Here is a 72,089-nt window from a genome sequence, read left to right on the forward strand (position 1 = left end):
ACCGTACAACTGCTAGGCTGCAAAATAAAAAAATAGCTCTGCTTAAGAGTCAAACCCCAGGACATAGACCATATGAAAGGAAGAATGAAACCTGCAGCATTTGGTTGACCTTCAATGCCCTGAGAAGATGACAAATTCCCCAAGATGAACAAGTGCCCAAAATACAAAGCAAAGGACTGACTTTTAGGGATCAAATGTTAAATAGGCCTGTGAAATTGGAGTTGTTAGGTTGCACATGAAAGAAGGGAAAAAAGAAAAAACCACCCCAACCCTCAACTGCAATTTTACATCCCTCTTGGAAAATTTGCTTTAATAAGAGAGAGGAATGGATACAATCTTCCCCTCACCTGGAGATTTTAATCAATTCAAGCCATTTCAAATCTGGCAAGAAAGCCCTACCACAGTCCCCATCAAACAACATTGCCTTTCATTTTTGCTTCTCATGACTACTTCAGAGCAGTCTAAATAACAGCAAAGAAGGAAATTCAAGTTGCAATTCAAACACTAAGCTCTGGAATCCCACATTGCCTTCAAACACCTGCATGAAACACTAACTTCATGCTCTATGCTCCCTGCTTTCTTCTAGTTTACTGCACAGTGCATTATTTACATAAAACAGAATTTCTTCTGTGGGAAAGGCTTGCATGGTACTTCAAAGCCTGAATAAATCAGGGACTGCAGCTTGAACTAACAAAAAAATCATCCAAAAAATTCCTTTCAATATCTGCATTGTATTACCTTATCATGCTACCTGTCTAGCTGAGTTATTCAGGTATCCACACCAGAAATGACAGACAATGTCTCTCTATGATGATGTGATGTTACTTCAAATGAAAAAAAACAATAAATAAAAATCACAGATTAATTTCCCATACAAATGATGACTCACTACTCCCAAATCCTTCCTTATAGCAGGATGCTCACTTCAGTCTGGAAGTCTTCATGTTGCAGCCTGCAGGAATCAGCTTATTTCCTGTCAAGGGCTGGAAAGCCTTACAGGAACTGGTTTTGGTTGAAGAACTTCTCCAAGGTGCTTACCTGTGGGACTTATCCAGGTAAGGGATGTTAGCTCCCTCTTCTTTGAGGTTCAGTGTCCAACCACTCCTACTGCTGGTAAGAAGAACAGAAGAAACATCTGCCCATAGCAAGGACTGCACTGGTGGGCAAAGTCCAAATTCCATCCTTCAGGGAAAAAGAAACAAAGACTGAGGAATTCATGTCTGTTCAAAATTTCATCCTTGACTACTGAAAGCATTGGAAGCACATGTGTATGTTTAAAAATGGAATTGTCCTCATTTAAGAATAAAAATAATTTCATCCCATCACCATTTTTCTTGGTCCAATCCTGAACTGCAGATCCAAACAGCTGAGAAAGCATGGAATAGTCTGCTGGACAGCATTAAAATGAGCAACTCCTGTATCTTCCTAAGATAAGAACACAAATCACAAAGAAAGGCACTCTGAGAAAAAATTTCTTAGAGGAAGACCTCAATTATTTTCCAGCAAGGCAGGTAATATGCATTTGGCTATTTGTTAGAAAAAAAACCAAAAAACAAACCTGTTTTTATACAAGATTTTACTCATATATTAACTATCACATATTTTGCAAAACAAAAAGAGACCACAGCAAAGTAAAATCCCAATTTTTTCCTATATTTAAGCTGTGATAGTATGTCTGAAATGGGAATCCAGAGCCTCACCAGATTAATATCACCACTTGGACCAGAGAATTTGCCATATCCACTTCTTCTGGTTTCGTTCAGTTGGAGCTTCTGTTTGCACAGTGATGATGGCTCTTGAACATTCTGGGATTTAAAGTAGTCCCTGAAGAGATGGCTGACAAAAATATGATGTTACTTTCAAGATGCTTTTTAATTATTTCTACCCTCATCCAGAACCTTCTGAGGAGACTTGAAGATATTTGAGGAATTTTTCTTAGATTTTGTGGAAACTTGTGGAGGTTTTGTGTGATTTTTGTGTGATTTTGTGGGATATTGAGGCGATTTATGGATCTTGAGGGATTTTTCATGTATTTTGTGGGAATTTGTGGAGATTTGGTGGGATATTTTTCTAGAATTTGGTCGTGTTTTGAGAAGATTTAGGGAATTTTGTGGTGTTTTTTCTTGAATTTTGTGGGAAACTGTGCTGATTTTATGGGGCGTTTCTGGAATTTGGTCGAGTTTTCAGAAGATTTAGGGATTTTTATGGGATGTTCTGGGAATTGGTGGAGATTTTGTGGGACATTCCTGTGAATTGGTAGGGTTTTGAAATGATTTAGGGAGTTTTGTGGGACTTCTCTGGAATTTGGTGGGGTTTTTCTGGAATTGTGTGGGATTCTGAGGAGACTTGAAGAATTTTGAGGAATTTGTTTTAGATTTTGTGGGAATTTGTGAAGATTCTGTGGGATTTTTCTGGAATTTAGTGGGCCTTTTCCAGGACGTTGTGTGGTTTTGAGGAGACTTGAAGAATTTTGAGGAATTTTTCTTAGATTTTGTGGAAACTTGTGGAGGTTTTGTGTGATTTTTGTGTGATTTTGTGGGATATTGAGGCGATTTAGGGATCTTGAGGGATTTTTCATGTATTTTGTGGGAATTTGTGGAGATTTGGTGGGATATTTTTCTATAATTTGGTCGTGTTTTGAGAAGATTTAGGGAATTATGTGGGATTTTTCTTGGAATTTTGTTGGATATTGAGGAGATTTTGTGGGATGTTTGTGGAACTTTGAGGGACTTTTCTGGAATTTGGTGAGATTCTGTAGAGAACTGACAAATTATCAGGGATTTTTCATGTATTCTGTGGGAATTTGTGGAGATTCGGTGGGATTTTTGTGCATTTTGGCCGTGTTTTGAGAAGATTTAGAGAATTTTGTGGGATTTTTCTTGAATTTTGTTGGATATTGAGGAGATTTTGTGGGATGTTTGTGGAACTTTGAGGGACTTTTCTGGAATTTGGTGAGATTCTGTAGAGAACTGACGAATTATCAGGGATTTTTCATGTATTCTGTGCGAATTTGTGGCGATTCGGTGGGATTTTTCTGGAATTTTGGTTGTGTTTTGAGAAAATTTAGGGAATTTTGTGGGATTTTTCTGGGATTTTGTTGGGTATTGAGGACATTTTGTGGGATGTTTCTGGAATTTGGTGGGGCTTTTCAAGAATTTTGTGGTATTTTGAAAAGATTTTGGGAATTTTGTGGTGTTTTTTCTTGAATTTTGTGGGAAACTGTGCTGATTTTATGGGGCGTTTCTGGAATTTGGTCGAGTTTTCAGAAGTGTTAGGGATTTTTGTGAGATTTTTGTGGGATGTTCTGGGAATTGGTAGAGATTTTGTGGGACATTCCTGTGAATTGGTAGGGTTTTGAAATGATTTAGGGAGTTTTGTGGGACTTCTCTGGAATTTTGTGGGGTTTTTCTGGAATTGTGTGGGATTCTGAGGAGACTTGAAGAATTTTGAGGAATTTTTCTTAGATTTTGTGGGAATTTGTGGAGATTCTGTGGGATTTTTCTGGAATTTGGTGGACCTTTTCAAGGATTTGTGTGGTTTTGAGGGGACTCAAAACACGGCCAAAATCCACAAAAATCCCACAGAATCTCCACAAATTCCCACAGAATACATGAAAAATCCCTGATAATTCATCAGTTCTCTACAAAACCTCACCAAATTCCAGAAAAGTCCCTCAAAGTTCCACAAACATCTCACAAAATCTCCTCAATATCCAACAAAATTCCAGGAAAAATCCCACCAAATTCCCTAAATCTTCTCAAAACACGACCAAATTCTAGAAAAATATCCCACCAAATGCGGAACGCTTCTTGCGCTTCCATTCTCAGAGCTCCTGAGTTAAGCACTCTGTGACTCTTGGCGAGAATACCAGCAGAAAGCATTTCCACTGCATCCGGCAGAGAGAAACTGTACCTGCAGAACACATTTGTCAGGAGCTTGCACCTGCAGCTTATGCACACACAGACATGCTGCACGTTCAAATGGCCAAGCTCATTCTGAAGCAACCTGAAAGCTGCTGTCAGAAGGCTGTGCTTCTTATCCGATCGAAGCAGCAGCACGCGCATTGGAGTTTGGCAAGCACTAAAGAGCTGCAGAAGAGCTTTGCTTAGCAAAATGGGCCAAGAAAAAGCATTTGCTTCATGGGTCTTTGTCGTCGCCTGGAAACAGGTAGCAGCATATGGAAGGGGGTTGTACACGTGGTTTCTTGCCTCGCTTCTCTGCACTTGCAGGGGCTCCCCCCGCCCACCCCGGGCTGAGCTCTGCGGCAGTGCTGCCGCCTTGTGGGCACAGAGCGGTACTGCAGCTGTGCTCCGAGCCGGGCGGGGCCTGGCCGAGCGGGGCCGAGCAGGGGCGAGCCGAGCCGAAGCGGGCCAGAAAGAGCCGAGCCGAAGCGGGCCGGAAAGAGTCGAACCGAACCGAGCCGCGTCGGGCCTCCCCCCCGCCCCCCGCCGGAGCCGGCCGGGAGGACCGCGGCAGAGGCGTTAACTCCAATGCCTGCCGCCGCAGGCGCGGCCGCCACCCAGCTACGGAGCCGCTGAGTCTCGCCGCCATCGTCCTCGCCCCGGGAAAGGCGGCGGAAAATCGGGCGGAATGCTCGGAGTCGGTCGGCGTCGGCAGGTTTTTCGTTCAGGCATGTAAGTTAGACAGACGCGCTGAGAGCAGCGGGGGCCTTACTTGTGCCATAACAAAGATGGCCGCTCTGCCGGAAGTGGCTTCAGCCACAGCAAAGATGGCGGCGAGGAAGGGCGGAAGTTACGTCACGCCACGCAGAAGATGGCTGCCAGGTCGTGGCCGGCTTGTCCTTCCAAGGATGGCGGCCAAAAAGGCGGGAAAATGGAAGGACCCCGGGCAGTGGGTGCGTGAATTCGACTGCCTGACAAACACCCTGGCGTCGACGCCACCCCGTCGCAATTTTCCGCGGCTGCTCCAGCCGTGCGGACACGGGCTGTGCGCTCGGCGGCACCGGGGCCGAGCGCGAGCCGGTCGGGCGCCGACAGGCAGCGGTGACGACGCCGCACTCTGCCGGGGGTCCTTGACGCGGCCGCTTTTTCGGGCTTCTGGCACTCGCGACGACCCGTACCATGCTGCCACTCCTCTCACTCGGTTCCCCTATTTATTTAAAAGCTTGGCATTTAAATGAATAATATAGAAATTAAAATATACAAATCTATAATAAAGAAATGCATATAGGGTGATAGATAGGGAGATACATAGATAGGGAGATAGATAGATAGATAGATAGATAGATAGATAGATAGATAGATAGATAGATAGATAGATGTCGTGTGGAAGAAGTACTGCAACGACTTCCTTCTGCTGCTCCCTACTGCTGTTGCTGCTCTCTGCGACAACAATTTTACTTTCCCTTGGACTCCCAGATGCAGAGAAATGCCCTGCACAGCGCAGAAACCTGTCACACCATGGGTGGAATAGGGTGCTGCAAATCCGTGCTTGTGTCAGTGGCAGGGGTGAGCTGCACAAACATGTGCTGTCCTGTCACACGTTCTCCTCGCCAGACGCAGTGCAAAAGCTTTCTGCTTGCATTAAGAGCAAGAAAGGCAGAAGCCAGGACTCCGGAGCTCAGAGAAGGTAACCGCAAGAGGCGAGCCTCCTTCGGCAGAAGCTGCTTTCCGGAGCTCTTGGCAACCGGCCAAGGAACCATGTGTGTCAGAGGGAGAGTGCCGGTCAGAGCGCGGGCGGGGGAAAGCGCGAGCGCTGCGGGCAGGCGAATAAGGAAGGTGTTGAACAGGCATCTGGCACGCGAAACTTTCAGACTGCAAGTGGAACGTAGATGCTGCTCAGCCGCTTGCTGACAAGTCTCTAGTTGTCTTGTAGAAGAAGTACGGCCACGAGTTCCTTCTGCTGCTCCCTACTGCTGTTGCTGCTCTCTGCGACAACAATTTTACTTTCCCTTGGACTCCCAGATGCAGAGAAATGCCCTGCACAGCGCAGAAACCTGTCACACTAAGGGTGGAATAGGGTGCTGCAAATCCGTGCTTGTGTCAGTGGCAGGGGTGAGCTGCACAAACATGTGCTGTCCTGTCACACGTTCTCCTCGCCAGACGCAGTGCAAAAGCTTTCTGCTTGCATTAAGAGCAAGAAAGGCAGAAGCCAGGACTCCGGAGCTCAGAGAAGGTAACCGCAAGAGGCGAGCCTCCTTCGGCAGAAGCTGCTTTCCGGAGCTCTTGGCAACCGGCCAAGGAACCATGTGTGTCAGAGGGAGAGTGCCGGTCAGAGCGCGGGCGGGGGAAAGCGCGAGCGCTGCGGGCAGGCGAATAAGGAAGGTGTTGAACAGGTATCTGGCACGCGAAACTTTCAGACTGCAAGTGGAACGTAGATGCTGCTCAGCCGCTTGCTGACAAGTCTCTAGTTGTCTTGTAGAAGAAGTACGGCCACGAGTTCCTTCTGCTGCTCCCTACTGCTGTTGCTGCTCTCTGCGACAACAATTTTACTTTCCCTTGGACTCCCAGATGCAGAGAAATGCCCTGCACAGCGCAGAAACCTGTCACACCATGGGTGGAATAGGGTGCTGCAAATCCGTGCTTGTGTCAGTGGCAGGGGTGAGCTGCACAAACATGTGCTGTCCTGTCACACGTTCTCCTCGCCAGACGCAGTGCAAAAGATTTCCGCTTGCAATAAGAGCAAGAAAGGCAGATGCCGCGACTCCGGGGTTCGGAGAAGGTAACCGCAAGAGGCGAGTCTCCTTCGGCAGAAGCTGCTTTCCGGAGCTCTTGGCAACCGGCCAACTTCCCATGTGTGTCAGAGGGAGCGTGCCGATCAGCGCGCTGGCGGGGGAAAGAGCGAGCGCTGCGGGCAGGCGAATAAGGAAGGTGTTGAACAGGTATCTGGCACGCGAAACTTTCAGATTGCAAGTGGAACATAGCTGCCGCTCGCACGCTTGCTGATTAGTTGCTAGTTGTCGTGTGGAAGAAGTACTGCAACGACTTCCTTCTGCTGCTCCCTACTGCTGTTGCTGCTCTCTGCGACAACAATTTTACTTTCCCTTGGACTCCCAGATGCAGAGAAATGCCCTGCACAGCGCAGAAACCTGTCACACCATGGGTGGAATAGGGTGCTGCAAATCCGTGCTTGTGTCAGTGGCAGGGGTGAGCTGCACAAACATGTGATGTCCTGTCACACGTTCTCCTCGCCAGACGCAGTGCAAAAGCTTTCCGCTTGCAATAAGAGCAAGAAAGGCAGATGCCGCGACTCCGGGGTTCGGAGAAGGCAACCGCAAGAGGCGAGTCTCCTTCGGCAGAAGCTGCTTTCCGGAGCTCTTGGCAACCGGCCAAGGAACCATGTGCGTCAGAGGGAGAGTGCCGGTCAGAGCGCGGGCGGGGGAAAGCGCGAGCGCTGCGGGCAGGCGAATAAGGAAGGTGTTGAACAGGTATCTGGCACGGGAAACTTTCAGACTGCAAGTGGAACGTAGATGCTGCTCAGCCGCTTGCTGACAAGTCTCTAGTTGTCTTGTAGAAGAAGTACGGCCACGACTTCCTTCTGCTGCTCCCTACTGCTGTTGCTGCTCTCTGCGACAACAATTTTACTTTCCCTTGGACTCCCAGATGCAGAGAAATGCCCTGCACAGCGCAGAAACCTGTCACACCATGGGTGGAATAGGGTGCTGCAAATCCGTGCTTGTGTCAGTGGCAGGGGTGAGCTGCACAAACATGTGCTGTCCTGTCACACGCAGAATCAGAGGTTATCAACCTCAATAGAAATTCCAGCTCATGCTTTCCCCAAAAGCCTCATTTAATTTATCCAGGATTAAAAAATAAAAGAGAAATGAAAAAAACCACATAAAAGCATTTCACATAGTATATAGTGAAATGCTATCGTTTCCACCTGAAATATTCATCATCATTATTATGTTTTTCCATAGTAAATTACAAAGTCTCCTGCACCCATCTTCCCAATATCTCATTCTAAGTGCTTGCTACTTTAATCACTTAGGAAGCAAAAGGAGCCTCAGGTGTCTCTGGATCAACAGAAACTAAACAACACAGCTTGACAAAGTATATTAAATTGTCAATCAACTCAATAAAGAACTCCCACTCCAGAGATAGCTATCACCAGCTGATGAATTTGGCTAGGGCAGGTTTAGTGAAGAAAAACTAGGTCTTTATTACCAAATCAGTTAGGAGTTGTTCTACCGTACTGCCCGTAGGATGGGAGTATAAACACCATATTCTTCACAGCCTCATCCACAAAGAATTCCACCTTCAAATTAAGGCTGCTTTGGAGTCGGACCAAACCAATGAAAACTCACTCATCAAACACAGTGATGGCAGCATGCTCAGTCTTTGCAATACAAAACTGGCAACTAACAGCACATTCCTGATCACATCTCCAAGGCTGAGTGTACAGAACTGCAGTGGTGGCCAGGCCCTCGCTGACTGCCAAACCTCCAGCCATCATCCCTTCCTCTCACAGCGACAGGGCAGAAAATAACAACAGCAGAAACTAGATTTTTAGCTTAAGCTAAAACCACAAAGGTCATTGATGAAACAGACTGGAGTGCTTTAGAAACTAGCACGCAGACTTAGCTGAAAACAAATCTTATTGATCACCAATTACAATGAATACTTAATTCTGTTATTCTGCATTATTATTAGACAGTCAGAGACAGCCAAGCTGACCTCAAGCATGCTGAAGCATCGGGGCCAGGCAGTGCACATCTTCCCAGGAGCTGATTTACCCATCGTTCTCAAATCAATTCACCTGCACACAGCCCCACCGTACAACTGCTAGGCTGCAAAATAAAAAAATAGCTCTGCTTAAGAGTCAAACCCCAGGACATAGACCATATGAAAGGAAGAATGAAACCTGCAGCATTTGGTTGACCTTCAATGCCCTGAGAAGATGACAAATTTCCCAAGATGAACAAGTGCCCAAAATACAAAGCAAAGGACTGACTTTTAGGGATCAAATGTTAAATAGGCCTGCGAAATTGGAGTTGTTAGGTTGCACATGAAAGAAGGGAAAAAAGAAAAAACCACCCCAACCCTCAACTGCAATTTTACATCCCTCTTGGAAAATTTGCTTTAATAAGAGAGAGGAATGGATACAATCTTCCCCTCACCTGGAGATTTTAATCAATTCAAGCCATTTCAAATCTGGCAAGAAAGCCCTACCACAGTCCCCATCAAACAACATTGCCTTTCATTTTTGCTTCTCATGACTACTTCAGAGCAGTCTAAATAACAGCAAAGAAGGAAATTCAAGTTGCAATTCAAACACTAAGCTCTGGAATCCCACATTGCCTTCAAACACCTGCATGAAACACTAACTTCATGCTCTATGCTCCCTGCTTTCTTCTAGTTTACTGCACAGTGCATTATTTACATAAAACAGAATTTCTTCTGTGGGAAAGGCTTGCATGGTACTTCAAAGCCTGAATAAATCAGGGACTGCAGCTTGAACTAACAAAAAAATCATCCAAAAAATTCCTTTCAATATCTGCATTGTATTGCCTTATCATGCTACCTGTCTAGCTGAGTTATTCAGTTATCCACACCAGAAATGACAGACAATGTCTCTCTATGATGATGTGATGTTACTTCAAATGAAAAAAAACAATAAATAAAAATCACAGATTAATTTCCCATACAAATGATGACTCACTACTCCCAAATCCTTCCTTATAGCAGGATGCTCACTTCAGTCTGGAAGTCTTCATGTTGCAGCCTGCAGGAATCAGCTTATTTCCTGTCAAGGGCTGGAAAGCCTTACAGGAACTGGTTTTGGTTGAAGAACTTCTCCAAGGTGCTTACCTGTGGGACTTATCCAGGTAAGGGATGTTAGCTCCCTCTTCTTTGAGGTTCAGTGTCCAACCACTCCTACTGCTGGTAAGAAGAACAGAAGAAACATCTGCCCATAGCAAGGACTGCACTGGTGGGCAAAGTCCAAATTCCATCCTTCAGGGAAAAAGAAACAAAGACTGAGGAATTCATGTCTGTTCAAAATTTCATCCTTGACTACTGAAAGCATTGGAAGCACATGTGTATGTTTAAAAATGGAATTGTCCTCATTTAAGAATAAAAATAATTTCATCCCATCACCATTTTTCTTGGTCCAATCCTGAACTGCAGATCCAAACAGCTGAGAAAGCATGGAATAGTCTGCTGGACAGCATTAAAATGAGCAACTCCTGTATCTTCCTAAGATAAGAACACAAATCACAAAGAAAGGCACTCTGAGAAAAAATTTCTTAGAGGAAGACCTCAATTATTTTCCAGCAAGGCAGGTAATATGCATTTGGCTATTTGTTAGAAAAAAAACCAAAAAACAAACCTGTTTTTATACAAGATTTTACTCATATATTAACTATCACATATTTTGCAAAACAAAAAGAGACCACAGCAAAGTAAAATCCCAATTTTTTCCTATATTTAAGCTGTGATAGTATGTCTGAAATGGGAATCCAGAGCCTCACCAGATTAATATCACCACTTGGACCAGAGAATTTGCCATATCCACTTCTTCTGGTTTCGTTCAGTTGGAGCTTCTGTTTGTACAGTGATGATGGCTCTTGAACATTCTGGGATTTAAAGTAGTCCCTGAAGAGATGGCTAACAAAAATATGATGTTACTTTCAAGATGCTTTTTAATTATTTCTACCCTCATCCAGAACCTTCTGAGGAGACTTGAAGAATTTTGAGGAATTTTTCTTAGATTTTGTGGAAACTTGTGGAGGTTTTGTGGGATTTTTGTGTGATTTTCTGGGATATTGAGGCGATTTAGGGATCTTGAGGGATTTTTCATGTATTTTGTGGGAATTTGTGGAGATTTGGTGGGATATTTTTCTAGAATTTGGTCGTGTTTTGAGAAGATTTAGGGAATTATGTGGGATTTTTCTTGGAATTTTGTTGGATATTGAGGAGATTTTGTGGGTGGTTTGTGGAACTTTGAGGGACTTTTCTGGAATTTGGTGAGATTCTGTAGAGAACTGACAAATTATCAGGGATTTTTCATGTATTCTGTGGGAATTTGTGGAGATTTGGTGGGATTTTTGTGGATTTTGGCCGTGTTTTGAGAAGACTTAGGGAATTTTGTGGGACTTTCCTGGGATTTTGTTGGGTATTGAGGACATTTTGTGGGATGTTTCTGGAATTTGGTGGGGCTTTTCAAGAATTTTGTGGTATTTTGAAAAGATTTTGGGAATTTTGTGGTGTTTTTTCTTGAATTTTGTGGGAAACTGTGCTGATTTTATGGGGCGTTTCTGGAATTTGGTCGAGTTTTCAGAAGATTTAGGGATTTTTGTGGGATTTTTGTGGGATGTTCTGGGAATTGGTGGAGATTTTGTGGGACATTCCTGTGAATTGGTAGGGTTTTGAAATGATTTAGGGAGTTTTGTGGGACTTCTCTGGAATTTTGTGTGTTTTTTATGGAATTGTGTGGTTTTGAGGAGACTTGAAGAATTTTGAGGAATTTGTTTTAGATTTTGTGGGAATTTGTGGAGAATCTGTGGGATTTTACTGGAATTTGGTGGGCCTTTTCAAGGACTTTGTGTGGTTTTGAGGAGACTTGAAGAATTTTGAGGAATTTTTCTTAGATTTTGTGGAAACTTGTGGAGGTTTTGTGTGATTTTTGTGGGATTTTGTGGGATATTGAGGCGATTTAGGGATCTTGAGGGATTTTTCATGTATTTTGTGGGATTTTGTGGAGATTTGGTGGGACATTTTTCTAGAATTTAGTCGTGTTTTGAGAAGATTTAGGGAATTTTGTGTGATTTTTCTGGGTTTTTGTTGTATATTGAGGAGATTTTGTGGGATGTTTGTGGAACTTTGAGGGACTTTTCTGGAATTTGGTGAGATTCTGTAGAGAACTGACGAATTATCAGGGGTATTTTCATGTATTCTGTGGGAATTTGTGGAGATTCGGTGGGATTTTTGTGGATTTTGTCCATGTTTTGAGAAGATTTAGGGAATTTTGTGGGATTTTTCCTGGAATTTTATTGGATACCGGGGAGATTTTGTGGGATGTTTGTGGAACTTTGAGGGACTTTTCTGGAATTTGGTGAGATTCTGTAGAGAACTGACGAATTATCAGGGATTTTTCATGTATTCTGTGGGAATTTGTGGAGATTCTGTGGGATTTTTCTGGAATTTGGTAGAGTTTTGAGAAGATTTAGGGAATTTTGTGGGACTTTTCTGGGATTTTGTTGGGTATTGAGGACATTTTGTGGGATGTTTCTGGAATTTGGTGGGGCTTTTCAAGAATTTTGTGGTATTTTGAAAAGATTTTGGGAATTTTGTGGTGTTTTTTCTTGAATTTTGTGGGAAACTGTGCTGATTTTATGGGGCGTTTCAGGAATTTGGTCGAGTTTTCAGAAGATTTAGGGATTTTTGTGGGATTTTTGTGGGATGTTCTGGGAATTGGTGGAGATTTTGTGGGACATTCCTGTGAATTGGTAGGGTTTTGAAATGATTTAGGGAGTTTTGTGGGACTTCTCTGGAATTTTGTGTGTTTTTTATGGAATTGTGTGGGATTCTGAGGAGACTTGAAGAATTTTGAGGAATTTGTTTTAGATTTTGTGGGAATTTGTGGAGAATCTGTGGGATTTTACTGGAATTTGGTGGGCCTTTTCAAGGACTTTGTGTGGTTTTGAGGAGACTTGAAGACTTTTGAGGAATTTTTCTTAGATTTTGTGGAAACTTGTGGAGGTTTTGTGGGATTTTTGTGGAATTTTGTGGGATATTGAGGCGATTTCGGGATCTTGAGGGATTTTTCATGTATTTTGTGGGAATTTGTGGAGATTTGGTGGGATATTTTTCTAGAATTTGGTCGTGTTTTGAGAAGATTTAGAAAATTTTGTGTGATTTTTCTTGAATTTTGTGGGATATTGAGGAGATTTTGTGGGATGTTTGTGGAACTTTGAGGGACTTTTTAGGAATTTGGTGAGATTCTGTAGAGAACTGACAAATTATCAGGGATTTTTCATGTATTCTGTGGGAATTTGTGGAGATTTGGTGGGATTTTTGTGGATTTTGGCCGTGTTTTGAGAAGATTTAGGGAATTTTGTGGGATTTTTCTGGGATTTTGTTGGGTATTGAGGAAATTTTGTGGGATGTTTTTGGAATTTGGTGGGGCTTTTCAAGAATTTTGTGGTATTTTGAAAAGATTTTGGGAATTTTGTGGTGTTTTTTCTTGAATTTTGTGGGAAACTGTGCTGATTTTATGGGGCGTTTCTGGAATTTGGTCGAGTTTTCAGAAGATTTAGGGATTTTTGTGAGATTTTTGTGGGATGTTCTGGGAATTGGTAGAGATTTTGTGGGACATTCCTGTGAATTGGTAGGGTTTTGAAATGATTTAGGGAGTTTTGTGGGACTTCTCTGGAATTTTGTGTGTTTTTTCTGGAATTGTGTGGGATTCTGAGGAGACTTGAAGAATTTTGAGGAATTTGATTTAGATTTTTGTGGGAATTTGTGGAGATTCTGTGGGATTTTTTTGGAATTTGGTGGGCCTTTTCACGAACTTTGTGTGGTTTTGAGGAGACTTGAAGAATTTTGAGGAATTTTTCTTAGATTTTGTGGAAACTTGTGGAGGTTTTGTGTGATTTTTGTGTGATTTTGTGGGATATTGAGGCGATTTAGGGATCTTGAGGGATTTCTCATTTATTTTGTGGGAATTTGTGGAGATTTGGTGGGATATTTTTCTAGAATTTGGTCGTGTTTTGAGAAGATTTAGGGAATTTTGTGGGATTTTTCCTGGAATTTTGTTGGATATTAGGGAGATTTTGTGGGATGTTTGTGGAACTTTGAGGGACTTTTCTGGAATTTGGTGAGATTCTGTAGAGAACTGACGAATTATCAGGGATTTTTCATGTATTCTGTGGGAATTTGTGGAGATTCGGTGGGATTTTTGTGGATTTTGGCCGTGTTTTGAGAAGATTTAGAAAATTTTGTGGGATTTTTCTTGAATTTTGTTGGATATTGAGGAGATTCTGTGGGATGTTTGTGGAACTTTGAGGGACTTTTCTGGAATTTGGTGAGATTCTGTAGAGAACTGACGAATTATCAGGGATTTTTCATGTATTCTGTGGGAATTTGTGGAGATTCGGTGGGATTTTTCTGGAATTTTGGTTGTGTTTTGAGAAGATTTAGGGAATTTTGTGTGATTTTTCTGGGATTTTGTTGGGTATTGAGGACATTTTGTGGGATGTTTCTGGAATTTGGTGGGGCTTTTCAAGAATTTTGTGGTATTTTGAAAAGATTTTGGGAATTTTGTGGTGTTTTTTCTTGAATTTTGTGGGAAACTGTGCTGATTTTATGGGGCGTTTCTGGAATTTGGTCGAGTTTTCAGAAGTGTTAGGGATTTTTGTGAGATTTTTGTGGGATGTTTGTGGAACTTTGAGGGACTTTTCTGGAATTTGGTGAGATTCTGTAGAGAACTGACGAATTATCAGGGATTTTTCATGTATTCTGTGGGAATTTGTGGAGATTTGGTGGGATATTTTTCTAGAATTTGGTAGAGTTTCGAGAAGATTTAGGGAATTTTGTGTGGTTTTTTCCTGAATTTTGTGGGAAACTGTGCTGATTTTATGGGGCGCTTCTGGAATTTGGTCAAGTTTTCAGAAGATTTAGGGAATTGTGTGAGATTTTTCCTGGAATTTTGTTGGATATTAGGGAGATATTTTGGGATGCTTGTGGAACTTCTGGGGACTTTTCTGGTATTTGGTGAGATTCTGTAGAGAACTGACGAATTATCAGGGGTATTTTCATGTATTCTGTGGGAATTTGTGGAGATTTGGTGGGATATTTTTCTAGAATTTGGTCGTGTTTTGAGAAGATTTAGGGAATTTTGTGGGATTTTTCCTGGAATTTTGTTGGATACTGGGGAGATTTTGTGGGATGTTTGTGGAACTTTGAGGGACTTTTCTGGAATTTGGTGAGATTCTGTTGAGAACTGACGAATTATCAGGGATTTTTCATGTATTCTGTGGGAATTTGTGGAGATTCGGTGGGATTTTTGTGGATTTTGGCGGTGTTTTGAGAAGATTTAGAGAATTTTGTGGGATTTTTCTTGAATTTTGTTGGATATTGAGGAGATTTTGTGGGATGTTTGTGGAACTTTGAGGGACTTTTCTGGAATTTGGTGAGATTCTGTAGAGAACTGACGAATTATCAGGGATTTTTCCCGTATTCTGTGGGAATTTGTGGAGATTCGGTGGGATTTTTCTGGAATTTTGGTTGTGTTTTGAGAAAATTTAGGGAATTTTGTGTGATTTTTCTGGGATTTTGTTGGGTGTTGAGGACATTTTGTGGGATGTTTCTGGAATTTGGTGGGGCTTTTCAAGAATTTTGTGGTATTTTGAAAAGATTTAGGGAATTTTGTGGTGTTTTTTCTTGAATTTTGTGGGAAACTGTGCTGATTTTATGGGGCGTTTCTGGAATTTGATCGAGTTTTCAGAAGATTTAGGGATTTTTGTGAGATTTTTGTGGGATGTTCTGGGAATTGGTAGAGATTTTGTGGGACATTCCTGTGAATTGGTAGGGTTTTGAAATGATTTAGGGAGTTTTGTGAGACTTCTCTGGAATTTGGTGGGGTTTTTCTAGAATTGTGTGGGATTCTGAGGAGACTTGAAGAATTTTGAGGAATTTGATTTAGATTTTTGTGGGAATTTGTGGAGATTCTGTGGGATTTTTTGGAATTTGGTGGGCCTTTTCACGAACTTTGTGTGGTTTTGAGGAGACTTGAAGAATTTTGAGGAATTTTTCTTAGATTTTGTGGAAACTTGTGGAGGTTTTGTGTGATTTTTGTGTGATTTTGTGGGATATTGAGGCGATTTAGGGATCTTGAGGGATTTCTCATGTATTTTGTGGGAATTTGTGGAGATTTGGTGGGATAATTTTCTAGAATTTTGTGGTATTTTGAAAAGGTTTAGGGAATTTTGTGGTGTTTTTTCTTGAATTTTGTGGGAAACTGTGCTGATTTTATGGGGCGTTTCTGGAATTTGGTCGAGTTTTCAGAAGATTTAGGGATTTTTGTGAGATTTTTGTGGGATGTTCTGGGAATTGGTAGAGATTTTGTGGGACATTCCTGTGAATTGGTAAAGTTTTGAAATGATTGAGGGAGTTTTGTGGGACTTCTCTGGAATTTTGTGTGTTTTTTCTGGAATTGTGTGGGATTCTGAGGAGACTTGAAGAATTTTGAGGAATTTTTCTTAGATTTTGTGGAAACTTGTGGAGGTTTTGTGTGATTTTTGTGTGATTTTGTGGGATATTGAGGCGATTTCGGGATCTTGATGGATTTCTCATATATTTTGTGGGAATTTCTGGAGATTTGGTGGGATATTTTTCTAGAATTTGGTCGTGTTTTGAGAAGATTTAGGGAATTTTGTGGTGTTTTTTCTTGAATTTTGTGGGAAACTGTGCTGATTTTATGGGGCGTTTCTGGAATTTGGTCGAGTTTTCAGAAGATTTAGGGATTTTTGTGGGATTTCTGTGGGATGTTCTGGGAATTGGTGGAGATTTTGTGGGACATTCCTGTGAATTGGTAGGGTTTTGAAATGATTTAGGGAGTTTTGTGGGACTTCTCTGGAATTTTGTGGGGTTTTTCTGGAATTGTGGGGTTTTGAGGAGACTTGAAGAATTTTGAGGAATTTTTCTTAGATTTTGTGGAAACTTGTGGAGGTTTTGTGTGATTTTTGTGTGATTTTGTGGGATATTGAGGCGATTTAGGGATCTTGAGGGATTTCTCATGTATTTTGTGGGAATTTGTGGAGATTTGGTGGGATAATTTTCTAGAATTTTGTGGTATTTTGAAAAGGTTTAGGGAATTTTGTGGTGTTTTTTCTTGAATTTTGTGGGAAACTGTGCTGATTTTATGGGGCGTTTCTGGAATTTGGTCAAGTTTTCAAAAGATTTAGGGAATTGTGTGAGATTTTTCCTGGAATTTTGTTGGATATTAGGGAGATTTTGTGGGATGCTTGTGGAACTTTGAGGGACTTTTCTGGAATTTGGTGAGATTCTGTAGAGAACTGACGAATTATCAGGGATTTTTCATGTATTCTCTGGGAATTTGTGGAGATTTGGTGGGATTTTTCTGGAATTTTGGTTATGCTTTGAGGAGATTTAGGGAATTTTTGTTGATTTTTCTGGGATTTTGTTGGGTATTGAGGACATTTTGTGGGATGTTTCTGGAATTTGGTGGGGCTTTTCAAGAATTTTGTGGTATTTTGAAAAGATTTTGGGAATTTTGTGGTGTTTTTTCTTGAATTTTGTGGGAAACTGTGCTGATTTTATGGGGCGTTTCTGGAATTTGGTCGAGTTTTCAGAAGATTTAGGGATTTTTGTGAGATTTTTGTGGGATGTTCTGGGAATTGGTAGAGATTTTGTGGGACATTCCTGTGAATTGGTAGGGTTTTGAAATGATTGAGGGAGTTTTGTGGGACTTCTCTGGAATTTTGTGTGTTTTTTTTCTGGAATTGTGTGGGATTCTGAGGAGACTTGAAGAATTTTGAGGAATTTTTCTTAGATTTTGTGGAAACTTGTGGAGGTTTTGGGTGATTTTTGTGTGATTTTGTGGGATATTGAGGCGATTTAGGGATCTTGAGGGATTTCTCATGTATTTTGTGGGAATTTGTGGAGATTTGGTGGGGTATTTTTCTAGAATTTGGTCGTGTTTTGAGAAGATTTAGGGAATTTTGTGGGATTTTTCCTGGAATTTTGTTGGATATTAGGGAGATTTTGTGGGATGCTTGTGGAACTTCTGGGGACTTTTCTGGAATTTGGTGAGATTCTGTAGAGAACTGACGAATTATCAGGGATTTTTCATGCATTCTGTGGGAATTTGTGGAGATTCGGTGGGATTTTTGAGGATTTTGGCCGTGTTTTGAGAAGATTTAGGGAATTTTGTGTGATTTTTCTGGGATTTTGTTGGATATTGAGGACATTTTGTGGGATGTTTGTGGAACTTTGAGGGACTTTTCTGGAATTTGGTGCGATTCTGTAGAGAACTGACGAATTATCAGGGATTTTTCATGTATTCTGTGGGAATTTGTGGAGATTCGGTGGGATTTTGAGGATTTTGGCCGTGTTTTGAGAAGATTTAGAGAATTTTATGGGATTTTTCCTGGAATTTTGTTGGATACTGGGGAGATTTTGTGGGATGTTTGTGGAACTTTGAGGGACTTTTCTGGAATTTGGTGAGATTTTGTAGAGAACTGACGAATTATCAGGGATTTTTCATGTATTCTGTGGGAATTTGTGGAGATTCGGTGGGATTTTTGAGGATTTTGGCCGTGTTTTTAGAAGATTTAGGGAATTTTGTGGGATTTTTCTTGAATTTTGTTGGATATTGAGGAGATTTTGTGGGATGTTTGTGGAACTTTGAGGGACTTTCCAAGAATTTTGTGGTATTTTGAAAAGATTTTGGGAATTTTGTGGTGTTTTTTCTTGAATTTTGTGGGAAACTGTGCTGATTTTATGGGGCGTTTCTGGAATTTGGTCGAGTTTTCAGAAGTGTTAGGGATTTTTGTGAGATTTTTGTGGGATGTTTGTGGAACTTTGAGGGACTTTTCTGGAATTTGGTGAGATTCTGTAGAGAACTGACGAATTATCAGGGATTTTTCATGTATTCTGTGGGAATTTGTGGAGATTTGGTGGGATATTTTTCTAGAATTTGGTCGTGTTTTGAGAAGATTTAGGGAATTCTGTGGGATTTTTTCTGGAATTTTGTTGGATACTGGGGAGATTTTTTGGTTGTTTTGTGGAACTTTGAGGGACTTTTCTGGAATTTGGTGAGATTCTGTAGAGAACTGAAGAATTATCAGGGATTTTTCATGTATTCTGTGGGAATTTGTGGAGATTCGGTGGGATTTTTCTGGAATTTTGGTTGTGTTTTGAGAAAATTTAGGGAATTTTGTGTGATTTTTCTGGGATTTTGTTGGGTATTGAGGACATTTTGTGGGATTTTTCTGGAATTTGGTGGGGCTTTTCAAGAATTTTGTGGTATTTTGAAAAGATTTAGGGAATTTTGTGGTGTTTTTTCTTGAATTTTGTGGGAAACTGTGCTGATTTTATGGGGCGTTTCTGGAATTTGGTCGAGTTTTCAGAAGTGTTAGGGATTTTTGTGAGATTTTTGTGGGATGTTTGTGGAACTTTGAGAGACTTTTCTGGAATTTGGTGAGATTCTGTAGAGAACTGACGAATTATCAGGGATTTTTCATGTATTCTGTGGGAATTTGTGGAGATTTGGTGGGATTTTTCTGGAATTTGGTAGAGTTTTGAGAAGATTTAGGGAATTTTGTGTGGTTTTTTCCTGAATTTTGTGGGAAACTGTGCTGATTTTATGGGGCGCTTCTGGAATTTGGTCAAGTTTTCAGAAGATTTAGGGAATTGTGTTAGATTTTTCCTGGAATTTTGTTGGATATTAGGGAGATTTTGTGGGATGCTTGTGGAACTTCTGGGGACTTTTCTGGTATTTGGTGAGATTCTGTAGAGAACTGACGAATTATCAGGGGTATTTTCATGTATTCTGTGGGAATTTGTGGAGATTTGGTGGGATATTTTTCTAGAATTTGGTCGTGTTTTGAGAAGATTTAGGGAATTTTGTGGGATTTTTCCTGGAATTTTGTTGGATACTGGGGAGATTTTGTGGGATGTTTGTGGAACTTTGAGGGACTTTTCTGGAATTTGGTGAGATTCTGTTGAGAACTGACGAATTATCAGGGATTTTTCATGTATTCTGTGGGAATTTGTGAAGATTCGGTGGGATTTTTATGGATTTTGGCGGTGTTTTGAGAAGATTTAGAGAATTTTGTGGGATTTTTCTTGAATTTTGTTGGATATTGAGGAGATTTTGTGGGATGTTTGTGGAACTTTGAGGGACTTTTCTGGAATTTGGTGAGATTCTGTAGAGAACTGACGAATTATCAGGGATTTTTCATGTATTCTGTGGGAATTTGTGGAGATTCGGTGGGATTTTTCTGGAATTTTGGTTGTGTTTTGAGAAAATTTAGGGAATTTTGTGTGATTTTTCTGGGATTTTGTTGGGTGTTGAGGACATTTTGTGGGATGTTTCTGGAATTTGGTGGGGCTTTTCAAGAATTTTGTGGTATTTTGAAAAGATTTAGGGAATTTTGTGGTGTTTTTTCTTGAATTTTGTGGGAAACTGTGCTGATTTTATGGGGCGTTTCTGGAATTTGGTCGAGTTTTCAGAAGATTTAGGGATTTTTGTGAGATTTTTGTGGGATGTTCTGGGAATTGGTAGAGATTTTGTGGGACATTCCTGTGAATTGGTAGGGTTTTGAAATGATTTAGGGAGTTTTGTGGGACTTCTCTGGAATTTGGTGGGGTTTTTCTAGAATTGTGTGGGATTCTGAGGAGACTTGAAGAATTTTGAGGAATTTGATTTAGATTTTTGTGGGAATTTGTGGAGATTCTGTGGGATTTTTTTGGAATTTGGTGGGCCTTTTCACGAACTTTGTGTGGTTTTGAGGAGACTTGAAGAATTTTGAGGAATTTTTCTTAGATTTTGTGGAAACTTGTGGAGGTTTTGTGTGATTTTTGTGTGATTTTGTGGGATATTGAGGCGATTTCGGGATCTTGAGGGATTTCTCATGTATTTTGTGGGAATTTGTGGAGATTTGGTGGGATAATTTTCTAGAATTTTGTGGTATTTTGAAAAGGTTTAGGGAATTTTGTGGTGTTTTTTCTTGAATTTTGTGGGAAACTGTGCTGATTTTATGGGGCGTTTCTGGAATTTGGTCAAGTTTTCAGAAGATTTAGGGAATTGTATGAGATTTTTCCTGGAATTTTGTTGGATATTAGGGAGATTTTGTGGGATGCTTGTGGAACTTTGAGGGACTTTTCTGGAATTTGGTGAGATTCTGTAGAGAACTGACGAATTATCAGGGATTTTTCATGTATTCTCTGGGAATTTGTGGAGATTTGGTGGGATTTTTCTGGAATTTTGGTTATGTTTTGAGAAGATTTAGGGAATTTTGGTTGATTTTTCTGGGATTTTGTTGGATATTGAGGACATTTTGTGGGATGTTTCTGGAATTTGGTGGGGCTTTTCAAGAATTTTGTGGTATTTTGAAAAGATTTTGGGAATTTTGTGGTGTTTTTTCTTGAATTTTGTGGGAAACTGTGCAGATTTTATGGGGCGTTTCTGGAATTTGGTCGAGTTTTCAGAAGATTTAGGGATTTTTGTGAGATTTTTGTGGGATGTTCTGGGAATTGGTAGAGATTTTGTGGGACATTCCTGTGAATTGGTAGGGTTTTGAAATGATTGAGGGAGTTTTGTGGGACTTCTCTGGAATTTTGTGTGTTTTTTCTGGAATTGTGTGGGATCTGAGGAGACTTGAAGAATTTTGAGGAATTTTTCTTAGATTTTGTGGAAACTTGTGGAGGTTTTGGGTGATTTTTGTGTGATTTTGTGGGATATTGAGGCGATTTAGGGATCTTGAGGGATTTCTCATGAATTTTGTGGGAATTTGTGGAGATTTGGTGGGATATTTTTCTAGAATTTGGTCGTGTTTTGAGAAGATTTAGGGAATTTTGTGGGATTTTTTCTGGAATTTTGTTGGATACTGGGGAGATTTTGTGGGATGTTTGTGGAACTTTGAGGGACTTTTCTGGAATTTGGTGAGATTCTGTAGAGAACTGACGAATTATCAGGGATTTTTCATGTATTCTGTGGGAATTTGTGGAGATTCGGTGGGATTTTTCTGGAATTTTGGTTGTGTTTTGAGAAAATTTAGGGAATTTTGTGTGATTTTTCTGGGATTTTGTTGGGTATTGAGGAAATTTTGTGGGATGTTTCTGGAATTTGGTGGGGCTTTTCAAGAATTTTGTGGTATTTTGAAAAGATTTAGGGAATTTTGTGGTGTTTTTTCTTGAATTTTGTGGGAAACTGTGCTGATTTTATGGGGCGTTTTTGGAATTTGGTCGAGTTTTCAGAAGTGTTAGGGATTTTTGTGAGATTTTTGTGGGATGTTTGTGGAACTTTGAGGGACTTTTCTGGAATTTGGTGAGATTCTGTAGAGAACTGACGAATTATCAGGGATTTTTCATGTATTCTGTGGGAATTTGTGGAGATTTGGTGGGATATTTTTCTAGTATTTGGTCGTGTTTTGAGAAGATTTAGGGAATTTTGTGGGATTTTTTCTGGAATTTTGTTGGATACTGGGGAGATTTTTTGGTTGTTTTGTGGAACTTTGAGGGACTTTTCTGGAATTTGGTGAGATTCTGTAGAGAACTGACGAATTATCAGGGATTTTTCATGTATTCTGTGGGAATTTGTGGAGATTCGGTGGGATTTTTCTGGAATTTTGGTTGTGTTTTGAGAAAATTTAGGGAATTTTGTGTGATTTTTCTGGGATTTTGTTGGGTATTGAGGACATTTTGTGGGATGTTTCTGGAATTTGGTGGGGCTTTTCAAGAATTTTGTGGTATTTTGAAAAGATTTTGGGAATTTTGTGGTGTTTTTTCTTGAATTTTGTGGGAAACTGTGCTGATTTTATGGGGCGTTTCTGGAATTTGGTCGAGTTTTCAGAAGTGTTAGGGATTTTTGTGAGATTTTTGTGGGATGTTTGTGGAACTTTGAGGGACTTTTCTGGAATTTGGTGAGATTCTGTAGAGAACTGACGAATTATCAGGGATTTTTCATGTATTCTGTGGGAATTTGTGGAGATTTGGTGGGATATTTTTCTAGAATTTGGTAGAGTTTTGAGAAGATTTAGAGAATTTTGTGTGGTTTTTTCCTGAATTTTGTGGGAAACTGTGCTGATTTTATGGGGCGCTTCTGGAATTTGGTCAAGTTTTCAGAAGATTTAGGGAATTGTGTGAGATTTTTCCTGGAATTTTGTTGGATATTAGGGAGATTTTGTGGGATGCTTGTGGAACTTCTGGGGACTTTTCTGGTATTTGGTGAGATTCTGTAGAGAACTGACGAATTATCAGGGGTATTTTCATGTATTCTGTGGGAATTTGTGGAGATTTGGTGGGATATTTTTCTAGAATTTGGTCGTGTTTTGAGAAGATTTAGGGAATTTTGTGGGATTTTTCCTGGAATTTTGTTGGATACTGGGGAGATTTTGTGGGATGTTTGTGGAACTTTGAGGGACTTTTCTGGAATTTGGTGAGATTCTGTTGAGAACTGACGAATTATCAGGGATTTTTCATGTATTCTGTGGGAATTTGTGGAGATTCGGTGGGATTTTTGTGGATTTTGGCGGTGTTTTGAGAAGATTTAGAGAATTTTGTGGGATTTTTCTTGAATTTTGTTGGATATTGAGGAGATTTTGTGGGATGTTTGTGGAACTTTGAGGGACTTTTCTGGAATTTGGTGAGATTCTGTAGAGAACTGACGAATTATCAGGGATTTTTCATGTATTCTGTGGGAATTTGTGGAGATTCGGTGGGATTTTTGAGGATTTTGGCCGTGTTTTGAGAAGATTTAGAGAATTTTGTGGGATTTTTCCTGGAATTTTGTTGGATACTGGGGAGATTTTGTGGGATGTTTGTGGAACTTTGAGGGACTTTTCTGGAATTTGGTGAGATTTTGTAGAGAACTGACGAATTATCAGGGATTTTTCATGTATTCTGTGGGAATTTGTGGAGATTCGGTGGGATTTTTGAGGATTTTGGCCGTGTTTTGAGAAGATTTAGGGAATTTTGTGGGATTTTTCTTGAATTTTGTTGGATATTGAGGAGATTTTGTGGGATGTTTGTGGAACTTTGAGGGACTTTCCAAGAATTTTGTGGTATTTTGAAAAGATTTAGGGAATTTTGTGGTGTTTTTTCTTGAATTTTGTGGGAAACTGTGCTGATTTTATGGGGCGTTTCTGGAATTTGGTCGAGTTTTCAGAAGTGTTAGGGATTTTTGTGAGATTTTTGTGGGATGTTTGTGGAACTTTGAGGGACTTTTCTGGAATTTGGTGAGATTCTGTAGAGAACTGACGAATTATCAGGGATTTTTCATGTATTCTGTGGGAATTTGTGGAGATTTGGTGGGATATTTTTCTAGAATTTGGTCGTGTTTTGAGAAGATTTAGGGAATTTTGTGGGATTTTTTCTGGAATTTTGTTGGATACTGGGGAGATTTTTTGGTTGTTTTGTGGAACTTTGAGGGACTTTTCTGGAATTTGGTGAGATTCTGTAGAGAACTGACGAATTATCAGGGATTTTTCATGTATTCTGTGCGAATTTGTGGCGATTCGGTGGGATTTTTCTGGAATTTTGGTTGTGTTTTGAGAAAATTTAGGGAATTTTGTGTGATTTTTCTGGGATTTTGTTGGGTATTGAGGACATTTTGTGGGATGTTTCTGGAATTTGGTGGGGCTTTTCAAGAATTTTGTGGTATTTTGAAAAGATTTAGGGAATTTTGTGGTGTTTTTTCTTGAATTTTGTGGGAAACTGTGCTGATTTTATGGGGCGTTTCTGGAATTTGGTCGAGTTTTCAGAAGTGTTAGGGATTTTTGTGAGATTTTTGTTGGATGTTTGTGGAACTTTGAGGGACTTTTCTGGAATTTGGTGAGATTCTGTAGAGAACTGACGAATTATCAGGGATTTTTCATGTATTCTGTGGGAATTTGTGGAGATTTGGTGGGATATTTTTCTAGAATTTGGTAGAGTTTTGAGAAGATTTAGAGAATTTTGTGTGGTTTTTTCCTGAATTTTGTGGGAAACTGTGCTGATTTTATGGGGCGCTTCTGGAATTTGGTCAAGTTTTCAGAAGATTTAGGGAATTGTGTGAGATTTTTCCTGGAATTTTGTTGGATATTAGGGAGATTTTGTGGGATGCTTGTGGAACTTCTGGGGACTTTTCTGGTATTTGGTGAGATTCTGTAGAGAACTGACGAATTATCAGGGGTATTTTCATGTATTCTGTGGGAATTTGTGGAGATTTGGTGGGATATTTTTCTAGAATTTGGTCGTGTTTTGAGAAGATTTAGGAAATTTTGTGGGATTTTTCCTGGAATTTTGTTGGATATTAGGGAGATTTTGTGGGATGTTTGTGGAACTTTGAGGGACTTTTTAGGAATTTGGTGAGATTCTGTAGAGAACTGACGAATTATCAGGGATTTTTCATGTATTCTGTGCGAATTTGTGGAGATTCTGTGGGATTTTTCTGGAATTTGTTCGTGTTTTGAGAAGAATTAGGGAATTTTGTGGGACTTTTCTGGGATTTTGTTGGATATTGAGGACATTTTGTGGGATGTTTCGGGAATTTGGTGGGGCATTTCAGGAATTTTGTGGTATTTTGAAAAGATTTTGGGAATTTTATGGTGTTTTTTCTTGAATTTTGTGGGAAACTGTGCTGATTTTATGGGGCGATTCTGGAATTTGGTCGAGTTTTCAAAAGATTTAGGGATTTTTGTGGGATTTCTGTGGGATGTTCTGGGAATTGGTGGAGATTTTGTGGGACATTCCTGTGAATTGGTAGGGTTTTGAAATGATTTAGGGAGTTTTGTGAGACTTCTCTGGAATTTTGTGTGTTTTTTCTGGAATTGTGTGGGATTCTGAGGAGACTTGAAGAATTTTGAGGAATTTTTCTTAGATTTTGTGGAAACTTGTGGAGGTTTTGGGTGATTTTTGTGTGATTTTGTGGGATATTGAGGAGATTTAGGGATCTTGAGGGATTTCTCATGTATTTTGTGGGAATTTGTGGAGATTTGGTGGGATAATTTTCTAGAATTTGGTCGTGTTTTGAGAAGATTTAGGGAATTTTGTGGTGTTTTTTCTTGAATTTTGTGGGAAACTGTGCTGATTTTATGGGGCGTTTCTGGAATTTGGTCTAAAGGAAGAGAAAAAACCCCACACAAACACAACCTTTCAGGCAGAGAAAAGATGTGGTTGCTCTTGAAGAAAGCATTTCATTCTGCCTGGAGAAGAACCTGTTGGGAAAAATATTAGCTTTTAGCAAAATGGCACTGTGCTGTTGCACTTGTTCTAGTACTGGGAGAAAGAACAGGCCCGTCTGTAAGGCTCCTGCAGCTCACCCTGGCTGAGGGTCATTGACCACTGAGCACTGCAGGCATCACTGGCAACAACGATGGTGGAAAATGGGGAGGGAGCAGGATAAATAAATGTTTGCCATTGCCTTAGCCAAAAAAACCCCAGACATCAAAAGCAACCCACCCTCAAAACAAAGCTATGAAAATAGTTTGCCTCTGAATTTAAAGAACTTCAATTAACTCTATGATGTCTGCTTTTGGTTCAGCATTCATCAATCTGAATTTGAATATGCACAGGGTAATGAAAGGTAACTGAGGCTTAAAAATCATGTCTATTGACTTGTGCATAGCCTATACTGAAGCACATTAAAAAGCAGCGTTTTGCTTGAAATCTGCACGGTATTAACTTCATTCAGTCTTACACTCACTAGGTAATTAAATACATGAAGAAATAGATTTTTTTTTTTTTTATTAAGAATGCATTATTAATTAGGAAGGCATGGCTTTAGCAGAGTCTGCTGATACCAACATTACTCAGCTAAGTTCAAAGTATGAACACAAGAACTTGATGACAGAAGCAATGTTCATCAGAGCCTCAACAAGAAAGTTGCAGTTCCAAGTTTTTCAGATGTCCTACACTTGCTAAGGCACCTCCAGAAAGAGGAGTCAACTGAAAATAGCACAGGAAATTTGAAACCCATTTCTATATTTTTCTTTTTTTTCCTGAACTTTCTTGTGGGCAACAGAAAACTCCCAATATGTGGAATGCAATGTAGTTTTTATGCCAGAGTCATGAGTCATCCCCTCAGTTCCAACCTGATCCAATGCTCACTTGAATCTTGGAAAGGCTCAAATCAGCAAGATGAAATTAAAATTGTATTCATGAAAGGAGCTCTTTACTCTCCATTCCCCTCCCTCCCCCAAATACATCAGCACCAAGTGAGAAAGGCTCGATTTGAAAGATAATTATTACACAATTAAACTTGGACATAGCTAGTTTGCTACAAGTTCCAGCAGACAGACAAACAAGAGCAGAATCAGAGGTTATCAACCTCAATAGAAATTCCAGCTCATGCTTTCCCCAAAAGCCTCATTTAATTTATCCAGGATTAAAAAATAAAAGAGAAATGAAAAAAAAATCACATAAAAGCATTTCACATAGTATATAGTGAAATACTATCATTTCCACCTGAAATATTCATCATCATTATTATGTTTTTCCATACTAAATTACAAAGTCTCCTGCACCCATCTTCCCAATATCTCATTCTAAGTGCTTGCTACTTTAATCCCTTAGGAAGCAAAAGGAGCCTCAGGTGTCTCTGGATCAACAGAAACTAAACAACACAGCTTGACAAAGTATATCAAATTGTCAATCAACTCAATAAAGAACTCCCACTCCAGAGATAGCTATCACCAGCTGATGAATTTGGCTAGGGCAGGTTTAGTGAAGAAAAACTAGGTCTTTATTACCAAATCAGTTAGGAGTTGTTCTACCATACTGCCCGTAGGATGGGAGTACAAACACCATATTCTTCACAGCCTCATCCACAAAGAATTCCACCTTCAAATTAAGGCTGCTTTGGAGTTGGACCAAACCAATGAAAACTCACTCATCAAACACAGTGATGGCAGCATGCTCAGTCTTTGCAATACAAAACTGGCAACTAACAGCACATTCCTGATCACATCTCCAAGGCTGAGTGTACAGAACTGCAGTGGTGGCCAGGCCCTCGCTGACTGCCAAACCTCCAGCCATCATCCCTTCCTCTCACAGCGACAGGGCAGAAAATAACAACAGCAGAAACTAGAAAGCTTAAGCTAAAACCACAAAGGTCATTGATGAAACAGACTGGAGTGCTTTAGAAACTAGCACGCAGATTTAGCTGAAAACAAATCTTATTGATCACCAATTACAATGAATACTTAATTCTATCATTCTGCATTATTATTAGACAGTCAGAGACAGCCAAGCTGACCTCAAGCATGCTGAAGCATCGGGGCCAAGCAGTGCACATCTTCCCAGGAGCTGATTTACCCATCGTTCTCAAGTGAATTCACCTGCACACAGCCCCACCGTACAACTGCTAGGCTGCAAAATAAAAAAATAGCTCTGCTTAAGAGTCAAACCCCAGGACATAGACCATATGAAAGGAAGAATGAAACCTGCAGCATTTGGTTGACCTTCAATGCCCTGAGAAGATGACAAATTCCCCAAGATGAACAAGTGCCCAAAATACAAAGCAAAGGACTGACTTTTAGGGATCAAATGTTAAATAGGCCTGCGAAATTGGAGTTGTTAGGTTGCACATGAAAGAAGGGAAAAAAGAAAAAACCACCCCAACCCTCAACTGCAATTTTACATCCCTCTTGGAAAATTTGCTTTAATAAGAGAGAGGAATGGATACAACCTTCCCCTCACCTGGAGATTTTAATCAATTCAAGCCATTTCAAATCTGGCAAGAAAGCCCTACCACAGTCCCCATCAAACAACATTGCCTTTCATTTTTGCTTCTCAGGACTACTTCAGAGCAGTCTAAATAACAGCAAAGAAGGAAATTCAAGTTGCAATTCAAACACTAAGCTCTGGAATCCCACATTGCCTTCAAACACCTGCATGAAACACTAACTTCATGCTCTATGCTCCCTGCTTTCTTCTAGTTTACTGCACAGTGCATTATTTACATAAAACAGAATTTCTTCTGTGGGAAAGGCTTGCATGGTACTTCAAAGCCTGAATAAATCAGGGACTGCAGCTTGAACTAACAAAAAAATCATCCAAAAAATTCCTTTCAATATCTGCATTGTATTGCCTTATCATGCTACCTGTCTAGCTGAGTTATTCAGGTATCCACACCAGAAATGACAGACAATGTCTCTCTATGATGATGTGATGTTACTTCAAATGAAAAAAAACAATAAATAAAAATCACAGATTAATTTCCCATACAAATGATGACTCACTACTCCCAAATCCTTCCTTATAGCAGGATGCTCACTTCAGTCTGGAAGTCTTCATGTTGCAGCCTGCAGGAATCAGCTTATTTCCTGTCAAGGGCTGGAAAGCCTTACAGGAACTGGTTTTGGTTGAAGAACTTCTCCAAGGTGCTTACCTGTGGGACTTATCCAGGTAAGGGATGTTAGCTCCCTCTTCTTTGAGGTTCAGTGTCCAACCACTCCTACTGCTGGTAAGAAGAACAGAAGAAACATCTGCCCATAGCAAGGACTGCACTGGTGGGCAAAGTCCAAATTCCATCCTTCAGGGAAAAAGAAACAAAGACTGAGGAATTCATGTCTGTTCAAAATTTCATCCTTGACTACTGAAAGCATTGGAAGCACATGTGTATGTTTAAAAATGGAATTGTCCTCATTTAAGAATAAAAATAATTTCATCCCATCACCATTTTTCTTGGTCCAATCCTGAACTGCAGATCCAAACAGCTGAGAAAGCATGGAATAGTCTGCTGGACAGCATTAAAATGAGCAACTCCTGTATCTTCCTAAGATAAGAACACAAATCACAAAGAAAGGCACTCTGAGAAAAAATTTCTTAGAGGAAGACCTCAATTATTTTCCAGCAAGGCAGGTAATATGCATTTGGCTATTTGTTAGAAAAAAAACCAAAAAACAAACCTGTTTTTATACAAGATTTTACTCATATATTAACTATCACATATTTTGCAAAACAAAAAGAGACCACAGCAAAGTAAAATCCCAATTTTTTCCTATATTTAAGCTGTGATAGTATGTCTGAAATGGGAATCCAGAGCCTCACCAGATTAATATCACCACTTGGACCAGAGAATTTGCCATATCCACTTCTTCTGGTTTCGTTCAGTTGGAGCTTCTGTTTGTACAGTGATGATGGCTCTTGAACATTCTGGGATTTAAAGTAGTCCCTGAAGAGATGGCTGACAAAAATATGATGTTACTTTCAAGATGCTTTTTAATTATTTCTACCCTCATCCAGAACCTGCAAACATCTGATCTCCTTCACTATGCTCCAAGCTCATTAAAACTGGAACGCTAAATAAGAATATTCAAAATATTTTGTTTTGCATTGCTAAAGGCACCACTGCAGGTACTTGACTCATCCTTCAGACTGTAAATAAATAAATGAAGTCTAGGACAGGTCAAATAAAGACACTATGTTTTCTGTGTTTTGTTGGGGTTGGTTTTAGAAGACTTAGGAGATTTGAAACAGATCTTTTATTAAGGAATTGTTCCTAAGGGACTTGACTTACAGAAATTAATTTATACTTGGCAGTGCATTTGATTGATTGCAGTTCCTTTTTTTCAAATACAAACCAGCATTTTCACTACCAGGTGTGGTGGTTGGAAATGTTGGGACTGTAGAACACTGCAAGGCTAATTTCTCCTCCAGTCTCCATCATTTTTATGTAGCTCAGCATTTTCTCATCCTTACTGAGATCTGCTGCAAATTTAAAATACCCTAACAGGGCTGAGAGAGTATTGCAACAGTGTTTATCTAGTGTATCATTACAGTTCTTGTTACCCTAATTCCACAGTTCTGAGCAACAACTCTCATTTTATGGGCAGGTAATTGAGCTCTATGATACATGAATTGATTTGCAGGGGAAATACATTAAAACCTGGCTGGAAAAGAAAATTATTCAGGATCTTCACTCTGATTGCCTTTTACAGCTACCACTCTAGGACCACTGAAAGAGCTTACTTTAGCTCATGTCAATGAAGCTACAATTCAGTGTTTGTCCAAAAAATGTTCACATTCTAAAATGAAGGTTACTGTGGTTTCCTGAGTTATAAAGGCAGAATTAAAGATTACTGCAGATTCTTAGATCAGGACCACTTCCCAGCTCAAGAACTATTTAGTGGGAAGAGCCAAGGCAAAAGGCAGCATTCAAGCAAGTGTTGCTGATCAAGTGAGTTATGGGTTCTACATGAAAATGTTAGCAAGGGTGATCCAGTCAGATCTCATGTCTGCCTGTGGTTCAGCACTGCAGCTGCTAACACCCAGAGCACCAGATCCAATCACTCCTGAGGAGCAGGTTTGTTCAAGCAGGCACTGTTGTTTCAGGACCAGTGAAAGACAGGACAGAGACAAAATTGATAGTACTCCCTCAGTGCAAACAGAACTTGCCCTGCGACAAATTTGCTCCTCTCTGGCCCTACTTTTAACATCCCTGCTCTCAAATTCCTATTTTTAGCAGCTTCTCATAAAAGGCATTCTTACTCAGAGAAGTGAATGTTAGAAGTGTTCATTTGAATGAAGCAAACAATTAAGCAACATCTTCCCTAAAGTGATTTTGTAAAAGTTATGGTTTAGTTTTCTTCCTAATTGCTTGGAAAAATCGGATTGGCGCAGGAAATGGGAAGGGTTGGCTAAAAGGAGTCAGCTGATGGGAAGCAGCCAGTAACTCCTGCTGCTGCTGACCTGCTGCAACTCCCAGGTTAAGAGGACAAGTGCCTCATTTGTAATCAAGTCTATATAAAACACAAAAGAGGCAGAAGGACAAACCTGGTTCATAAAGGCAGCAGTCTGTGACCAAAAGCAGCAGAGTCAGCAGCCAGTGTTTCACTCCTGATGAGAGCCCACTTGCAAAAGTTCCACTTGAGTACCTGCTGCAGAGCAGAGGCTGTTCTTCATTGATGTGTCAAACCATGACAGCCATACTTCTGTTGCTATTCAAAGAACAGGGATAAACTCCGGGGTTTGTTAGGTTTTAAATAGTTTCCAATTTCAGGCCTAATAGAAGGCAAAATGGAAAATATCACATGTAATAGGACTTAAAAATAGAAATATGGAAGAACACAATGTTATACTCATGTTACCTATTACTTTTTTCAGCTGAGCAAAGTCTTCACAAACACTATAAATACATATCTTTTTCCCCCAATGAAAATAATAATAAAAAAATCTGTCTTGTAACCTGAAAGAAAAGAGATAAAACCAAAGCAAACCTGATTCTTGTAAACAGAAAATGTTGCTTAAAAATTGAGTTTGGGGAGCATAAATATTTAATTGCCTTGAGCATGTCTTAGGAATTCACATTTACTCAAAATAGTGTCAAGAGCAAACAAAACTGCAAAACAATCTCTTTTAGTAGGAAATACCTTGTGAGAATCAAGTGTTTTCTTATCATCTTTCACTGTTTCACTTGATGTCTGAATCTTCTAACTCCAACTCCTAGAACAGCATCAGTGGGGGAGAGAGACAATGAACACTCCTTCTGTTATTTGACTGACTGCAAGGTTTTGACATGTAGAGTATTAATAAAAATAATTTATTCTCACAGGGTTTTGTCAGAATAACAAGCTGGTAGCTTTAAATATGGTTAAGAAAATTTTATGTATGTTAGGAAAAAACAAACAAAAAGAAACATTTGCAGTAGTAGGACAAAACCATCATAAAAAAGGTATATAGCAGATATACATATTTATATTCATATATATATATCTCCAATTTCCCAAAGCATTGCTCTAAGAATTAGACAAAACTGGCTACAAAATTCAGATTTTTTAGGTTATTTATTGACTGTAAAGTGAATCCTGACTGACAATAAATATCACTGGGGAACATTAATTATTAAATATACATTGTCCAATCTTTAACAAATCAACTTTAGTAAGAACAGTTTTAAATCTAAAAATAAAAACAATTTCCAAGACACTTATTTTAAGTAATTGCACTAAGAAATAGTAAGACCTTATATATAGTTAAATGACTAGCAGCCAACTCACATCATCATAGTAAGAATAATATATATGTACTGCAATTTTAAGTGTTATGACTTCAAGAACTTGTAGTAATAACCAAGCATTACTTGCTAAATAACACAAAATTTGTCTGATTAAGTCTGTTTAAAAGAATATGCAATGGGAATAACTAAGAGCTGAAATTAATGGTGTTAGCTTGTAAAGACAGAAATTTACTTCTTACAAGTAGGAAAACATGCAATATATTCCTATACTTAACACATGTTCGTAGTACAGACATTCCTGTCAATAAATTTCAGGTTAAAATTGACAAATGTGACATGTTCTACTATATGGAATTTCTTCAAGTGACTGTTGTTCCATCGGACAACACAAACTAAAAAATGTCCTGCCTCTCAGAAATATTATTCTGTTTCTACTCTTTACTTTATTTTTTTATTTTTTTTTTCACTTTTAGAAAAACACAGATTTTTTTTTTTTTAGTATTAGAAAAATATAGGACAAAAACAAGGCTTAAGTTTTAGATAGGGAAGAGAGAATAAGGAGATGCTTTATAAGCTGAAATATTTTTCTCTTAAAGCTATGGAGATGGACAACCATGTTCTGAAAAAAACTCCTTTAATTCATGACAGAGTATATTGGGAAGCATGGAGTGTTCAAAGTGTGGATTTTGAGTAAAAAGTAGAGTAATTGTGATACAGTGAGGCGCTGGAACAGAGTGGAGTGAAGATTTGAGGCCTTGAGGGCAATGAGAAAACTGTTTTCCTGCGAAGCTCACAGAGACAGATGAAGAGGACTCATGGCCCATACACACCTCAGAGTGATGTGAAATGGGAGGAGTGAACTCATGGCAGATTTCCGGGCAGCTGGCATCAAACAAATAGAAAACTATAACAGAAATATTTTTCTTGTGAGAAACTCCATAGATTAGCAGAAGAAGATTTCTGTTTCTATACAAACACTGATAAAGAGACTCTAGCAAGAATTGGGACTGTTTTAAACACCAAAGTTCCAAAGTCTTTTGTCTCTATCTTGTCATGTGAACAAGGGAATGCTGGGTAGTGCGGGATAAAAGGGTTTTCTGAAAGTTTATTCTGGTGTTCTTATTCTTGTAGTTTTGTGAATAAACTTTCTTTATTCCTTTTAAGTTTTAAGCCTGTTTTGCTCTTGCTCTAATCCATATCTCACAGCAAGAAATAAGTAAGTTTTCTAGTATTTTTTCAGTTACTGCTTTAAAACCACGACAACTGTGTTTTCACCATCACGTCAGATCAGCTCTTGGACTCACAGCTCACCACAGACCTCGAAACAGGAGGCAAAGATCTGCACCACTTGGCCTTTCAGAACTTCTCACCCATCTATGACCTTTCTGGGGCCAGCTTCACAAAATGAGGGGGAAGCCATTCCAAAGAACACGACCAAGGAAATCACACAGCACTCGGGATTTGTTCCAGGCATCAAATTTTTAATGGATGATGTGAAGTAACACCGAAGCAATTCCTGTCCACAGAAAAAAAGATTTCAAATGGTTTTGTCTCAAGGACAATCACTGGAGGTTGAAAGTTTCTGGGGCTGAAAGTTACATGAGGTCCTCAACACTGAGCAATCAATATCCCCACAGTCTAAACTGTGAAATTACTACCTGGGCAAGGAGAACATTTTCAGGATTTGCAACTCATCTCAAAGCCTCAGTAGAACTCAACCAGCAGAATTCCCCTGAGATGGCACTGTGCTCTGGAAGCCCTCAAATACTCACTAAAACAGACTTGACTTTCACTAGGACAGCTGCTCATGAAAATCTGGGGTAAAACCTATGGGAAGTGGCCATGTGCACGCATATTCCTTCTTCCCACAGCAGGCACAATCAAATCCTCCTTTGAATGGCCTCCAAGTTGAGCAGCACTCATTGGCACAGCCTCTTCTCCCACAGACAGGCCAGCGAGCAACACGGCAGCGCCAGCCAGGTGGGCAAGGACAAGAGAGAGCAGATGCCAACAAGGCTTGGAAGCTGGGCCAAGGGAGGTTTACGCTGGCCATTGGGAAGAACTTGTGCCCAGCGTGGGCCATCAGATACTGCAATGGCCTGACAGGGGCTGCTGGAGTCATCATTGTGGCACGGGTGCAAGGCAAGCCAGGCCGCAGCGCTCGGGCCCCGCTCTGCTGGCCATGCTTGCCGCCATGGCTCCCAGCTTGGACTCAACATTCTCTCAGGGCTCTCTGCAGCCAGGGCGTTCTGTGCTTCTGTGACATCACAGCCTCTGGGGACGGCACGCTGGCTGGCAACTGTCCCCAGCTGTTGTTCCCCCCCTGTGCCCAGGCACAGCTGCTCGCAGAGAGACGCCCAGAGCCTCGGTGCTGCTGGCAGAGCACTATGGCTGCTCACGGCTCCTCCGCGCTGCTGCAGCTTTACGTGCTGCTGCTCTTGGCTCATCCCCTCGACCCTGTGAGCAAACCTGAGCGCAGCACGGATGCCTCTCCTCTGCTTCTGGAGGATTGTCATCTGGACGAGTCGGACCCTGAGCGCATCCGGTGGGCGGCCAGGACATTCCTGCTCATCGACCTGCTCATCATAGGAATGGCCATGGGATGGTCGCTCGGAAAAAGAATTCAGAGACGCTGGCGAGAGGTGAGGAGGGGGGTGGGGGGTCAGGCAGGCGGGATGGGGCAGACCTTGAGGGCCTCTTGGGCACCCTTTGGCCAATGCCCTGCGGCAGAAGGGGCCTGAGCTCCTGGCTGGGGAATGCGGCCCAGGGGCTGAGCTCCATGGACAGCACCAAGCAGAGGCGGCAGAGCTCTGCCTGCTGCAGCCTCTTCCCCGGGCCAGCCCAGCCCAACTGGGCCCGAGTCTCTGTCTCCCAGGCCAAAGGCAGCCCCACAGGTGCCGGCCCCGCTCTGCCCCTCTGCCTCTTCCATGGGGATCCCTGTGCTTTGCCTTGCAGCGGAATCTCCAGAGCCCTTCGGGCCGTGCGGGGCCCCGCCGCCATCGAAGACAGGGCTGTCCCACGGAGCTGATGCAGCTGCTGATGGACAACCGCGACCTGATGCGGCTGCTCCTTCGCGACAGCCCTCAACCAACCACCAAGATGGCGGCAAAAGAGGGCAGTGACAGGAGACTCCGCACCTCCCCACAGCTCTGACCTCCAGCGTCGCGCTCCAGCTACAGAACCTTACGGGGAACGGGTGACCAGTGCCCAGCCCAGGCACTGCGACGTTCCCCACCTTACAAGTTAGCCACACCCCTGTTGTTGTTTGATTCCCCACCACGTTTCCCCCAAGAAGTTGACCTTTCCCTTAGTGTTCAGTTCTAAACAGTTGAAGCATTGAAGTTTCTTAGCCTTAAGATTCTTACCCCATAGTCTTCTAGTAACGTTGGATTGTAGATTTTAGAAGTAGTCAAGTGAATAAAGTTCACGTTTTCTACACGTTGCTGTGTCATTTTCTTGAGGTTGCACCTGAGACCTGGGGACTCCTTGAGAGATGGCTTTGCATGGCAGCTCCAGACTGCCTGCAATGGAGAGCCCCAGTGCCCCAGCAGGCTTTGCAAGAGCACGGAGGGCAGCGGGAAAGAAGAAGGTGGCCAATATTCACCTGCCTCCAGCTTCCAAGGAAGCTTGCAGTCAAGCCCTGTCTGCCCTTTAGGGGGGACCCTAAAGGCCCTGGCAGGCATCACCATGGCCCCAGGACGGGGGGCTTGCAGCACTCTGGGGCACCAGGAAAGGAGCAGGATCATCCCTGGAAAGCTGTCTGGAGACAAATCCAGAGACGTCTCCCCTGGCATCCAGGCAAGGGCTGAATACAGGCAGGCAATTAGATCCACAGGCTGCCTGGGCTATGGCACCAATCAGTCCTGCTTCATAGATTTCGGGGGGGGGGTTATACATATATATATATATATATATATATATATATATATACACGCATATATGTATATATGTATCTACATCTGTATTTAGTTCTTTGTATTTATCCTGTTGACCCTCAAATAGGATTAGATTTCATTTTCCTACAAAACAAAACATCCGTTTTTTGATTTTTAGGAATCAACCATCTGTGCTCCCACTTTAAATCACTTCTCTCAAACTCATTCTGCATCTTGCTCCTTTCCAGCACCATCAAATACCTCTGTTAAAATACAGAGCATCAGTGGAAGGACGACAATCTTGTTACTTGCTGAAGAAAGTTAACTTGGATGACATACCTGCTTTTAAAAATCCAAGAGGAACAAAACCTACACATCAGCTTTAGAATTTCAAAAGCTGCTTCCTCAACTCTTCCACACCACTTTACTCTTTGGGGACATTCAGCAGCAATACCAAACAAGCACAGAAAAGAAATGGAAGAAGAAATGCAGATAGTCAGCAGCAGACCACCTACCAAAATACATTTTAAATGCAGCTCCAAGTTCTCCAAGAGCAAGTTTGAAGTGTAAATGGAGACACTCACACAAAATTACTACCAGGTGGTACTTTTGGCATTTCCTTGGGCTTTCCTCTTCATTTTTTTTTTATCTCTCACCTAAGGCAAGAGAAAAAACCCCAAACAAACACAACCTTTCAGGCAGAGAAAAGATGTGGTTGCTCTTGAAGAAAGCATTTCATTCTGCCTGGAGAAGAAGCTGCTGGGAAAAATATTAGCTTTTAGCAAAATGGCACTGTGCTGTTGCACTTGTTCTAGCACTGGGAGAAAGAACAGGCCCGTCTGTAAGGCTCCTGCAGCTCACCCTGGCTGAGGGTCATTGACCACTGAGCACTGCAGGCATCACTGGCAACAACGATGGTGGAAAATGGGGAGGGAGCAGGATAAATAAATGTTTGCCATTGCCTTAGCCAAAAAAACCCCAGACATCAAAAGCAACCCACCCTCAAAACAAAGCTATGAAAATAGTTTGCCTCTGAATTTAAAGAACTTCAATTAACTCTATGATGTCTGCTTTTGGTTCAGCATTCATCAATCTGAATTTGAATATGCACAGGGTAATGAAAGGTAACTGAAGCTTAAAAATCATGTCTATTGACTTGTGCATAGCCTATACTGAAGCACATTAAAAAGCAGCGTTTTGCTTGAAATCTGCACGGTATTAACTTCATTCAGTCTTACACTCACTAGGTAATTAAATACATGAAGAAATAGATTTTTTTTTTTTTTATTAAGAATGCATTATTAATTAGGAAGGCATGGCTTTAGCAGAGTCTGCTGATACCAACATTACTCAGCTAAGTTCAAAGTATGAACACAAGAACTTGATGACAGAAGCAATGTTCATCAGAGCCTCAACAAGAAAGTTGCAGTTCCAAGTTTTTCAGATGTCCTACACTTGCTAAAGCATCTCCAGAAAGAGGAGTCAACTGAAAATAGCACAGGAAATTTGAAACCCATTTCTCTTTTTGTCTTTTTTTCCTGAACTTTCTTGTGGGCAACAGAAAACTCCTAATATGTGGAATGCAATGTAGTTTTTATGCCAGAGTCATGAGTCATCCCCTCAGTTCCAACCAGATCCAATGCTCACTTGAATCTTGGAAAGGCTCAAATCAGCAAGATGAAATTAAAATTGTATTCATGAAAAGAGCTCTTTACTCTCCATTCCCCTCCCTCCCCCAAATACATCAGCACCAAGTGAGAAAGGCTCGATTTGAAAGATAATTATTACACAATTAAACTTGGACATAGCTAGTTTGCTACAAGTTCCAGCAGACAGACAAACAAGAGCAGAATCAGAGGTTATCAACCTCAATAGAAATTCCAGCTCATGCTTTCCCCAAAAGCCTCATTTAATTTATCCAGGATTAAAAAATAAAAGGGAAATGAAAAAAAATCACATAAAAGCATTTCACATAGTATATAGTGAAATACTATCATTTCCACCTGAAATATTCATCATCATTATTATGTTTTTCCATAGTAAATTACAAAGTCTCCTGCACCCATCTTCCCAATATCTCATTCTAAGTGCTTGCTACTTTAATCCCTTAGGAAGCAAAAGGAGCCCCAGGTGTCTCTGGATCAACAGAAACTAAACAACACAGCTTGACAAAGTATATTAAATTGTCAATCAACTCAATAAAGGTTTTCCACTCCAGAGATAGCTATCACCAGCTGATGAATTTGGCTAGGGCAGGTTTAGTGAAGAAAAACTAGGTCTTTATTACCAAATCAGTTAGGAGTTGTTCTACCGTACTGCCCGTAGGATGGGAGTATAAACACCATATTCTTCACAGCCTCATCCACAAAGAATTCCACCTTCAAATTAAGGCTGCTTTGGAGTTGGACCAAACCAATGAAAACTCACTTATCAAACACAGTGATGGCAGCATGCTCAGTCTTTGCAATACAAAACTGGCAACTAACAGCACATTCCTGATCACATCTCCAAGGCTGAGTGTACAGAACTGCAGTGGTGGCCAGGCCCTCGCTGACTGCCAAACCTCCAGCCATCATCCCTTCCTCTCACAGCGACAGGGCAGAAAATAACAACAGCAGAAACTAGAAAGCTTAAGCTAAAATCACAAAGGTCATTGATGAAACAGACTGGAGTGCTTTAGAAATTAGCACGCAGATTTAGCTGAAAACAAATCTTATTGATCACCAATTACAATGAATACTTAATTCTATCATTCTGCATTATTATTAGACAGTCAGAGACAGCCAAGCTGACCTCAAGCATGCTGAAGCATCGGGGCCAAGCAGTGCACATCTTCCCAGGAGCTGATTTACCCATCGTTCTCAAGTGAATTCACCTGCACACAGCCCCACCGTACAACTGCTAGGCTGCAAAATAAAAAAATAGCTCTGCTTAAGAGTCAAACCCCAGGACATAGACCATATGAAAGGAAGAATGAAACCTGCAGCATTTGGTTGACCTTCAATGCCCTGAGAAGATGACAAATTTCCCAAGATGAACAAGTGCCCAAAATACAAAGCAAAGGACTGACTTTTAGGGATCAAATGTTAAATAGGCCTGCGAAATTGGAGTTGTTAGGTTGCACATGAAAGAAGGGAAAAAAGAAAAAACCACCCCAACCCTCAACTGCAATTTTACATCCCTCTTGGAAAATTTGCTTTAATAAGAGAGAGGAATGGATACAATCTTCCCCTCACCTGGAGATTTTAATCAATTCAAGCCATTTCAAATCTGGCAAGAAAGCCCTACCACAGTCCCCATCAAACAACATTGCCTTTCATTTTTGCTTCTCATGACTACTTCAGAGCAGTCTAAATAACAGCAAAGAAGGAAATTCAAGTTGCAATTCAAACACTAAGCTCTGGAATCCCACATTGCCTTCAAACACCTGCATGAAACACTAACTTCATGCTCTATGCTCCCTGCTTTCTTCTAGTTTACTGCACAGTGCATTATTTACATAAAACAGAATTTCTTCTGTGGGAAAGGCTTGCATGGTACTTCAAAGCCTGAATAAATCAGGGACTGCAGCTTGAACTAACAAAAAAATCATCCAAAAAATTCCTTTCAATATCTGCATTGTATTGCCTTATCATGCTACCTGTCTAGCTGAGTTATTCAGGTATCCACACCAGAAATGACAGACAATGTCTCTCTATGATGATGTGATGTTACTTCAAATGAAAAAAAACAATAAATAAAAATCACAGATTAATTTCCCATACAAATGATGACTCACTACTCCCAAATCCTTCCTTATAGCAGGATGCTCACTTCAGTCTGGAAGTCTTCATGTTGCAGCCTGCAGGAATCAGCTTATTTCCTGTCAAGGGCTGGAAAGCCTTACAGGAACTGGTTTTGGTTGAAGAACTTCTCCAAGGTGCTTACCTGTGGGACTTATCCAGGTAAGGGATGTTAGCTCCCTCTTCTTTGAGGTTCAGTGTCCAACCACTCCTACTGCTGGTAAGAAGAACAGAAGAAACATCTGCCCATAGCAAGGACTGCACTGGTGGGCAAAGTCCAAATTCCATCCTTCAGGGAAAAAGAAACAAAGACTGAGGAATTCATGTCTGTTCAAAATTTCATCCTTGACTACTGAAAGCATTGGAAGCACATGTGTATGTTTAAAAATGGAATTGTCCTCATTTAAGAATAAAAATAATTTCATCCCATCACCATTTTTCTTGGTCCAATCCTGAACTGCAGATCCAAACAGCTGAGAAAGCATGGAATAGTCTGCTGGACAGCATTAAAATGAGCAACTCCTGTATCTTCCTAAGATAAGAACACAAATCACAAAGAAAGGCACTCTGAGAAAAAATTTCTTAGAGGAAGACCTCAATTATTTTCCAGCAAGGCAGGTAATATGCATTTGGCTATTTGTTAGAAAAAAAAACAAAAAACAAACCTGTTTTTATACAAGATTTTACTCATATATTAACTATCACATATTTTGCAAAACAAAAAGAGACCACAGCAAAGTAAAATCCCAATTTTTTCCTATATTTAAGCTGTGATAGTATGTCTGAAATGGGAATCCAGAGCCTCACCAGATTAATATCACCACTTGGACCAGAGAATTTGCCATATCCACTTCTTCTGGTTTCGTTCAGTTGGAGCTTCTGTTTGTACAGTGATGATGGCTCTTGAACATTCTGGGATTTAAAGTAGTCCCTGAAGAGATGGCTGACAAAAATATGATGTTACTCTCAAGATGCTTTTTAATTATTTCTACCCTCATCCAGAACCTTCTGAGGAGACTTGAAGAATTTTGAGGAATTTTTCTTAGATTTTGTGGAAACTTGTGGAGGTTTTGTGGGATTTTTGTGGGATTTTCTGGGATATTGAGGCGATTTAGGGATCTTGAGGGATTTTTCATGTATTTTGTGGGAATTTGTGGAGATTTGGTGGGATATTTTTCTAGAATTTTGTGGTATTTTGAAAAGATTTAGGGAATTTTGTGGTGTTTTTTCTTGAATTTTGTGGGAAACTGTGCTGATTTTATGGGTCGTTTCTGGAATTTGGTCGAGTTTTCAGAAGATTTAGGGATTTTTATGGGATGTTCTGGGAATTGGTGGAGATTTTGTGGGACATTCCTGTGAATTGGTAGGGTTTTGAAATGAGTTAGGGAATTTTGTGGGACTTCTCTGGAATTTGGTGGGGTTTTTCTGGAATTGTGTGGGATTCTGAGGAGACTTGAAGAATTTTGAGGAATTTGTTTTAGATTTTGTGGGAATTTGTGAAGATTCTGTGGGATTTTACTGGAATTTGGTGGGCCTTTTCCAGGACGTTGTGTGGTTTTGAGGAGACTTGAAGAATTTTGAGGAATTTTTCTTAGATTTTGTGGAAACTTGTGGAGGTTTTGTGGGATTTTTGTGTGATTTTGTGGGATATTGAGGCGATTTCGGGATCTTGAGGGATTTTTTATGTATTTTGTGGGAATTTGTGGTGATTTGGTGGGATATTTTTCTAGAATTTGGTCGTGTTTTGAGAAGATTTAGGGAATTATGTGGGATTTTTCTTGGAATTTTGTTGGATATTGAGGAGATTTTGTGGGTGGTTTGTGGAACTTTGAGGGACTTTTCTGGAATTTGGTGAGATTCTGAAGAGAACTGACGAATTATCAGGGATTTTTCATGTATTCTGTGGGAATTTGTGGAGATTTGGTGGGATTTTTGTGGATTTTGGCCGTGTTTTGAGAAGATTTAGGGAATTTTGTGTGATTTTTCTGGGATTTTGTTGGGTATTGAGGAAATTTTGTGGGATGTTTTTGGAATTTGGTGGGGCTTTTCAAGAATTTTGTGGTATTTTGAAAAGATTTAGGGAATTTTGTGGTGTTTTTTCTTGAATTTTGTGGGAAACTGTGCTGATTTTATGGGGCGTTTCTGGAATTTGGTCGAGTTTTCAGAAGATTTAGGGATTTTTGTGGGATTTTTGTGGGATGTTCTGGGAATTGGTGGAGATTTTGTGGGACATTCCTGTGAATTGGTAGGGTTTTGAAATGATTTAGGGAGTTTTGTGGGACTTCTCTGGAATTTTGTGTGTTTTTTCTGGAATTGTGTGGGATTCTGAGGAGACTTGAAGAATTTTGAGGAATTTTTCTTAGATTTTGTGGAAACTTGTGGAGGTTTTGTGTGATTTTTGTGTGATTTTGTGGGATATTGAGGCGATTTAGGGATCTTGAGGGATTTCTCATGTATTTTGTGGGAATTTGTGGAGATTTGGTGGGATATTTTTCTAGAATTTGGTTGTGTTTTGAGAAGATTTAGGGAATTTTGTGGTGTTTTTTCTTGAATTTTGTGGGAAACTGTGCTGATTTTATGGGGCGTTTCTGGAATTTGGTCGAGTTTTCAGAAGATTTAGGGATTTTTGTGAGATTTTTGTGGGATGTTCTGGGAATTGGTGGAGATTTTGTGGGACATTCCTGTGAATTGGTAGGGTTTTGAAATGATTTAGGGAGTTTTGTGGGACTTCTCTGGAATTTTGTGTGTTTTTTCTGGAATTGTGTGGGATTCTGAGGAGACTTGAAGAATTTTGAGGAATTTGTTTTAGATTTTGTGGGAATTTGTGGAGATTCTGTGGGATTTTTCTGGAATTTGGTGGGCCTTTTCCAGGACGTTGTGTGGTTTTGAGGAGACTTGAAGACTTTTGAGGAATTTTTCTTAGATTTTGTGGAAACTTGTGGAGGTTTTGTGTGATTTTTGTGTGATTTTGTGGGATATTGAGGCGATTTCGGGATCTTGAGGGATTTCTCATGTATTTTGTGGGAATTTGTGGAGATTTGGTGGGATATTTTTCTATAATTTGGTCGTGTTTTGAGAAGATTTAGGGAATTATGTGGGATTTTTCCTGGAATTTTGTTGGATATTGAGGAGATTTTGTGGGTGGTGTGTGGAACTTTGAGGGACTTTTCTGGAATTTGGTGAGATTCTGTAGAGAACTGACGAATTATCAGGGATTTTTCATGTATTCTGTGGGAATTTGTGGAGATGTGGTGGGATATTTTTCTAGAATTTGGTAGAGTTTTGAGAAGATTTAGGGAATTTTGTGGGATTTTTCCTGGAGTTTTGTTGGATACTGGGGAGATTTTGTGGGATGTTTGTGGAACTTTGAGGGACTTTTTAGGAATTTGGTGAGATTCTGTAGAGAACTGACGAATTATCAGGGATTTTTCATGTATTCTCTGGGAATTTGTGGAGATTTGGTAGGATTTTTCTGGAATTTGGCCGTGTTTTGAGAAGATTTAGAGAATTTTGTGGGATTTTTCTTGAATTTTGTTGGATATTGAGGAGATTTTGTGGGATGTTTGTGGAACTTTGAGGGACTTTTTAGGAATTTGGTGAGATTCTGTAGAGAACTGACGAATTATCAGGGATTTTTCATGTATTCTGTGGGAATTTGTGGAGATTCGGTGGGATTTTTCTGGAATTTTGGTTGTGTTTTGAGAAAATTTAGGGAATTTTGTGAGATTTTTCTGGGATTTTGCTGGGTATTGAGGACATTTTGTGGGATGTTTCTGGAATTTGGTGGGGCTTTTCAAGAATTTTGTGGTATTTTGAAAAGATTTAGGGAATTTTGTGGTGTTTTTTCTTGAATTTTGTGGGAAACTGTGCTGATTTTATGGGGCGTTTCTGGAATTTGGTCGAGTTTTCAGAAGATTTAGGGATTTTTGTGGGATTTCTGTGGGATGTTCTGGGAATTGGTGGAGATTTTGTGGGACATTCCTGTGAATTGGTAGGGTTTTGAAATGATTTAGGGAGTTTTGTGAGACTTCTCTGGAATTTGGTGGGGTTTTTTCTGGAATTGTGTGGGATTCTGAGGAAACTTGAAGGATTTTGAGGAACTTGTTTTAGATTTTGTGGGAATTTGTGAGATTCTGTGGTATTTTACTGGAATTTGGTGGGCCTTATCAAGGACTTTGTGTGGTTTTGAGGAGACTTGAAGAATTTTGAGGAATTTTTCTTAGATTTTGTGGAAACTTGTGGAGGTTTTGTGTGATTTTTGTGTGATTTTGTGGGATATTGAGGCGATTTATGGATCTTGAGGGATTTCTCATGTATTTTGTGGGAATTTGTGGAGATTTGGTGGGATATTTTTCTAGAATTTGGTTGTGTTTTGAGAAGATTTAGGGAATTTTGTGGTGTTTTTTCTTGAATTTTGTGGGAAACTGTGCTGATTTTATGGGGCGTTTCTGGAATTTGGTCAAGTTTTCAGAAGATTTAGGGAATTTTGTGAGATTTTTCCTGGAATTTTGTTGGATACTGGGGAGATTTTGTGGGATGTTTGTGGAACTTTGAGGGACTTTTCTGGAATTTGGTGAGATTCTGTAGAGAACTGACGAATTATCAGGGATTTTTCATGTATTCTGTGGGAATTTGTGGAGATTTGGTGGGATTTTTGTGGATTTTGGCCGTGTTTTGAGTTCCCTCAAAACCACACATAGTCCTTGAAAAGGTCCACCAAGTTCCAGAAAAATCCCACCGAATCTCCGCAAATTCCCACAGAATACATGAAAAATCCCTGATAATTCGTCAGTTCTCTACAGAATCTCACCAAATTCCGGAAAAGTCCCTCAAAGTTCCACAAACATCCCAAAAAATCTCCCAATATCCAACAAAATTCCTGGAAAAATCCCACCAAATTCCCTAAATCTTCTCAAAACACGGCCAAAATCCACAAAAATCCCACCAAATCTCCACAAATTCCCACAGAATACATGAAAAATCCCTGATAATTCGTCAGTTCTCTACAGAATCTCACCAAATTCCAGAAAAGTCCCTCAAAGTTCCACAAACATCCCACAAAATCTCCGCAATATCCAACAAAATTCAAGAAAAATCACACAAAATTCCCTAAATCTTCTCAAAACACGACCAAATTCTAGAAAAATATCCCACCAAATCTCCACAAATTCCCACAAAATACATGAAAAATCCCTCAAGATCCCGAAATCGCCTCAATATCCCACAAAATTCCACAAAAATCACACAAAACCTCCACAAGTTTCCACAAAATCTAAGAAAAATTCCTCAAAATTCTTCAAGTCTCCTCAAAACCACACAAAGTCCTTGAAAAGGCCCACCAAATTCCAGTAAAATCCCACAGAATCTCCACAAATTCCCAAAAAATCTAAAACAAATTCCTCAAAATTCTTCAAGTCTCCTCAGAATCCCACACAATTCCATAAAAAACACACAAAATTCCAGAGAAGTCCCACAAAACTCCCTAAATCATTTCAAAACCCTACCAATTCACAGGAATGTCCCACAAAATCTCCACCAATTCCCAGAATATCCCATAAAAATCCCTAAATCTTCTGAAAACTCGACCAAATTCCAGAAACGCCCCATAAAATCAGCACAGTTTCCCACAAAATTCAAGAAAAAACACCACAAAATTCCCTAAATCTCTTCAAAATACAACAAAATTCTTGAAAAGCCCCACCAAATTAGAGAAATATCCCACAAAATCTCCCCAATATCCAAAAAAATTCAAGGAAAAATCCCACAAAATTCCCTATATCGTCTCAAAACACGGCCAAAATCCACAAAAATCCCACAGAATCTCCACAAATTCCCACAGAATACATGAAAAATCCCTGATAATTCGTCAGTTCTCTACAGAATCTCACCAAATTCCAGAAAAGTCCCTCAAAGTTCCACAAACATCCCACAAAATCTCCTCAATATCCAACAAAATTCAAGAAAAATCCCACAAAATTTCCTGAATCTTCTCAAAACACAACCAAATTCTAGAAAAATATCCCACCAAATCTCCACAAATTCCCACAAAATACATGAAAAATCCCTCAAGATCCCTAAATCGGCTCAATATCCCACAAAATCACACAAAAATCCCACAAAACCTCCACAAGTTTCCACAAAATCTAAGAAAAATTCCTCAAAATTCTTCAAGTCTCCTCAGAATGCCACACAATTCCATAAAAAACACACAAAATTCCAGAGAAGTCCCACAAAACTCCCTAAATCATTTCAAAACCCTACCAATTCACAGGAATGTCCCACAAAATCTCCACCAATTCCCAGAACATCCCACAAAAATCTCACAAAAATCCCTAAATCTTCTGAAAACTCGACCAAATTCCAGAAACACCCCATAAAATCAGCACAGTTTCCCACAAAATTCAAGAAAAAACACCACAAAATTCCCTAAATCTTTTCAAAATACCACAAAATTCTTGAAAAGCCCCACCAAATTCCAGAAACATCCCACAAAATCTCATCAATACCCAACAAAATCCCAGAAAAATCACACAAAATTCCCTAAATCTTCTCAAAACACGGCCAAAATCCACAAAAATCCCATAAAATCAGCACAGTTTCCCACAAAATTCAAGAAAAAACAACACAAAATTCCCTAAATCTTTTCAAAACTCTACCAAATTCCAGAAAAATCCCACCAAATCTCCACAAATTCCCACAGAATACATGAAAAATCCCTGATAATTCGTCAGTTCTCTACAGAATCTCACCAAATTCCAGAAAAGTCCCCCAAAGTTCCACAAAACACCCACAAAATCTCCCCAGTATCCAACAAAATTCCAGGAAAAATCCCACAAAATTCCCTCAATCTTCTCAAAACACGACCAAATTCTAGAAAAATATCCCACCAAATCTCCACAAATTCCCACAAAATCTAAGAAAAATCCCTCAAGATCCCTAAATCGCCTCAATATCCCACAAAATCACACAAAAATCACACAAAACCTCCACAAGTTTCCACAAAATCTAAGAAAAATTCCTCAAAATTCTTCAAGTCTCCTCAGAAACCCACACAATTCCAGAAAAACCCCACAAAATTCCAGAGAAGTCCCACAAAACTCCCTCAATCATTTCAAAACCCTACCAATTCACAGGAATGTCCCACAAAATCTCCACCAATTCCCAGAACATCCCACAGAAATCCCACAAAAATCCCTAAATCTTCTGAAAACTCGACCAAATTCCAGAAATGCCTTATAAAATCAGCACAGTTTCCCACAAAATTCAAGAAAAAACACCACAAAATTCTCTTAATCTTTTCAAAATACCACAAAATTCTTGAAAAGCCCCACCAAATTCCCGAAACATCCCACAAAATGTCCTCAATATCCAACCAAATCCCAGAAAAGTCCCACAAAATTCCCTAAATCTTCTCAAAACTCTACCAAATTCCAGAAAAATCCCACCGAATCTCCACAAATTCCCACAGAATACATGAAAAATCCCTGAAAATTCGTCAGTTCTCTACAGAATCTCACCAAATTCCTAAAAAGTCCCTCAAAGTTCCAAAAACATCCCACAAAATCTCCTCAATATCCAACAAAATTCAAGAAAAATCCCACAATATTCTCTAAATCTTCTCAAAACACCGCCAAAATCCTCAAAAATCCCACCGAATCTCCACAAATTCCCAGAGAATACATGAAAAATCCCTGATAATTCGTCAGTTCTCTACAGAATCTCACCAAATTCCAGAAAAGTCCCTCAAAGTTCCTTAAACATCCCACAATATCTCCCCAGTATCCAACAAAATTCCAGGAAAAATCCCACAAAATTCCCTAAATCTTCTCAAAACACGGCCAAAATCCACAAAAATCCCACAGAATCTCCACAAATTCCCACAGAATACATGAAAAATCCCTGATAATTCGTCAGTTCTCTACAGAATCTCACCAAATTCCAGAAAAGTCCCTCAAAGTTCCACAAGCATCCCACAAAATCTCCCTAATATCCAACAAAATTCCAGGAAAAATCTCACAAAATTCCCTAAATCTTCTGAAAACTTGACCAAATTCCAGAAACGCCCCATAAAATCAGCAGTTTCCCACAAAATTCAAGAAAAAACAACACAAAATTCCCTAAATCTTCTCAAAACTCTACCAAATTCCAGAAAAATCCCACCAAATCTCCACAAATTCCCACAGAATACAAGAAAAATCCCTGATAATTCGTCAGTTCTCTACAGAATCTCACCAAATTCCAGAAAGGTCCCTCAAAGTTCCACAAGCATCCCACAAAAATCTCACAAAAATCCCTAACACTTCTGAAAACTCGACCAAATTCCAGAAACGCTCCATAAAATCAGCAGTTTCCCACAAAATTCAAGAAAAAACACCACAAAATTCCCTAAATCTTTTCAAAATACTACAAAATTCTTGAAAAGCCCCACCAAATTCCAGAAACATCCCACAAAATGTCCTCAATACCCAACAAAATCCCAGAAAAGTCCCACAAAATTCCCTAAATCTTCTCAAAACACGGCCAAATTCCAAAAAAATCCCACAGAATCTCCACAAATTCCCACAGAATACATGAAAAATCCCTGATAATTCGTCAGTTCTCTACAGAATCTCACCAAATTCCAGGAAAGTCCCTCAAAGTTCCACAAACATCCCACAGAATCTCCTCAATATCCAACAAAATTCAAGAAAAATCCCACAAAATTCTCTAAATCTTCTCAAAACACGGCCAAAATCCACAAAAATCCCACCGAATCTCCACAAATTAACACAGAATACATGAAAAATCCCTGATAATTCGTCAGTTCTCTACAGAATCTCACCAAATTCCAGAAAAGTCCCTCAAAGTTCCACAAACATCCCACAAAATCTCCCTAATATCCAACAAAGTTCCAGGAAAAATCCCACAAAATTCCCTAAATCTTCTCAAAACACGACCAAATTCTAGAAAAATATCCCACCAAATCTCCACAAATTCCCACAAAATACATGAGAAATCCCTCAAGATCCCTAAATCGCCTCAATATCCCACAAAATCACACAAAAATCCCACAAAACCTCCACAAGTTTCCACAAAATCTAAGAAAAATTCCTCAAAATTCTTCAAGTCTCCGCAAAACCACACAAAGTTCGTGAAAAGGCCCACCAAATTCCAAAAAAATCCCACAGAATCTCCACAAATTCCCACAAAAATCTAAATCAAATTCCTCAAAATTCTTCAAGTCTCCTCAGAATCCCACACAATTCCAGAAAAAACACACAAAATTCCAGAGAAGTCCCACAAAACTCCCTAAATAATTTCAAAACCCTACCAATTCACAGGAATGTCCCACAAAATCTCTACCAATTCCCAGAACATCCCACAAAAATCTCACAAAAATCCCTAAATCTTCTGAAAACTCGACCAAATTCCAGAAACGCCCCATAAAATCAGCACAGTTTCCCACAAAATTCAAGAAAAAACACCACAAAATTCCCTAAACCTTTTCAAAATACCACAAAATTCTTGAAAAGCCCCAAAAAATTCCAGAAACATCCCACAAAATCGCCTCAATATCCAACAAAATTCCAAGAAAAGTCCCACAAAATTCCCTAAATCTTCTCAAAACACAACCAAATTCTAGAAAAATATCCCACCAAATCTCCACAAATTCCCACAAAATACATGAGAAATCCCTCAAGATCCATAAATCGCCTCAATATCCCACAAAATCACACAAAAATCACACAAAACCTCCACAAGTTTCCACAAAATCTAAGAAAAATTCCTCAAAATTCTTCAAGTCTCCTCAAAACCACACAACGTCCTGGAAAAGGCCCACCAAATTCCAGAAAAATCCCACAGAATCTTCACAAATTCCCACAAAATCTAAAACAAATTCCTCAAAATTCTTCAAGTCTCCTCAGAATCCCACACAATTCCATAAAAAACACACAAAATTCCAGAGAAGTCCCACAAAACTCCCTAAATCATTTCAAAACCCTACCAATTCACAGGAATGTCCCACAAAATCTCCACCAATTCCCAGAACATCCCACAAAAATCTCACAAAAATCCCTAAATCTTCTGAAAACTCGACCAAATTCCAGAAACGCCCCATAAAATCAGCACAGTTTCCCACAAAATTCAAGAAAAAACACGACAAAATTCCCTAAATCTTCTCAAAACACAACCAAATTCTAGAAAAATATCCCACCAAATCTCCACAAATTCCCACAAAATACATGAGAAATCCCTCAAGATCCCTAAATCGCCTCAATATCCCACAAAATCACACAAAAATCCCACAAAACCGCCACAAGTTTCCACAAAATCTAAGAAAAATTCCTCAAAATTCTTCAAGTCTCCTCAGAATCCCACACAATTCCAGAAAAAACACACAAAATTCCAGAGAAGTCCCACAAAACTCCCTAAATCATTTCAAAACCCTACCAATTCACAGGAATGTCCCACAAAATCTCCACCAATTCCCAGAACATCCCACAGAAATCCCACAAAAATCCCTAAATCTTCTGAAAACTCGACCAAATTCCAGAAACGCCCCATAAAATCAGCACAGTTTCCCACAAAATTCAAGAAAAAACACCACAAAATTCCCTAAATCTTTTCAAAATACCACAAAATTCTTGAAAAGCCCCACCAAATTCCAAAAACATCCCACAAAATTTCCTCAATACCCAACAAAATCCCAGAAAAATCACACAAAATTCCCTAAATCTTCTCAAAACACGGCCAAAATCCACAAAAATCCCACCAAATCTCCACAAATTCCCACAGAATACATGAAAAATCCCTGATAATTTGTCAGTTCTCTACAGAATCTCACCAAATTCCTAAAAAGTCCCTCAAAGTTCCACAAACATCCCACAAAATCTCCTCAATATCCCACAAAATTCAAGAAAAATCACACAAAATTCCCTAAATCTTCTCAAAACACGACCAAATTCTAGAAAAATATCCCACCAAATCTCCACAAATTCCCACAAAATACATGAAAAATCCCTCAAGATCCCGAAATCGCCTCAATATCCCACAAAATTCGACAAAAATCCCACAAAACCTCCACAAGTTTCCACAAAATCTAAGAAAAATTCCTCAAAAGTCTTCAAGTCTCCTCAAAACCACACAAAGTCCTTGAAAAGGCCCACCAAATTCCAGTAAAATCCCACAGATTCTCCACAAATTCCCACAAAATCTAAAACAAATTCCTCAAAATTCTTCAAGTCTCCTCCGAATCCCACACAATTCCATAAAAAACACACAAAATTCCAGAGAAGTCCAACAAAACTCCCTAAATCATTTCAAAACCCTACCAATTCACAGGAATGTCCCACAAAATCTCCACCAATTCCCAGAACATCCCACAAAAATCCCACAAAAATCCCTAAATCTTCTGAAAACTCGACCAAATTCCTGAAACGCCCCATAAAATCAGCACAGTTTCCCACAAAATTCAAGAAAAAACACCACACAATTCCCTAAATCTTTTCAAAATACCACAAAATTCTTGAAAAGCCCCACCAAATTCCCGAAACATCCCACAAAATGTCCTCAATACCCAACAAAATCCCAGAAAAGTCACACAAAATTCCCTAAATCTTCTCAAAACTCTACCAAATTCCAAAAAAATCCCACAGAATCTCCACAAATTCCCACAGAATACATGAAAAATCCCTGATAATTCGTCAGTTCTCTACAGAATCTCACCAAATTCCAGAAAAGTCCCTCAAAGTTCCAGAAACATCCCACAAAATCTCCCCGGTATCCAATAAAATTCCAGGAAAAATCCCACAAAATTCCCTAAATCTTCTCAAAACATGGACAAAATCCACAAAAATCCCACCGAATCTCCACAAATTCCCACAGAATACATGAAAATACCCCTGATAATTCGTCAGTTCTCTACAGAATCTCACCAAATTCCAGAAAAGTCCCTCAAAGTTCCACAAACATCCCACAAAATCTCCTCAATATACAACAAAATCCCAGAAAAATCACACAAAATTCCCTAAATCTTCTCAAAACACAACCAAATTCTAGAAAAATATCCCACCAAATCTCCACAAAATCCCACAAAATACATGAAAAATCCCTCAAGATCCCGAAATCGCCTCAATATCCCACAAAATCACACAAAAATCAAACAAAACCTCCACAAGTTTCCACAAAATCTAAGAAAAATTCCTCAAAATTCTTCAAGTCTCCTCAAAACCACACAAAGTCCTTGAAAAGGCCCACCAAATTCCAGTAAAATCCCACAGATTCTCCACAAATTCCCACAAAATCTAAAACAAATTCCTCAAAATTCTTCAAGTCTCCTCAAAACCACACAATTCCAGAAAAAACACACAAAATTCCAGAGAAGTCCCACAAAACTCCCTAAATCATTTCAAAACCCTACCAATTCACAGGAATGTCCCACAAAATCTCCACCAATTCCCAGAACATCCCACAAAAATCCCACAAAAATCCCTAAATCTTCTGAAAACTCGACCAAATTCCAGAAACGCCCCATAAAATCAGCACAGTTTCCCACAAAATTCAAGAAAAAACACCACAAAATTCCCAAAATCTTTTCAAAATACCACAAAATTCTTGAAAAGCCCCAGCAAATTCCAGAAACATCCCACAAAATGTCCGCAATACCCAACAAAATCCCAGGAAAGTCCCACAAAATTCCCTAAGTCTTCTCAAAACACGGGCAAAATCCACAAAAATCCCACCAAATCTCCACAAATTCTCACAGAATACATAAAAAATCCCTGATAATTTGTCAGTTCTCTACAGAATCTCACCAAATTCCAGAAAAGTCCCTCAAAGTTCCACAAACCACCCACAAAATCTCCTCAATATCCAACAAAATTCCAAGAAAAATCCCACATAATTCCCTAAATCTTCTCAAAACACGACCAAATTCTAGAAAAATATCCCACCAAATCTCCACAAATTCCCACAAAATACATGAAAAATCCCTCAAGATCCATAAATCGCCTCAATATCCCACAAAATCACACAAAAATCACACAAAACCTCCACAAGTTTCCACAAAATCTAAGAAAAATTCCTCAAATATCTTCAAGTCTCCTCAGAAGGTTCTGGATGAGGGTAGAAATAATTAAAAAGCATCTTGAAAGTAACATCATATTTTTGTCAGCCATCTCTTCAGGGACTACTTTAAATCCCAGAATGTTCAAGAGCCATCATCACTGTGCAAACAGAAGCTCCAACTGAACGAAACCAGAAGAAGTGGATATGGCAAATTCTCTGGTCCAAGTGGTGATATTAATCTGGTGAGGCTCTGGATTCCCATTTCAGACATACTATCACAGCTTAAATATAGGAAAAAATTGGGATTTTACTTTGCTGTGGTCTCTTTTTGTTTTGCAAAATATGTGATAGTTAATATATGAGTAAAATCTTGTATAAAAACAGGTTTGTTTTTTGGTTTTTTTTCTAACAAATAGCCAAATGCATATTACCTGCCTTGCTGGAAAATAATTGAGGTCTTCCTCTAAGAAATTTTTTCTCAGAGTGCCTTTCTTTGTGATTTGTGTTCTTATCTTAGGAAGATACAGGAGTTGCTCATTTTAATGCTGTCCAGCAGACTATTCCATGCTTTCTCAGCTGTTTGGATCTGCAGTTCAGGATTGGACCAAGAAAAATGGTGATGGGATGAAATTATTTTTATTCTTAAATGAGGACAATTCCATTTTTAAACATACACATGTGCTTCCAATGCTTTCAGTAGTCAAGGATGAAATTTTGAACAGACATGAATTCCTCAGTCTTTGTTTCTTTTTCCCTGAAGGATGGAATTTGGACTTTGCCCACCAGTGCAGTCCTTGCTATGGGCAGATGTTTCTTCTGTTCTTCTTACCAGCAGTGGGAGTGGTTGGACACTGAACCTCAAAGAAGAGGGAGCTAACATCCCTTACCTGGATAAGTCCCACAGGTAAGCACCTTGGAGAAGTTCTTCAACCAAAACCAGTTCCTGTAAGGCTTTCCAGCCCTTGACAGGAAATAAGCTGATTCCTGCAGGCTGCAACATGAAGACTTCCAGACTGAAGTGAGCATCCTGCTATAAGGAAGGATTTGGGAGTAGTGAGTCATCATTTGTATGGGAAATTAATCTGTGATTTTTATTTATTGTTTTTTTTCATTTGAAGTAACATCACATCATCATAGAGAGACATTGTCTGTCATTTCTGGTGTGGATACCTGAATAACTCAGCTAGACAGGTAGCATGATAAGGTAATACAATGCAGATATTGAAAGGAATTTTTTGGATGATTTTTTTGTTAGTTCAAGCTGCAGTCCCTGATTTATTCAGGCTTTGAAGTACCATGCAAGCCTTTCCCACAGAAGAAATTCTGTTTTATGTAAATAATGCACTGTGCAGTAAACTAGAAGAAAGCAGGGAGCATAGAGCATGAAGTTAGTGTTTCATGCAGGTGTTTGAAGGCAATGTGGGATTCCAGAGCTTAGTGTTTGAATTGCAACTTGAATTTCCTTCTTTGCTGTTATTTAGACTGCTCTGAAGTAGTCATGAGAAGCAAAAATGAAAGGCAATGTTGTTTGATGGGGACTGTGGTAGGGCTTTCTTGCCAGATTTGAAATGGCTTGAATTGATTAAAATCTCCAGGTGAGGGGAAGATTGTATCCATTCCTCTCTCTTATTAAAGCAAATTTTCCAAGAGGGATGTAAAATTGCAGTTGAGGGTTGGGGTGGTTTTTTCTTTTTTCTCTTCTTTCATGTGCAACCTAACAACTCCAATTTCGCAGGCCTATTTAACATTTGATCCCTAAAAGTCAGTCCTTTGCTTTGTATTTTGGGCACTTGTTCATCTTGGGAAATTTGTCATCTTCTCAGGGCATTGAAGGTCAACCAAATGCTGCAGGTTTCATTCTTCCTTTCATATGGTCTATGTCCTGGGGTTTGACTCTTAAGCAGAGCTATTTTTTTATTTTGCAGCCTAGCAGTTGTACGGTGGGGCTGTGTGCAGGTGAATTGACTTGAGAACGATGGGTAAATCAGCTCCTGGGAAGATGTGCACTGCCTGGCCCCGATGCTTCAGCATGCTTGAGGTCAGCGTGGCTGTCTCTGACTGTCTAATAATAATGCAGAATAACAGAATTAAGTATTCATTGTAATTGGTGATCAATAAGATTTGTTTTCAGCTAAGTCTGCGTGCTAGTTTCTAAAGCACTCCAGTCTGTTTCATCAATGACCTTTGTGGTTTTAGCTTAAGCTAAAAATCTAGTTTCTGCTGTTGTTATTTTCTGCCCTGTCGCTGTGAGAGGAAGGGATGATGGCTGGAGGTTTGGCAGTCAGCGAGGGCCTGGCCACCACTGCAGTTCTGTACACTCAGCCTTGGAGATGTGATCAGGAATGTGCTGTTAGTTGCCAGTTTTGTATTGCAAAGACTGAGCATGCTGCCATCACTGTGTTTGATAAGTGAGTTTTCATTGGTTTGGTCCAACTCCAAAGCAGCCTTAATTTGAAGGTGGAATTCTTTGTGGATGAGGCTGTGAAGAATATGGTGTTTATACTCCCATCCTACGGGCAGTACGGTAGAACAACTCCTAACTGATTTGGTAATAAAGACCTAGTTTTTCTTCACTAAACCTGCCCTAGCCAAATTCATCAGCTGGTGATAGCTATCTCTGGAGTGGGAGTTCTTTATTGAGTTGATTGACAATTTAATATACTTTGTCAAGCTGTGTTGTTTAGTTTCTGTTGATCCAGAGACACCTGAGGCTCCTTTTGCTTCCTAAGGGATTAAAGTAGCAAGCACTTAGAATGAGATATTGGGAAGATGGGTGCAGGAGACTTTGTAATTTAGTATGGAAAAACATAATAATGATGATGAATATTTCAGGTGGAAATGATAGTATTTCACTATATACTATGTGAAATGCTTTTATGTGATTTTTTTTCATTTCCCTTTTATTTTTTAATCCTGGATAAATTAAATGAGGCTTTTGGGGAAAGCATGAGCTGGAATTTCTATTGAGGTTGATAACCTCTGATTCTGCTCTTGTTTGTCTGTCTGCTGGAACTTGTAGCAAACTAGCTATGTCCAAGTTTAATTGTGTAATAATTATCTTTCAAATCGAGCCTTTCTCACTTGGTGCTGATGTATTTGGGGGAGGGAGGGGAATGGAGAGTAAAGAGCTCCTTTCATGAATACAATTTTAATTTCATCTTGCTGATTTGAGCCTTTCCAAGATTCAAGTGAGCATTGGATCAGGTTGGAACTGAGGGGATGACTCATGACTCTGGCATAAAAACTACATTGCATTCCACATATTGGGAGTTTTCTGTTGCCCACAAGAAAGTTCAGGAAAAAAAGACAAAAAGAGAAATGGGTTTCAAATTTCCTGTGCTATTTTCAGTTGACTCCTCTTTCTGGAGATGCCTTAGCAAGTGTAGGACATCTGAAAAACTTGGAACTGCAACTTTCTTGTTGAGGCTCTGATGAACATTGCTTCTGTCATCAAGTTCTTGTGTTCATACTTTGAACTTAGCTGAGTAATGTTGGTATCAGCAGACTCTGCTAAAGCCATGCCTTCCTAATTAATAATGCATTCTTAATAAAAAAAAAAAAAATCTATTTCTTCATGTATTTAATTACCTAGTGAGTGTAAGACTGAATGAAGTTAATACCGTGCAGATTTCAAGCAAAACGCTGCTTTTTAATGTGCTTCAGTATAGGCTATGCACAAGTCAATAGACATGATTTTTAAGCTTCAGTTACCTTTCATTACCCTGTGCATATTCAAATTCAGATTGATGAATGCTGAACCAAAAGCAGACATCATAGAGTTAATTGAAGTTCTTTAAATTCAGAGGCAAACTATTTTCATAGCTTTGTTTTGAGGGTGGGTTGCTTTTGATGTCTGGGGTTTTTTTGGCTAAGGCAATGGCAAACATTTATTTATCCTGCTCCCTCCCCATTTTCCACCATCGTTGTTGCCAGTGATGCCTGCAGTGCTCAGTGGTCAATGACCCTCAGCCAGGGTGAGCTGCAGGAGCCTTACAGACGGGCCTGTTCTTTCTCCCAGTGCTAGAACAAGTGCAACAGCACAGTGCCATTTTGCTAAAAGCTAATATTTTTCCCAGCAGCTTCTTCTCCAGGCAGAATGAAATGCTTTCTTCAAGAGCAACCACATCTTTTCTCTGCCTGAAAGGTTGTGTTTGTTTGGGGTTTTTTCTCTTGCCTTAGGTGAGAGATAAAAAAAAAATGAAGAGGAAAGCCCAAGGAAATGCCAAAAGTACCACCTGGTAGTAATTTTGTGTGAGTGTCTCCATTTACACTTCAAACTTGCTCTTGGAGAACTTGGAGCTGCATTTAAAATGTATTTTGGTAGGTGGTCTGCTGCTGACTATCTGCATTTCTTCTTCCATTTCTTTTCTGTGCTTGTTTGGTATTGCTGCTGAATGTCCCCAAAGAGTAAAGTGGTGTGGAAGAGTTGAGGAAGCAGCTTTTGAAATTCTAAAGCTGATGTGTAGGTTTTGTTCCTCTTGGATTTTTAAAAGCAGGTATGTCATCCAAGTTAACTTTCTTCAGCAAGTAACAAGATTGTCGTCCTTCCACTGATGCTCTGTATTTTAACAGAGGTATTTGATGGTGCTGGAAAGGAGCAAGATGCAGAATGAGTTTGAGAGAAGTGATTTAAAGTGGGAGCACAGATGGTTGATTCCTAAAAATCAAAAAACGGATGTTTTGTTTTGTAGGAAAATGAAATCTAATCCTATTTGAGGGTCAACAGGATAAATACAAAGAACTAAATACAGATGTAGATACATATATACATATATGCGTATATATATATATATATATATGTATAACCCCGCCCCCCGAAATCTATGAAGCAGGACTGATTGGTGCCATAGCCCAGGCAGCCTGTGGATCTAATTGCCTGCCTGTATTCAGCCCTTGCCTGGATGCCAGGGGAGACGTCTCTGGATTTGTCTCCAGACAGCTTTCCAGGGATGATCCTGCTCCTTTCCTGGTGCCCCAGAGTGCTGCAAGCCCCCCGTCCTGGGGCCATGGTGATGCCTGCCGGGGCCTTTAGTGTCCCCCCTAAAGGGCAGACAGGGTTTGACTGCAAGCTTCCTTGGAAGGTGGAGGCAGGTGAATATTGGCCACCTTCTTCTTTCCCGCTGCCCTCCGTGCTCTTGCAAAGCCTGCTGGGGCACTGGGGCTCTCCATTGCAGGCAGTCTGGAGCTGCCATGCAAAGCCATCTCTCAAGGAGTCCCCAGGTCTCAGGTGCAACCTCAAGAAAATGACACAGCAACGTGTAGAAAACGTGAACTTTATTCACTTGACTACTTCTAAAATCTACAATCCAACGTTACTAGAAGACTATGGGGTAAGAATCTTAAGGCTAAGAAACTTCAATGCTTCAACTGTTTAGAACTGAACACTAAGGGAAAGGTCAACTTCTTGGGGGAAACGTGGTGGGGAATCGAACAACAACAGGGGTGTGGCTAACTTGTAAGGTGGGGAACGTCGCAGTGCCTGGGCTGGGCACTGGTCACCCGTTCCCCGTAAGGTTCTTTAGATGGAGCGCGACGCTGGAGGTCAGAGCTGTGGGGAGGTGCGGAGTCTCCTGTCACTGCCCTCTTTTGCCGCCGTCTTGGTGGTTGGCCTCCTCGGCTGAGAGCTGTAGCGAAGGTGCAGCCGCATCAGGTCACGGTTTTGCCTGAGCAGCTGCATCAACTTGGTGGGACAGCCGAGTCTTCGATGGCGGCGGGGCCCCGCACGGCCCGAAGGGCTCTGGAGATTCCGCTGCAAGGCAAAGCACAGGGATCCCCATGGAAGAGGCAGAGAGGCAGAGCGGGGCCGGCACCTGTGGGGCTGCCTTTGGCCTGGGAGACAGAGACTCGGGCCCAGTTGGGCTGGGCTGGCCCGGGGAAGAGGCTGCAGCAGGCAGAGCTCTGCCGCCTCTGCTTGGTGCTGTCCATGGAGCTCAGCCCCTGGGCCACATTCCCCAGCCAGGAGCTCAGGCCCCTTCTGCCGCAGGGCATTGGCCAAAGGGTGCCCAAGAGGCCCTCAAGGTCTGCCCCATCCCACCTGCCCCTGACCCCCCACCCTCTGCCTCACCTCTCCCCAGCGTCTCTGAAATCTTCTTCCAAGGGCCCATCCCATGGCCATTCCTATGAGGAGCATGTCAATGAGCAGGAGTGTCCTGGACGCCCACCAGAGGAGCGCAGAGTCCTTCTCCTCCAGGTCGAAATCCTCCGGAACCAGAGGAGAGGCACCCGTGCTCCTCTCGGGTTTGCTCACAGGGTCGAGGGGATGGGCCAAGAGCAGCAGCACGTAAAGCTGCAGCAGCGCGGAGGAGCCGTGAGCAGCCATAGTGCTCTGCCAGCAGCACCGAGGCTCTGGGCGTCTCTCTGCGAGCAGCTGTGCCTGGGCTCTGGGGCGCAGCAACAGCTGGGGACAGTTGCCAGCCAGCGTGCCGTCCCCAGAGGCTGTGATGTCACAGAAGCACAGAACGCCCTGGCTGCAGAGAGCCCTGAGAGAATGTTGAGTCCAAGCTGGGAGCCATGGCGGCAAGTATGGCCAGCAGAGCGGGGCCCGAGCGCTGCGGCCTGGCTTGCCTTGCACCCGTGCCACAATGATGACTCCAGCAGCCCCTGTCAGGCCATTGCAGTATCTGATGGCCCACGCTGGGCACAAGTTCTTCCCAATGGCCAGCGTAAACCTCCCTTGGCCCAGCTTCCAAGCCTTGTTGGCATCTGCTCTCTCTTGTCCTTGCCCACCTGGCTGGCGCTGCCGTGTTGCTCGCTGGCCTGTCTGTGGGAGAAGAGGCTGTGCCAATGAGTGCTGCTCAACTTGGAGGCCATTCAAAGGAGGATTTGATTGTGCCTGCTGTGGGAAGAAGGAATATGCGTGCACATGGCCACTTCCCATAGGTTTTACCCCAGATTTTCATGAGCAGCTGTCCTAGTGAAAGTCAAGTCTGTTTTAGTGAGTATTTGAGGGCTTCCAGAGCACAGTGCCATCTCAGGGGAATTCTGCTGGTTGAGTTCTACTGAGGCTTTGAGATGAGTTGCAAATCCTGAAAATGTTCTCCTTGCCCAGGTAGTAATTTCACAGTTTAGACTGTGGGGATATTGATTGCTCAGTGTTGAGGACCTCATGTAACTTTCAGCCCCAGAAACTTTCAACCTCCAGTGATTGTCCTTGAGACAAAACCATTTGAAATCTTTTTTTCTGTGGACAGGAATTGCTTCGGTGTTACTTCACATCATCCATTAAAAATTTGATGCCTGGAACAAGTCCCCAGTGCTGTGTGATTTCCTTGGTCGTGTTCCTTGGAATGGCTTCCCCCCCATTTTCTGAAGCTGGCCCCAGAAAGGTCATAGATGGGTGAGAAGTTCTGAAGGGTCAAGTGGTGCAGATCTTTGCCTCCTGTTTCGAGGTCTGTGGTGAGCTGTGAGTCCAAGAGCTGATTTGAAGTGATGGTGAAAACACAATTGAACCTTTTTGCAGCAGGGTGGATGGATAGAAGCAAAGCACAGCACGGCTGGCAGCAGCAAATGAATTAAAATGCATCCCTGGAATATGTTTCTTGGATTGTTCTTCTAGTATTGTGGTAGTAATTCTGATGTCTGAGTAGTGAACAAGCAACAAGTAGTGAACACGTGATTTGTAGTCAGTTTTCTATTTCTTATGTAGTGGAGAGTATGGATGCTAGCTTTGGAGCAGGCTGCAGAGAGCTGCAGAAACTGCAGGCCCCATGGCCTATCAGTCCTGCCCGAGAAGCTAGCCTGGGAATTCATAGGAGGATTTCAAAACAATCCTCATAGACAGAAAACAACTGCCAGGTGCTGTTTGTCTGTCCTCTTGTTTTCCTTGCAGGAGAAAGTCAGGGGGGTGGTGAGCCCCGCTGACCAATGATGGTGATGTAGCACTTTACTAAGCAATAAGAGTTTCCTTTCTGTACTTTCCACGTATCTGTCTATTAGACAAGCCTAGAGTAATAAAGTAGAGAAGATTCTCCTGTTGTGACTCCCTTGAGAGTCCGTGTCGTTCTTTCCCACCGTTCCCAATCAGAACGACAGAGGAGATTTTTAAGAATTGTGTTTTTCTCTCCTGGTTGAGGAATGTGTTCTTCACGGGCTGAATCTTCATATCACTTTGTTTTTGTAGAAGAGCAGTTTCAGCAGCAGATGATTCTCCTTGCCCTCCTTTTCATTTTTCTTGTCTGTATTATTGCCTGGCAGGTTAACCTTTTCAAATTGCGTGCTGCAAAACGTTGCTACTAAGGATAGTTGGTGTCCAAACAGGTTCTTTTCTCGCTTGGATTTCAACTATTGCAGGATGAAAGGTTTCTAATGAAGCTACAGAATTGCATATCACTGGGACCTTGACTTCTTCCCTGCTTGGATCTAGATAAAGAGATTCTTGCCAATTGAACTGCTGACATATTATGTAGAGATCAGGAGTGGCCACCACAAGTGGTACTGAATTCTTGGAAATGTGGTGATTTTTGTTAGAAATGATTTTAGCTTCGACAGTGCAAGCTTATCATATCCATCTGCATTTGTGTTCTATTAATCATGGGGTTTTGTATTAAGCATGGGCTTCAGTTTGCTGTCTTTTTGTCACTTCTTCAAATACCAGTTTTCTACACCTGCTGGCTTGTTCCTTCTGACTTCAAATGGTATCTCTTGGGCACATAACTTCATCTTATTGTGAACAGCGCAAAGAACATGTTTTGGTCTGCCTTGATTTGATGGAGTGATTGCTGTGGAAGGACTGGGAGGTTTTGTGGTTTAAGGTGAAAGAAGTTCAGCAGCCTTGGCAAGTAAGTGTGCCAGTTTACAAGGTGAATCTACAGAAACCCCCGTGCTTCAGCTGCAATGTACAATCTCTGAGGCTGCTGCTGTCGGGGTGCCTTTGTTCTGTTGGTTTGGGAACCCATATTCTACACAGCATCATTTGTCAGAACTCCATTTCACTTGTACAGTCCCTCTGTTTTCCCACTTCTGAATGATGGTTTTCTCTGTGCCTTTAACATGGGGAATTCTGGGTGATAAAAATAATACATATTCCATAATGTTTTACGTTTCCTCTTGGAGTTTTTTCTAGTTTTCAAATAATTACCTTTTGTTTCTAGCTGGGGGCAAAATGCATTTGCAGTTTCAGTGGTTTTTTTCCCAATTTCTAATCTTACTTGGGCACTAGATAAGGGAGAAAAATGCCCTAGTTTCATGGAAAAGATTCTGTGTTATTCCATGCCTTGAAATGAATTAAAATACGGTTCTATTGCTCTCTGTTTCATTTCTTCACTTCATTTGGTAGAGTTTAGAAATCTCTTGCCATGAACTAGGTAGTGCAGAGTGCCTGCCTTGCTGTGTTGAACTCCTGGGTGAGCATGCCAGGCTTAGTTTAGAGATTTGCTTTTAAACATCCCTTATTCCTTGTGAAATCTATCATTTGGTTTGTTTGTAGTTGTGTTAGAAGATAAAGAGGAGGGGGATCACCCTGGAAAATTTGTCATCTGAACTGAATTTGTACCCTTTAGGCCATCAGTGACTGCTCCTTAGCTTTCTCAAGGCATGAAGGACACTGGGAGTTCCTCCCAGACTCTTCTTTTGGGACAGCAGTCCTTTCTCTTTGGCTCCATGAGATGCTCTGCACAGGAGTGCTTGAGCTCTGAAGGGCAGGGGCATTCCATGAGGGTGAATAATAAAGAACTCCTGTAGCCTGAACTGTTTCCAACTTAACCCAGCAGAAGGAATTGTTTCCCAATTCTGAGTCTAATGGTGCTGCTGACAAATTGTGCAGTTTCAGAGCAGCAGTGCAAGATGTGCAAGGGGCTTGTGTGGAGGGAGAGCAGCAGCTTGTAACACTGGACCTTTGTCCCGTGGGCAGCTGTGCGGTTTTAAGCGGGAATGTTCCGGAGGGGTGTGGAATTGAAGAAATGTTTGGAAGATTTGTAGGTTTGTTGCTGTAGGTGTGAAGGGTGGGGACAAGTCTTGTCCAGTGACGGAGCAATGATTAGGTAAGGTACTGGGAGAGCATCTGAGGATGGTGTTGCTGTTGCATGTGATTTTTCTGGAGGCCATCTGATGCACACAAGATTTGTTATGACTACCAGGATTGCAACTAAACAGAATGCAGTCATTTTTCTTGTAATTTAGTGCAGCATCTTTTGATCCGTGATGAGCTGAAGGCTCAGTGCACAAGGCTGAAAGGAAATGGCACGCTCTCAAGAGATTTTGGTCTTTGCGGCTTCATGAAGGTGGATAGGACATAATTCCTTCGCTCATTGGAGCTGCAGAGTTTAGTTTGATCTCCTCTGTTTCTAAGCAGTGCTAAAAGGTGTTCCTTCCCTCAATTTTGATGGCAGCAGAGAGTCAGCTAATGAATGTGGATCTAGGTAAGGTTTGTGGAACAAAATCAAACACAATTGTCTGAAAAGCTGTTAGACATGCCTACAGTCAGTGTCAACAGAGAAGGAAGAGGTTAAAATTCCATCTTAATTTTAGAGCTCTTCCTCTCTTCTGCCTGCTTTTCCCATAGTGCATATGGAACCAGCATAGTTCATTTGATCCCTACCCCTGAGTGCAGCAGCTCACCTGCTTTCTGCTGCCCGCCTTTGCTTTCTTGTCAGATGGAAACACTGAAATAGAAAAGGTGATGTGACTTAATTGACTTCATTCAAATGCCTTGGCAATTGAATTTCTGTCTCTTGGCTGGATACTCAGCATCTCTAAGTGCAGAATCCTCCCTGGCACTGTATATCCTCGCCTTCTCCCTGACACCACCACTCAAATATTTTCCTTTCATTGTAAAGTGAGTGAGATTTTACTTGGCTGGAATTCTGCAGTGCTGGGAATGAAGGCTTTTTCCTTCCTCATTTTTTTATAATGAATTTCTTTTTTATTCTATTCACACCTTCTGAGTGAGCCTTTCATAAGGGCTTCTGTATTTCACAGAGGCTACACCTATTTGGGCCTGAAGACTTTGATACAATTGTAATCACTTGGAAATGGAACCTGTTTGATTTGTATGGAAGGCAGCCATTCTCCCTGTTCCAAACTTCCTAAAATAGTTTATCCACGTTGAAAAAAAAAATACCTCTTGGAGATAGTGAAGACAGTGCATGATGGTGATTCCAGGGATGGATAAGAAGGACCATCACCTTCCTCACACCAGCAAACTTGAGACTAATAGTCAGGTCTGCAGTTCTAATTTTAATCCACAGTAATCTACAGACAATCCTTTATTATCTAAAAAAGCTGATACCGTTCAAGTTGGAAGCAAGCTGAAGTTGGAAGAGTTAGGTTTCTTCAAAGCTCTTGTTTCCAGCAGGATTGGAGAGCCTTTACCTTTTGTAACAGGAAGGTTTTAAATTTGTAATGCTGACCTTGCAAGTGGAACTTGGTGGCTCCATTGTTGCACTTGGAGCAGCCAGATGACCTCAAAGGAGAAGTGCGTTGTTCTGACTTGTGTGGAAGCAGTGGCTTCAAATACCATCAGGAAGTGCTGGACTGGCAGGACATTGGATGGATGCTCTTAGGCCACAGAGCTGGAAATATCAGTTGTAGCCACATGGTAAGTCCATTTATGTAATTCCAAATCTGTTCCTCACACGATCTGTGCTCCTCTATTCCGTATCAGCTTGGTGAGGAGGTAGATGAGACTGTTGGGGGAAAGAAACACTTAAATTTAAAGCAGAGTAACTGTTCCATTATAAATGCTGAAGATAAACCTGTGAGGCTACCAAAGAAATCTTTCTTTGGCTTCCAGTTAATAACTTCAAATGGATAACAAATCTATGCTGTATAATCTGCTTTGAATGGATTTCCTTTGGAACGTGTGCTTCTTCCTGAATGACAGAACTGCAATATTTTCACACTTGCAGTTTCACCCTCAAATGGCCACAGGAAATGCAGCAGCTTCTGTTTTCTGTTGCTTCTGTTTGTTAATGCTTCAAGGTGTTGCTCTGTATTTGTCCCCAGCTGTCATGACCTTAGAAAGAGAATGTTCTAAAGATAGGAGTAAAAAAGCCAGAGAGCTCCTCCTTGCAGCAGACACGGGCAGCATTGGATCCTAATAGTTTTTGCAAGGCATCCTGATGGGGAGAGGCAGATGTCAAGAATGGCAACTTCAGCAGGTGTGTGGCTGCTTCGTAGCTTGGGCTGGATTCAGGAAGGGCAGTGTTCCAGAGAGCAAAGTCAAGAGTTTGAATCAAGTAAGTGTGAGGTGCCCAGAAAGGCAGGGCCCACACTGCTCATGTGTGTCGGGGGAAGGTGAGAATCAGGCCCATCTGCTCCTAGAAATGCAGGTTCCATCTTTAGCAGCCAAAGGCTATGCAAATAAATGGCTTCTATGTATTGGAGAGCATAGAGCATGAAGTTAGTGTTTCATGCAGTTGTTTGAAGGCAATATGGGATTCCAGAGCTTAGTGTTTGAATTGCAACTTGAATTTCCTTCTTTGCTGTTATTTAGACTGCTCTGAAGTAGTCATGAGAAGCAAAAATGAAAGGCAATGTTGTTTGATGGGGACTGTGGTAGGGCTTTCTTGCCAGATTTGAAATGGCTTGAATTGATTAAAATCTCCAGGTGAGGGGAAGGTTGTATCCATTCCTCTCTCTTATTAAAGCAAATTTTCCAAGAGGGATGTAAAATTGCAGTTGAGGGTTGGGGTGGTTTTTTCTTTTTTCCCTTCTTTCATGTGCAACCTAACAACTCCAATTTCGCAGGCCTATTTAACATTTGATCCCTAAAAGTCAGTCCTTTGCTTTGTATTTTGGGCACTTGTTCATCTTGGGGAATTTGTCATCTTCTCAGGGCATTGAAGGTCAACCAAATGCTGCAGGTTTCATTCTTCCTTTCATATGGTCTATGTCCTGGGGTTTGACTCTTAAGCAGAGCTATTTTTTTATTTTGCAGCCTAGCAGTTGTACGGTGGGGCTGTGTGCAGGTGAATTGACTTGAGAACGATGGGTAAATCAGCTCCTGGGAAGATGTGCACTGCCTGGCCCCGATGCTTCAGCATGCTTGAGGTCAGCTTGGCTGCCTCTGACTGTCTAATAATAATGCAGAATAACAGAATTAAGTATTCATTGTAATTGGTGATCAATAAGATTTGTTTTCAGCTAAGTCTGCGTGCTAGTTTCTAAAGCACTCCAGTCTGTTTCATCAATGACCTTTGTGGTTTTAGCTTAAGCTTTCCAGTTTCTGCTGTTGTTATTTTTTGCCCTGTCGCTGTGAGAGGAAGGGATGATGGCTGGAGGTTTGGCAGTCAGCGAGGGCCTGGCCACCACTGCAGTTCTGTACACTCAGCCTTGGAGATGTGATCAGGAATGTGCTGTTAGTTGCCAGTTTTGTACTGCAAAGACTGAGCATGCTGCCATCACTGTGTTTGATGAGTGAGTTTTCATTGGTTTGGTCCAACTCCAAAGCAGCCTTAATTTGAAGGTGGAATTCTTTGTGGATGAGGCTGTGAAGAATATGGTGTTTATACTCCCATCCTACGGGCAGTACGGTAGAACAACTCCTAACTGATTTGGTAATAAAGACCTAGTTTTTCTTCACTAAACCTGCCCTAGCCAAATTCATCAGCTGGTGATAGCTATCTCTGGAGTGGAAAACCTTTATTGAGTTGATTGACAATTTAATATACTTTGTCAAGCTGTGTTGTTTAGTTTCTGTTGATCCAGAGACACCTGGGGCTCCTTTTGCTTCCTAAGGGATTAAAGTAGCAAGCACTTAGAATGAGATATTGGGAAGATGGGTGCAGGAGACTTTGTAATTTACTATGGAAAAACATAATAATGATGATGAATATTTCAGGTGGAAACGATAGCATTTCACTATATACTATGTGAAATGCTTTTATGTGGTTTTTTTCATTTCTCTTTTATTTTTTAATCCTGGATAAATTAAATGAGGCTTTTGGGGAAAGCATGAGCTGGAATTTCTATTGAGGTTGATAACCTCTGATTCTGCTCTCATTTGTCTGTCTGCTGGAACTTGTAGCAAACTAGCTATGTCCAAGTTTAATTGTGTAATAATTATTTTTCAAATTGAGCCTTTCTCACTTGGTGCTGATGTATTTGGGGGAGGGAGGGGAATGGAGAGTAAAGAGCTCCTTTCATGAATACAATTGAAATTTCATCTTGCTGATTTGAGCCTTTCCAAGATTCAAGTGAGCATTGGATCAGGTTGGAACTGAGGGGATGACTCATGACTCTGGCATAAAAACTACATTGCATTCCACATATTAGGAGTTTTCTGTTGCCCACAAGAAAGTTCAGGAAAAAAAGACAAAAAGAGAAATGGGTTTCAAATTTCCTGTGCTATTTTCAGTTGACTCCTCTTTCTGGAGATGCCTTAGCAAGTGTAGGACATCTGAAAAACTTGGAACTGCAACTTTCTTGTTGAGGCTCTGATGAACATTGCTTCTGTCATCAAGTTCTTGTGTTCATACTTTGAACTTAGCTGAGTAATGTTGGTATCAGCAGACTCTACTAAAGCCATGCCTTCCTAATTAATAATGCATTCTTAATAAAAAAAAAAAAAATCTATTTCTTCATGTATTTAATTACCTAGTGAGTGTAAGACTGAATGAAGTTAATACCGTGCAGATTTCAAGCAAAACGCTGCTTTTTAATGTGCTTCAGTATAGGCTATGCACAAGTCAATAGACATGATTTTTAAGCTTCAGTTACCTTTCATTACCCTGTGCATATTCAAATTCAGATTGATGAATGCTGAACCAAAAGCAGACATCATAGAGTTAATTGAAGTTCTTTAAATTCAGAGGCAAACTATTTTCATAGCTTTGTTTTGAGGGTGGGTTGCTTTTGATGTCTGGGGTTTTTTTGGCTAAGGCAATGGCAAACATTTATTTATCCTGCTCCCTCCCCATTTTCCACCATCGTTGTTGCCAGTGATGCCTGCAGTGCTCAGTGGTCAATGACCCTCAGCCAGGGTGAGCTGCAGGAGCCTTACAGACGGGCCTGTTCTTTCTCCCAGTGCTAGAACAAGTGCAACAGCACAGTGCCATTTTGCTAAAAGCTAATATTTTTCCCAGCAGCTTCTTCTCCAGGCAGAATGAAATGCTTTCTTCAAGAGCAACCACATCTTTTCTCTGCCTGAAAGGTTGTGTTTGTTTGGGGTTTTTTCTCTTGCCTTAGGTGAGAGATAAAAAAAAAATGAAGAGGAAAGCCCAAGGAAATGCCAAAAGTACCACCTGGTAGTAATTTTGTGTGAGTGTCTCCATTTACACTTCAAACTTGCTCTTGGAGAACTTGGAGCTGCATTTAAAATGTATTTTGGTAGGTGGTCAGCTGCTGACTATCTGCATTTCTTCTTCCATTTCTTTTCTGTGCTTGTTTGGTATTGCTGCTGAATGTCCCCAAAGAGTAAAGTGGTGTGGAAGAGTTGAGGAAGCAGCTTTTGAAATTCTAAAGCTGATGTGTAGGTTTTGTTCCTCTTGGATTTTTAAAAGCAGGTATGTCATCCAAGTTAACTTTCTTCAGCAAGTAACAAGATTGTCGTCCTTCCACTGATGCTCTGTATTTTAACAGAGGTATTTGATGGTGCTGGAAAGGAGCAAGATGCAGAATGAGTTTGAGAGAAGTGATTTAAAGTGGGAGCACAGATGGTTGATTCCTAAAAATCAAAAAACGGATGTTTTGTTTTGTAGGAAAATGAAATCTAATCCTATTTGAGGGTCAACAGGATAAATACAAAGAACTAAATACAGATGTAGATACATATATACATATATGCGTATATATATATATATATATATATATATGTATAACCCCGCCCCCCGAAATCTATGAAGCAGGACTGATTGGTGCCATAGCCCAGGCAGCCTGTGGATCTAATTGCCTGCCTGTATTCAGCCCTTGCCTGGATGCCAGGGGAGACGTCTCTGGATTTGTCTCCAGACAGCTTTCCAGGGATGATCCTGCTCCTTTCCTGGTGCCCCAGAGTGCTGCAAGCCCCCCGTCCTGGGGCCATGGTGATGCCTGCCGGGGCCTTTAGTGTCCCCCCTAAAGGGCAGACAGGGTTTGACTGCAAGCTTCCTTGGAAGGTGGAGGCAGGTGAATATTGGCCACCTTCTTCTTTCCCGCTGCCCTCCGTGCTCTTGCAAAGCCTGCTGGGGCACTGGGGCTCTCCATTGCAGGCAGTCTGGAGCTGCCATGCAAAGCCATCTCTCAAGGAGTCCCCAGGTCTCAGGTGCAACCTCAAGAAAATGACACAGCAACGTGTAGAAAATGTGAACTTTATTCACTTGACTACTTCTAAAATCTACAATCCAACGTTACTAGAAGACTATGGGGTAAGAATCTTAAGGCTAAGAAACTTCAATGCTTCAACTGTTTAGAACTGAACACTAAGGGAAAGGTCAACTTCTTGGGGGAAACGTGGTGGGGAATCGAACAACAACAGGGGTGTGGCTAACTTGTAAGGTGGGGAACGTCGCAGTGCCTGGGCTGGGCACTGGTCACCCGTTCCCCGTAAGGTTCTTTAGATGGAGCGCGACGCTGGAGGTCAGAGCTGTGGGGAGGTGCGCAGTCTCCTGTCACTGCCCTCTTTTGCCGCCATCTTGGTGGTTGGTTGAGGGCTGTCGCGAAGGAGCAGCCGCATCAGGTCGCGGTTGTCCATCAGCAGCTGCATCAGCTCCGTGGGACAGCCCTGTCTTCGATGGCGGCGGGGCCCCGCACGGCCCGAAGGGCTCTGGAGATTCCGCTGCAAGGCAAAGCACAGGGATCCCCATGGAAGAGGCAGAGGGGCAGAGCGGGGCCGGCACCTGTGGGGCTGCCTTTGGCCTGGGAGACAGAGACTCGGGCCCAGTTGGGCTGGGCTGGCCCGGGGAAGAGGCTGCAGCAGGCAGAGCTCTGCCGCCTCTGCTTGGTGCTGTCCATGGAGCTCAGCCCCTGGGCCGCATTCCCCAGCCAGGAGCTCAGGCCCCTTCTGCCGCAGGGCATTGGCCAAAGGGTGCCCAAGAGGCCCTCAAGGTCTGCCCCATCCCGCCTGCCTGACCCCCCACCCCCCTCCTCACCTCTCGCCAGCGTCTCTGAATTCTTTTTCCGAGCGACCATCCCATGGCCATTCCTATGATGAGCAGGTCGATGAGCAGGAATGTCCTGGCCGCCCACCGGATGCGCTCAGGGTCCGACTCGTCCAGATGACAATCCTCCAGAAGCAGAGGAGAGGCATCCGTGCTGCGCTCAGGTTTGCTCACAGGGTCGAGGGGATGAGCCAAGAGCAGCAGCACGTAAAGCTGCAGCAGCGCGGAGGAGCCGTGAGCAGCCATAGTGCTCTGCCAGCAGCACCGAGGCTCTGGGCGTCTCTCTGCGAGCAGCTGTGCCTGGGCACTGGGGCGCAGCAACAGCTGGGGACAGTTGCCAGCCAGCGTGCCGTCCCCAGAGGCTGTGATGTCACAGAAGCACAGAACGCCCTGGCTGCAGAGAGCCCTGAGAGAATGTTGAGTCCAAGCTGGGAGCCATGGCGGCAAGCATGGCCAGCAGAGCGGGGCCCGAGCGCTGCGGCCTGGCTTGCCTTGCACCCGTGCCACAATGATGACTCCAGCAGCCCCTGTCAGGCCATTGCAGTATCTGATGGCCCACGCTGGGCACAAGTTCTTCCCAATGGCCAGCGTAAACCTCCCTTGGCCCAGCTTCCAAGCCTTGTTGGCATCTGCTCTCTCTTGTCCTTGCCCACCTGGCTGGCGCTGCCGTGTTGCTCGCTGGCCTGTCTGTGGGAGAAGAGGCTGTGCCAATGAGTGCTGCTCAACTTGGAGGCCATTCAAAGGAGGATTTGATTGTGCCTGCTGTGGGAAGAAGGAATATGCGTGCACATGGCCACTTCCCATAGGTTTTACCCCAGATTTTCATGAGCAGCTGTCCTAGTGAAAGTCAAGTCTGTTTTAGTGAGTATTTGAGGGCTTCCAGAGCACAGTGCCATCTCAGGGGAATTCTGCTGGTTGAGTTCTACTGAGGCTTTGAGATGAGTTGCAAATCCTGAAAATGTTCTGGAAGGTTTTGTGTGATTTTTGTGGGATTTTGTGGGATATTGAGGCGATTTCGGGATCTTGAGGGATTTTTCATGTATTTTGTGGGATTTTGTGGAGATTTGGTGGGACATTTTTCTAGAATTTAGTCGTGTTTTGAGAAGATTTAGGGAATTTTGTGTGATTTTTCTGGGATTTTGTTGGATATTGAGGAGATTTTGTGGGATGTTTGTGGAACTTTGAGGGACTTTTCTGGAATTTGGTGAGATTCTGTAGAGAACTGACGAATTATCAGGGGTATTTTCATGTATTCTGTGGGAATTTGTGGAGATTCGGTGGGATTTTTGTGGATTTTGGCCATGTTTTGAGAAGATTTAGGGAATTTTGTGGGATTTTTCCTGGAATTTTATTGGATTCCGGGGAGATTTTGTGGGATGTTTGTGGAACTTTGAGGGACTTTTTAGGAATTTGGTGAGATTCTGTAGAGAACTGACGAATTATCAGGGATTTGTCATGTATTCTGTGGGAATTTGTGGAGATTTGGTGGGATTTTTCTGTAATTTGGTAGAGTTTTGAGAAGATTTAGGGAATTTTGTGGGACTTTTCTGGGATTTTGTTGGATATTGAGGACATTTTGTGGGATGTTTCTGGAATTTGGTGGGGCTTTTCAAGAATTTTGTGGTATTTTGAAAAGATTTAGGGAATTTTGTGGTGTTTTTTCTTGAATTTTGTGGGAAACTGTGCTGATTTTATGGGGCGTTTCTGGAATTTGGTCGAGTTTTCAGAAGATTTAGGGATTTTTGTGGGATTTTTGTGGGATTTTCTGGGAATTGGTGGAGATTTTG

Source organism: Cyanistes caeruleus, chromosome 4 (assembly GCF_971803275.1).
Source record: "Cyanistes caeruleus chromosome 4, bCyaCae1.hap1.1, whole genome shotgun sequence".
In the NCBI taxonomy this organism is placed as follows: domain Eukaryota; kingdom Metazoa; phylum Chordata; class Aves; order Passeriformes; family Paridae; genus Cyanistes; species Cyanistes caeruleus.